General features: G+C 43.6%; 4 protein-coding genes across 14 annotated transcripts in view; 3 read left to right on the plus strand and 1 right to left on the minus strand.

Annotated features, from left to right (window-relative positions):
- The window catches only part of mtfmt (mitochondrial methionyl-tRNA formyltransferase), a 10,718-nt gene extending 5,900 nt beyond the window's left edge, over positions 1-4,818 (plus strand). Inside the window, exons 7-9 of the mRNA XM_030048244.1 lie at positions 1,890-1,968; positions 3,572-3,645; positions 4,500-4,818. Of these exons, the coding sequence (XP_029904104.1) occupies positions 1,890-1,968; positions 3,572-3,645; positions 4,500-4,703 (357 nt within the window). The 3' untranslated portion in view covers positions 4,704-4,818. The remainder of the gene's footprint in view (positions 1-1,889; positions 1,969-3,571; positions 3,646-4,499) is intronic.
- Position 4,819: 1 nt separating this feature from the next.
- Positions 4,820-15,858, minus strand: LOC115356933 (uncharacterized protein HI_0077). The gene is made up of 12 exons (XM_030048243.1): positions 15,725-15,858; positions 15,452-15,540; positions 13,898-14,016; positions 13,117-13,219; positions 12,777-12,874; positions 11,300-11,449; positions 10,730-10,897; positions 9,947-10,016; positions 8,358-8,436; positions 7,909-8,062; positions 6,844-6,948; positions 4,820-5,842 (listed from the first exon to the last, which is right to left on the minus strand). The coding sequence occupies exons 1-12, from the start codon at positions 15,823-15,825 to the stop codon at positions 5,810-5,812; spliced, it is 1,269 nt and encodes a 422-aa protein (XP_029904103.1). The 5' UTR covers positions 15,826-15,858; the 3' UTR covers positions 4,820-5,809.
- Positions 15,859-17,753: 1,895 nt separating this feature from the next.
- celf1 (cugbp, Elav-like family member 1) lies at positions 17,754-59,289 on the plus strand. Of its 11 annotated transcripts, none has more exons than XM_030048230.1 (17): positions 17,754-17,942; positions 22,879-22,927; positions 26,637-26,746; positions 35,775-35,962; positions 39,163-39,245; positions 40,297-40,345; positions 41,925-42,059; positions 42,985-43,064; positions 44,074-44,235; positions 44,810-44,879; positions 46,126-46,248; positions 46,345-46,461; positions 47,426-47,611; positions 48,097-48,117; positions 48,374-48,517; positions 51,595-51,766; positions 55,541-59,289. In XM_030048230.1, the coding sequence occupies exons 3-16, from the start codon at positions 26,643-26,645 to the stop codon at positions 51,720-51,722; spliced, it is 1,590 nt and encodes a 529-aa protein (XP_029904090.1). In that variant the 5' UTR covers positions 17,754-17,942; positions 22,879-22,927; positions 26,637-26,642; the 3' UTR covers positions 51,723-51,766; positions 55,541-59,289. The 11 variants fall into 11 exon arrangements, with proteins under 11 accessions (XP_029904090.1, XP_029904093.1, XP_029904094.1 ...); XM_030048233.1 differs by having other exon boundaries at positions 44,822-44,879; XM_030048234.1 differs by having other exon boundaries at positions 44,822-44,879; positions 46,348-46,461.
- A 7,878-nt stretch (positions 59,290-67,167) lies between these two features.
- The window catches only part of LOC115357266 (NLR family CARD domain-containing protein 3-like), an 8,280-nt gene continuing 5,009 nt past the window's right edge, over positions 67,168-70,438 (plus strand). Inside the window, exons 1-4 of the mRNA XM_030048685.1 lie at positions 67,168-67,263; positions 67,396-67,461; positions 68,184-68,425; positions 68,756-70,438. The exon at positions 68,756-70,438 is cut by the window's right edge and continues 118 nt beyond it. Coding sequence (XP_029904545.1) covers positions 67,199-67,263; positions 67,396-67,461; positions 68,184-68,425; positions 68,756-70,438 — 2,056 coding nt within the window. The 5' untranslated portion in view covers positions 67,168-67,198. The remainder of the gene's footprint in view (positions 67,264-67,395; positions 67,462-68,183; positions 68,426-68,755) is intronic.

Genomic DNA, 70,438 nt, shown 5'->3' on the forward strand with positions numbered 1-70,438 from the left:
TTTCTTGTTTCTAGCTAATTTTCACTTATTTCAAGTGAATTTTCGCTTTTTCCACTGGCAAATTTTGCCAATGAAACAAGCAAAATTTCACTTGTTTCAAGTGAATTTTCACTTGAAACAAGTTACTTCTGAGGTGATCATGTCTTATTTTAAGTGTAATGAGATATTTTGACTAGAAATAAGACATTTTTGACTTGAAATAAGACAAATAATCTTGGTAAGATTTTGCGTTTTTGCAGTGTAGGGTATAACTGTAAGGACGAGGCAACACAGCTTAACAGGTGGGAAGCACAATATTTTATTCATTTTCTCATTTTGCCATATGCTGTCAATTAAGTGCCAGTTAGGTCCACCTGTGAGTGCAATTTAAATTACCAACAGAAGAACATTGAAGGGAATTTTGATCGACTGAAAGGACATTGAATGGGATTTTGCTCCCCTCAAAAAGGAGGGGAGGAGACATGTTTAGCCATGTTGGTCATACCAATCGATTGACAATCCTTACAAGTTGTATCTCATTGGAAAGAGGATGAATGAGGCTTTACAACAGTATAAGATACAACACTATTGGGTATTAATAAAGGGGAGAAATTATAGACTGAAAAAACGCGGCAGAACTTTTTTTGCCTAGTATAGTTTGAAGCACGCACGTCATTTTTCCCAAAGTGGTAGAGACTTATGTCCTCTCTCACACGATGCATCTACTTTTACTGTGAGACCAACAGAATTTGAATGGTGAGCCTCTAAATACAACATGCCCTTTGGTTTTCCCCAATAGGCTTCAATGTTATTTTTCAGAGCCGTTTCTGTTTTTCACTGTTTTTTACATCGCTCTCCTGTCCACATTTTAGACCCCAGGAGCACAAAAATACACACAGTGCTTCAGGAAGCTCTTGTGGCGCTCAGCGTCTGCTCGATTTTCTGATAGGACTTACCGTTTAGGCACAAATTGGCCCAGAGTAAGTGCTTCGCCAAGCACAAAATCTGCTCTCTGACTGGCATTTCTGTCACGTTGCCTAGCAACAGAAGTGCTCGTACATACTGCACTGCTCTTCTGTAAAATTTCAGTTTGCTCCTCCTCCCACAGTTTTGAGCGCACTCATACAAATTATACATCAAAGTGTGCGTTGACAAAAGTCTTGGCTTTTCAAGAATGAATGAATGTGTTGGTCAGCTTGGATGGTTTTTGATCAGTCCTTGTTGAAGAATCATCCTCAATTTAGAGAGGTTTTTCATTTTTTAATGGGAGGTAGCATCACATGTGCACACTAACATGCCCACACACAGACACACATTCCTGTCTTTATATCCTTGTGAGGACATTTATTGACATAATGCACACTCTACACACTCTTACACACACACACAGTATAACTGAATGCAGTTCACTTTGTTCATTGATCACTGTTGATACTTTTTAGTGACACAGACACACACACCCACACAGATACACACTCTTCCACGCACATACACTACATAGCTGAATGTAATTCACTTGTTCATACATCACTATTCTTACTTTTTAGTGATTCAGACAGAGGTCAGATGCGCACCCCCGGTAACAGCCCCTCGGCAACGGTCCCCGAGGCACTCTCAAAATTTCCGCATGGGGATTTTCTAGTTTTCTTGTAACATGTTGTAATTTTCTGGCAAATTTTCAGGTCATTTCGGCATTTTTTCCTCGCCGTGTTTTTGAAGAAATGAAGCTGATTTGCTCATCAGGCTGCGATCAGACGCCTTTCACAAGCATTTAAACAAGAAATCACATCAATCCAGGATTCAGGGGGTTGAACTCTGTGTGCGTGTGTGTGTGTGTGTGTGTGTGTGTGTATATGTGTGTGTGCGCGCGCGCGCTCAGTGTTTGACAAAGCGCTGTGCTCTGGCCTCAGATTCCCCTCAGAACCCTCTGGAAGGGCCGGACCGTGAAGCTGCTGGACTTTGTGGGAGAGTGTCACGTTTCATTATCAGGTAACCAGTTTAAACCAGTTAAAACCAGTGAACACACGTCTTTTAAGTTTATTCAGATTGTTCATCTTGGTGCTCATGTTCTCTCTGCTCTGGACATTTTGTTTGATGCTCCTGGTGTTTTCTTTGTCAGTCTGTCAGAAATTTATTATGTCAGCTGGTTTTACCAACTGCATTAACATTTCCAGTTTTTTTAATGCTCATTTTGCCATATTGAATAAAAAATGCTCCAGACAAGAGAAAAAAAAAAACTTCTGAGATTAAAGTTGTAAATTTACAAGAAAAAACTCACATATTTATGAGAAAAAATTCTGAGATTATAAACATGTGCTGCCCCCTGCTGGCCGTGTCTCAGGCCTGCAGCTGATCCCCTCAGCAGATTCTACTCTGACATGGGATTCAGGAACAAGGAGATCCTGCTGATCTGAGCCCAGAATCAGCAGATTGTTTTCTTCTGAATCGGCCCAAGTCACAGCAACGTCTCTTCAGAGTCCAGACGCTGAGGAGGAGGTTGGGGTTCTGGACTCAGACCAGCAGGATTTCCTTCTGACTGGATCCCACAGGAGGAGGACAAACTAGTTTTTCTTGTAAATTTGTGACTTTATATTCTCAGAATTATTGAGTTTTTTTCATAAATTAGATTTTTTTCTCATAAATTTACCATTTTAATCTTAGAAAATAAATTTTTTTCTTGTAAATTTACAGATTTAATCTCTGAAATTTTGTGGGTTTTTTCTCAGAATATTCTCCCCCAGCTCCATAATTTTTTCTCTCCCTGCAGCGGCGTTAGTTTGCTGCCGTAGAAACTAAAACAAACTCAACTCAAGCGAAACTTTTTTAAACAAGACAACAAAACGAAAAATACCAACAAAATAAAAATTAAAAACTAATGAAAAATACAAACTGTAGTAAGCCTGAACTTAGAGCAGTGATGGCATGGTCGTCATGGTAACGTCAGCAGCTCCAGGTGGACAGAAGAAGTAACCAACAGGTTGCTTTGTGTCAGATCTGCTGCTCAGAGCGGCTGTTTGCACAGAGGTGGAGCCAGCAGACTGGTTGGTTGCCCATAGCAACGTTACATCATTACATCCTCACCGCCGCACACAGGACGCGGTTAAACAGATGATATGGACATGCAGCTTTATTTGCTAGGTTTTTTTTTTTTTTTTTTGCAGCCTTTATTTGCTTGCAGTTAATTCATGTTTTGTGGAAACACAGCGACTGAAGCTCACAGGCTGTACAAAAGATGTTTTTTACTGCCAATCATGATGTGACGCTCCGTTGTTACAGCAGCCAATATGTAATTAAAACCAAACTTATTAGAAAAATGAACACGTGAACACACATCAGCGCGATGAGAACTAGCTAAAATTTTAGAAACCATCTTTTGGAAAAATTTATTTGATGTGCACTTTGAATTTTTTTAGTTTGGGCCGTGAGGGGGTTTATGAGCAATACTGCAGCCAGCCACCAGGGGGCGACGTGATGTGTTAGCCTCACTACTGGCATCACCCCCTGTAAAAATGACATGAAATCCACCAGCGCGCTCACTGCCATCATCATCTTCATCTTCATCACCGTGAATGGGCTTTTTTGCTGTTTTCAGGTCGAGGGAGGAAGCCGATCCCCGGATCAATCAGCTTCCAGAAGGAGTCCAACACCCTGGCTGTGTGCTGCAAGGTCTGTTCCTCCTCTTCCTCCCCTCGCCTCCTCAGTTTCATTCAAAGCTCCTCTGAAACGTCACATTGTGCTGTTAAATTGATCCAGATGATTTTATGGTCATTTTCATGGAACTTTTTATGAATTTCTTGCTAATGTTCTGGTGATTTTTTCTCCCGATTTGCCCATCACTGTTTTCTCATGTTTTCAAGAAAAAAAAAAGAATTTGCTCAGTTTAAACAAAAGACCATGTTAGTTTTATTTTGTTGCTAACTGGACAGTTTTAAGGGACACAGCTGGAAGAAATTCATATAAATACCAGATAGATTCAGTGTCCACTTCTCAGCTCCACCTGTATAATCTAATCTAATCTAATCCAGTCCAACTGTTGTGCCCTAAAGTTTCCTCTCCTGCTGCCTGTTATGCTCAGCTTGTCTTGTTGTCACGGTAACAGAGGTGTTCATTCACTCCTATGTTTGGCATTGAGCTCATAGTTAGTGCTGCACTTTACCAACAGCTGTTTCCAATATTCTGTCCCCCTCATTGTATATAAATAGGGAGGGACAAAAAATCAGAAACCCCTCTCAGTATAATGCAGTCCAGTAGCAGACCTCTGCAAACTACAACCTCAGTAATAAACACAGAATTAAAGTGACACATTCTGCACAATGTCAACACAAACTGAACATTATAAACTTTGTTAAAAGGTGGAAGTTATGGCAGAGCTGCTGAGCTGAACTGGACAGACTGGACAGCTGGAGCTGAGTGTGTGTGGCACTGAGGAGCGTCTGAAAGGGATTCGTCTTCAGGAGGAGTGTGTCGGTGTGTTAATGCTGTGTAGATCAAACACATTAAGGAGGTGTTCTGTGTTGCAGGACGGCTGGGTGGGATTCAAGTCGGTGGTGCTGAACAAAAAACTGACGGCGGCAGATTTCTATAACGGCTACCTGCACCAGAGCGAGAGGACGACCGAGCCGCCACAGGACAGTGTGTTCGTCAGCAACAGAGACAGAGCGGACACACACACACACACACACTCTGCCGTGACGCTGAGCCACAGCAGCCGGAAAACCAGCTGAACCCACGTGCCGCCAGCCCGTGACTCCTGTCTGTTTTAAGACACCGCCGTGTACATTTTTATTCAGCAAATCATAAACCATTTAAATAAATTAATGAATGAATGTTGGAAATTCACAGGATATTAAAAATGCGCTTTATTTCCACAAACATTTCCACAGTTTTCCTCCACCTTGTAGGAGGCACCTCAGAGTTCATGAAGCATTTCTTCTGACAGACGTTTCTTCATCACCAGTGTCCATAAATATGATTTAATAAAAAAAAATTAAAAAAAAAAAAAAAACCTTTGAACAGAGTGAACTGGTGCATCCACATGCCATGGGAAAACATTATTTTAATGGTTAAAAAATATTGAATTTTTTTTTTCAACAAGATGAAGTTGTGTCCACACCCTCCTGTTCACTCTTACGTTTCCATGGCAACCAGAAACCACATTATGGTGAATCACCGGCAGGAAGTCGGGTAACATGTTTACATGTGACGTCTTACTCTGATTACTCGTGACGTGTCAGTGTGTTAACTGGTTTACACGTGTTCACCAATCAATGTCTCCTGGACTGTTACCATGGCGACAGCGACGCCACGGCTGAGCTCCGCCCCTCCGCTCGTTTCCTGCTCATGCTCACCAGGAAGAAGCCCTTCAGAGAGGCGAGGAAAGCCTCATTCCTGCTCCTTTTGTGTATTAAAATGACTCAAACGATGTAACTGTCACTGCCCGCACGTTTCCATACGTCCCTCACGTTGTCATGGATGTTCAGCAGTAAATCCACGAGGGGTTTCTGGTTAAACGATGTGCAGCGGTCGGGTTTCTCCAGCAGAAATCTACCTGTGCTAACCGGCTTTCTCTTAATCCCTAACCCTGATTATGAAAACCAGGCAGCTCACAGGTCAGAGGATTATCTGCTGCACGAGGAGAACCACCGGGTGGATGTCGGAGCTTCTCACAGGCATGTGAATGCACCAGAAGACGTGTAGAGTCTTTAGACCAAACTGTGATGAAACATTCAAGTTACTGACAGAAAGAAAGGCGGAAAAGATGCATCAGGGTTTTAAAAAAAGTGTGTGTTTTCCTTCTTGGGAGGTTTTCCTGTTCTTCTCAGTGCCGCTGTCAGCTGGACGGCTTGACCAGAGGAACGTACCACTGCAGGAGAGAGGGGACAAAGAGACAGCTGAGCCACGCCCACTGGCAAAAAACAGTGCAGTTCAGTGTTGTGTCCAGCGGGGGCAGCACTGAGCTAAACAGAGCAGAATCTGTGTGGGTCAGTGGGGCTCAATGCTCTAAACTGATCAGTCCATTTGATCCAGATATTGATCAGTAACTGGACTGTTCCTGTCCATATTTCTGCTGCAGACAGGATTATAAACTGAGATTATAATCCATGGCTGTGAAATGCTGTGAGTTGGAGCAGATTAGCACTGGCATTGAGGCTCTGTGCTGCTGACTGGCTGCAGAACCACAGGAGAACCAATCATCTGCTTCCTAAATGTTCCACATTTCCTTCCTCTGAGCTCAGAGAAATGTGGAGCTTCTGAAGCAGCGGCTGCTCGTTTCCACCGACGCACAGGAGGAGCAGGATTATCATCTACAGAGCTGATACTCTGGAAAAGTCCCACTGACCGCTGTTCATCTGACTCTGTTTAAGCCCAATCTGAGCCTCTAGATAGATAGATAGATAGATAGATACTTTATTCATCCTGAAGGAAATTCACAGTTTTTCAGCAGTATCCACAGTTTACAGATTAAATAAAGAAAAAAATAAATAATCTCCCCATAGAGACTACCTCTGGGTGGGTTGTGCATTTCTATGAAAACGAATGGGAAAAAAAATATGTTTTGCCCCCTCTGGTTAAAAGCAGCAAACAAAACTGGAAAAAACTGGTAATAAGAAAATTTCAGTAATAAATAAGTAATAATTAAACTATAAAAATGGCTTAAAGGGAAACTGTCTTAATGTGCAAAAAGCTTAATAGTGAGTGTTTATAGGCTTGTACAAAAAAAGGTTTAAGCACACATGCAGGCCACTCGCACGGCAACACATTTCGAGTGAACACTGTCAGGTACCAGACTGATAACTGATGATAGTGAGGAAGAGCCTGTGTGTGTATTTAAGCCTTGTTGTGTGTTTTATTCTTCTCACGGACCTCCTCCGTCATGCCGGCCGTCCTCCTGCCCTCGGTGTTGAACGGCGGCTTCAGGTAGCCTTTGAAATGCTGCTTGACCAGCTCGTGGAAGGTCGACAGGCAGTCCTGCAGAACCACAACCAGAAATTAACCAGACTTTACCAGCCACGTTCAAGTTTTCAAAATAATGACGCTACAAGAGTTTGATAAGCATTTAAACAGTGTGAAGCAGATTAACGGGCCAGCGAGGTGTGTTGAGTCTGAAGAGTTTGGCGGCTCTCTTCTGACCCGGCTTCATCGCCATGGTAACAGATCAGAGTTTCAGCTTCAAATTGACTTTTTTCCTGTTTGCTTCAGGTGATACGTCTGTCAACTCTTTAAATTTGAAGCTGAATATCATCCACATCGCAGATTAATAATCCTCAGCAGCTCCATCCCACTCTGAGGGAGATTATGATGCTCGCTGCTCATTTGCTGCTGCAGGAACAGCATCTAATAAAACACCAAGTTTATCACACAGAAACATCCACATTCAGATTCTATGGAAGCCCATTTCCACCACAGGGAAAAAAAATCCCCGTGGTAAGTCATAAATATGAGATAAAACATCAAAACTGTGACATAAAAAAGTGAAAATTATGAGATGAGAAGTTAAAATTATGAGATACTTTGACGGCAGCAGCTCTTTGGCCTCTTGGTCACTGAGGATTATTTCAGACGAGGCTTTACAACAGATGAAAAACTTCATTTGCTGCTGACTCACACGGGATTTTACTGAGCAAACACACATTTGAAAGAATCTGAAGCGACAAACAGAAGAAAATATGAAGAGGAAGAACCAAAGCGATGTGGCAGCTGGAAACATCTGGGCAGTGTCACATCATTTTGACTTTTTATCTCATAATTTTGAGTTTTTATCTCATAATTATGATTTACCATGGGGCTTTTTTTTCCCTAGTGGAAATGGGCTTCCCTAAGATTCAGACACCAGGCTGGAGATTTTTTTTTTTTTTTTTTTTTTTTTTTTTTTTTTGCCATGATAACTCTGTGCTACATGAGTGTGAGCTGAAGGGGGCGCTGTGGTACCCGGCCCTCCTGGGAGCAGATGTGGGTGAACCAGCGCAGTCCGGCCGCCACGTGAGTGATCTCGTCCCTGTAGATGATCTCCAGAACCTCCACCGAGTCCCGGTCGCCCTGCGCAGCGAAGCGGGACAGAGTCTGAGGGTGCACGTCCAGACCCCTGCACGCACGCGCACACACACACGCACACACACACACACACACACACACACACACACACACACACACACACACACACACACACACACACACACACACACACACACACACACACAGTGTTCAGTTTCATATTTGGCATGTATGAAGCCTTTAAATGGGAGAAATCGTGCAGGAGTAGTAAACTGTCTGAGTAGCGAATGCGACCACAGAGGAAACACGAGCAGACGTATCGAGTCTGAAGCTCGTGGTTACGGTCTGACGGCGCGGCGAGGGCCCGGCGGGCGGTGCAGCGTTACCTGGCTTCATGCACCATGTGCACGATGGCGAGCCGGGCCAGGAGGTCATGTGACGTGTCGGTGGCCGACTGCCACAGTCCTGCAACAGAGCAGACACACACACACACACACACACACACACACACACACACACACACACAAAACGCAAACTGAGTCGCCTCAGAGCCACCGTTCACTTAACAGATGAGGAACTTTCCAGTATTTCATTTGAAAAGTTTTTTCCTGGAAATTTTTTTTTCTTGAAAGTTTTTTTCACAGATTATTTCTCCCCCTACAATGGCACTGACACGCTGTCGTACACATCGGCATATTGGAGGAAAGGTGATGACAGACGGAGTGAACTGCTTGCACAAAAAAAAAAAATCTTAAGTGTTTTGTCTATATGGAATATTTTCAATTTCCTGAGACCAGGATGAAAGTAACTAATTAGATTTACTCAAATTACTGTAATAAAGTAGATTTTTGTGTAATTGTACTTTGAGTATTTTTAAAAGTCAGTAATTTAATTTGAAGTCGTGCACTGAGCTACATTTCAGTCACATCCACCACAGAGAGCAGAGTGGACACGCTAACCCTAACCCTGAGAGCATCAGGATCTAGACCTTCATGAAGTCAAAGACACGGCAGCCGGGTCACAAAGATTAGAGAGAGATAATCTGTCTTTATTTTTTAATTTTTTAATTTTAATTTCCAAATTTCCAATTAAAAGAGCCTCGTTTGAACTTTGTGCTCTCGACCTTTTACAATTTCAATGGAAGAAATCTCATCTAAAAGGTTTTGCTTCTAAAAAGGAAATCTGAGTTTTACTGTGAGTACATTTGAAACGAGTTACTTCTCACTGTTACTTTGGTAGATTTTTACAGCAGTACTTGTGCATGAGTAAAATATCCTCACAGTAACAGTACTTCTACTCGAGCAGCAGTTTGTAGTACTCTTCCCAGCACAGCCTGAGACAACAGATACGTAAAGCGTCTTCATACACGAGCTCTCTGCTGTGGACGTCAGCTGTAGTCCAGTCATTTTATGAAAAAAACTAGGACAAATTGCAAGAGAAGCAAACTCAACTGATTTTGTATCCTCAGTTTGTCCTGAGTGAGGGAAAAAAGTCCCAAGGAATCCCATTGGTGGAAAGTTTGGAAAATCACCTATTTATGACCACAAATTACCAAAAAACACTGTTTTTAACACACAGGGGAAAGGGGGTCAACATTTTACTTTCAGATATCACTATAAAAATTCACAAGTTGATTACACACACAAAGACAAGAAAAAAAGTCAATTACAAGTTCTTTGAATTATTCTGTTTACACATGCATATCACACATTATCTGATTTGATATGTGCTAATAAGGAATATAAGGAATAAATGCCAGAACAGATATTTAAACAGTGAATTAAAAGGTTACTATATATAAAGTAACCTTTTAATTTACTGTTATATAGTAACCTTTTAATTCAAGGTTACTTTACCCCAATTTTGGCCTAAAATTACTGGGCTACTGGGCTTCCTCTGTGCTCAGGTCCCTGCAGGCGGCTCGTCAGACCCTCAGCTCGTTTTACGCCTGAGAGGCCGGCTCGGCGGCTCTTACCGTTGTGGACGGGCAGCGCCCCGAAGAAGCTGCCCAGCTCTGTGATGCGTCTCTCCAGCAGGTCGTAATGCTGCAGCACAGAGACACAGAAACAACACCACTTTTCATTTTTCATCCAACATAATCAGAGCTGAACAGAGACACTACAGGGTTTATCATGCTGTAAATCATGAGAACACATCCAGAGGTTATTATTATTTTATGCTTTATTTTTTTTTTATTTAATCTTGTAATCTGTGGACACTGCTGAAAACTGTGAATTTCCTTCAGGATGAATAAATTATCTATCTCTATCTATCTATCTATCTATTGGGGCAGCTTCAATTTTGAATCCTTTGAAATCACTTGGGATTTGAACAGTTTCTTTTTTCTGGTTTTATCTCACCATGATTTAGTTCAAGTCTGACAGCCAAACTATTTAACACTTTGAAAACTGAGCAGAATCACTTGACCTCTGTCAAAAAGCAGGGAAAAAGAGGAAAAAATCCAGAAATTCAGATTTTAAAAAATCAGTAAAAATGCAAGAAAATTACAAAAACTTGAAAAAGGAAAAATTTTAATTGAACTTTTTGAGCTTTTCTTTACATTACATTCCATTACAAGTTAACTATATTTATGGTTATTAAAGTGACATCTACTTAAAGCTCTGGTGGCTGATGCTGGCTCAGGTCTCATGGCTGCATGCGGGGTGAGAGGCACAGGGTTTCCCACAAACCCAAACCCTGTCTCGCCATCAGGGGGCAGCATCGCGTCACGGCGCGAGCTCGGGGCGGACACACACACCTTGGCTTCGTCTCCGGCCACTTTGACAAAGTCGCTGAAGAACTGTCGCGGCAGAGGCTCGCCGCTGCTCAGGCTGAAGCCGGAGAAGCGGGCGATGACGTCCCAGGACAGATCGATGGCCCACTGCTCGATGTTCGCCAGGGAGTGCAGCAGCGCCACCCGGCTGGCCTGGAGGGGAAAACATCAGCCACCGACACGCTCACACTGTCTGCCCTCTCTCCGTTCAGGTCTTTATCAAATTAATACTAAAAATCAATGATAAAGTCCACAGTCTAATTGGTGCAAGTCACTCTGGGTGTGTTTTTATGTGTGTGTGTGTGTGCGTGTGTGTGTGATGTTTGCATAGAAACTGAATTGGCAGTGCATGTGTTGTTCTTGCAGAAGGCCTTTAAAGTAGAGCAGTGAGGCTCACACTGTGATTTGCTGTGAACCAAAGGAACCACAAAGAGCCACACCAGTTCTACCCTTTCAGTTTCTCTGGATGTTTGGTGTTTTTCATGTTTTCTCATGTGAATTTGTCGTGTCAGTTTGTGGTGACCCTGTCGGGTCTGATGCTGCCTTCAGGCTCACCTGCGTGCCTCCTTTGCCTCGTTTGATCCGTCCGGGCTGCAGGACGGTCAGGTCGTCTCTCCTGCTGGGCTGCGCAGGAGGAGCGGCTCGGCCCACCTCCTTTATCTGCCCCGACCTCCACTTGTCCTGGACCTCCAGCGTCAGCCTCACCTGGAACAGCAGAGCGCCACAGCAGGTAGAAACAGTGACTTCGTCTCATGCAGCAGAGCTGAGGGCTGTACTCTGAAGGAGGCTCCACATCCCCAGGCTGTGTGTTCACTATCAGCCTCAACAAAACCTAAAGCTCCAGTCAAAGTTAAGTGGTATCACGACGGTGGTTCTCATCAAGGTTTGTTCAGTCCGGCTGTCAGCTTTGTGCTCTGTGCGCCTTCACAGAAAAGGGGGCGTTTTGGCCTCATATGATTCTACTTCCACCAAAAATGGACCGTTCACGGGCTGCAGATTTCACACAAGAGGAGCAGCTTGTCCTCATGGAAAGTTATGAACATTTTAAAAATAAAGTTAACGCTAAGAGCAACACTGTGGCCGCAAATAAGGCGAGAGAGGAGAGCTGGCGATTAATTTCAAAGGAAGCACAAAGGTTGGGGCCTCTGTCACTGTTATAGCCATTTTAAATAATTGCTGCAATATTCATTCAGTATTATGAATTTTAGTTTAGAAATATGTAACTTCAGTAGCTTTATGGGAGTGTTGTCTAGGAATTGGAGGTAAAGCCTGAGGTGAAGTCAGGTGACTGAAGGTGTGTGTGGGTGAGTCTAGCGGTGTCGGTTGGTTACCATGGTTACATGACAATTTTGACCACTATTTACGCTGCTTAGAGCTCCTTGTCAGTAGTTTCAGATAATTGTTCGTTACATTTGAAGTTGAACTAGAATTATGGAGCCATTTCTGTTGATGTTTGTTTGCTCCTTTTTTGTTAAATCTTTTTTTCTAAATGGGAATAAGTGGCGTTTGGAGTGCGTTTGAATCACCACGGGCTGCTCCCGTCCAATCAGCACCTTCGGATGCTGTGACGTCACCGTTATAATATAAAGGGTTTCCTTTAAAAAAGTAGGCTGCTATAACAAAGTCTGTGATACAACGGAATATTTCTAACAAACGTGAAGTCTGTGCACCACTAATAGTAGACCTGCATTGTGTATATGTGTCACCAATCACCGGACAAAAATGACTTTGTGATTTCACCTGGGTGAGATAGCGCCGCTTTTATAGCCGGGCGGGGTTAAACTCATAACCTGGTTGGGACCAGGTTATGAGTTCAGCATAAGTTACCATGGTGATCTAGCATAAGTTACCATGGTGATCTAGCATAAGTTACCATGGTGATCTAGCCGGGTTAAAAGAGAGCCACCTTCGTGATACAGGAAAGCCTGGCTTTAGACTCAACATACCTGCTAACCCACTAAACCTGCTTCGTAGTACAGCCCTCTGATCTGCCGGGCCAGCAGAGTGTGGGATCTGCTGTTTGTCGTCTTACCTTCTCTGTGGGATCCGGCGTGCGGAGGATCTTGGTGGCCCAGAAGCTCAGCGTGTCTTCAGAGGGACAAATCTCGGCCACGTCTGGAGACGATTCGCCTCAAACACAAAACATCACACGGCCGCTGAGTGACAGAAACAGGCTGGACAGAGTCGCCGTCACACTCCGTTACGAGCGCGATGACGTGTGAGTTCAACAGCGACTCAGTCTGCAGAGCGGCTAAACAACGAAACGACATCACAGCAGCTCAACGTCGGCCCTGTCAGCCTGGATCAGCCCACACACACTCCCTGCTGAGGAGGCCTGGGAGTGTGTGAGTGTGTGTGTGTGTGTGTGTTACCTGGACCCGCCGTGTCGGGCTCGGCGTCGGGGCTGAGTGACAGCTGGTTGGGGGTGTTGACGTACACGTCGCCCTGCACCACTCGCACCTCGTACACCTGGTTCTGCAGGTGAGAGACACACTGAGTGTCACAGCCACACACACCTGACCCTCCGAACCCGAGCTAACCGGCGTGACTTCGCTCAGAGACACGGGACGAAAGGCAGCGACCCAAAAAACTGCAAGAAATCAGCACAACATTTCAAGAAAATTACCTGAAAATTAGCTGAAAATAAATAAATAAAAAAAAAAGAAAGAAAGACAAAAAAGAAAATGAACTGAAATTGAAAAAAACGGGAAAAAGAAAACATTAGTAGTAAATTATATATAAAACAGACCATAATATTAATATAATATTATAATAACAATAATTATCATCATTATATGATTAAAATTTTGTTACAGGAAAAATATTTTCTTCCTTTGTCTATTTTCAGGTCTTTTTTTTTTTAATAGAGATTTTTTGTTGTTGTTGCTTCATTTCACGTCATTTCCTTGTTGTTTTCTTCCTTTTCTTTTTTTTCCTTCATTTCCAGCTGATTTTCTTGTGACGTTTTACTCATTTCTTGCTGATTTTTGGTGCCTTTACTGTGAAGCTGCTCTTTGCCTTTTTCAGATGTTGTGGAAAGAAATCAAGTGACTCTGCTGCAGGTTTGAAGAGTTAAATTCAGCTCAAGCACACTGACTGTTGGTGTGTGTATGTGTGTGTGTGTGTGTGTGTGTGTATGTGTGTGTGTTGAACCTGCAGGCCGGTGGACGAGCTGCCGGTCTGCACACAGAAGTCAAAGTGATGCCAGGGGCAGAGCAGCACCAGCCTCCCGTCGCCCAGGTCCTCGATGTCTCCCAGCTCCAGGGGCCCACCTGCGCGCACACACACACACACACACACACACACACACACACACGCAAAGATCAGATAGTTTATAGAAAACAAAACCATGACCAAAAAAACAACAACAGGAATTCTGAAGGGAAAAATGTGAGAAATGTTGTGAGGCGAGGGCCTGGCCTGGGCTGTCATCTGCTCTAATTAATTAAAATCAAATTAACTAAACTTTAATCGAAGACAAAACAACCGATCCAACTGGTTTGCCACACACACGCTGCCCCTGGATATCAGAACGACACGCTCACTTGTTTTTTTTTTTTTAAAAGGAAACTAAAGCTCCAGCTGTTCAATTGGGCTTTTATTTTGGAGTAATGTTATAGTGTAGTTTCCCTGTTTAATCATTGGTTTGCATGTTTGTTTGTTTTTTATCCTTTTTTAATTTTATTTTGACTTTTTATTTATTAGTTTTTACCATTTCATAATTTAACTGTTGTAATTTTAGTCAGGCATAATTTTTATTGTTGTCTATTGTTTTTATTATTATTTTATTTTTTTTATCCTGCAGTGTGAAGCGCTTTGGGCTGCATGTTTGCATAAAAGTTGCTGTATAAATAAAGCTGAGATACAGAAATCTATTTCAACAAAACTGGATCAGAATAATATGAAAATAATCCTGTGTGTAAGTACCTTATAAAAGCACCAGTTAATACATAATAATAATAAATACATAATCTCACAATAACCATAGAGGCAACTGGTCAGAGATACTGTGATATTTGATTTTGTCAACATCAACAAGCTGTAGATAATCTATCTGTTATTTTGTTAATGAATCATTTAGTGTAGAAAAATGAAGCCAAAGTCAACAGGGTGAACAGTGGTGTCTTCTTTAATCTGACTAGCAGCTAAAAAAATAAAAACTAAAGAAATAACAAAGGCCTATTAATTTTGTAAAGATAAGAGCAAGGAAGAGGAAGACAGTCTCAGCATCAGTGAAGCAAGTAAAGACAGAATTATTTCAGGAGAGAGACTGTAAACTAAATTGAATTGTTTTTGGCGTCTAATTTTCAGCTACGTCTTGATACCAGGCCGCCCTGCATGTATGGACTTAGAGGAATATTCACAGTATGAACATTTTTACCTGGCCTCATTAAATATACAAAGGATATTGTAGGAAAAAAAGAATCAGCTGATTGTGAGCGTGTCAGGTGGGAGGCACCTGTTAACTCTCCATGGAATGACCAGCACATCACTGTTAATACTCAGATGCTGTTTTCTCTGCTCATGTCTTTATAAAGTTAATGAGACCCTCTTTATTTATTTGACCGAACAGGACTCTGAGCCCCCGGCCGAGGCCTGATGGGAGCTGAGCAGCCTCTCCTCCTGTCTGAGAGAAGGTTTGTCAACTTTAGAAAGATCTGAGTGTGTGTGTGTGTGTGTGTGTCCACCAGGCCCCACAGGGCGAACCTTCGTGCGGGCAGGAGGAGTCCATGGCCCGGAAGGAGTCCTCCCCGGTGCGGATCAGGACCAGGTGCTGCCCGTCCTCCGAGAACAGCCTGCAGCCGGGAGGGAGCACAGGACCGTGAAGGCACCGCGCACGCGCACGCACACACACGCACGCACGCACGCACGCACGCACACACACACACACGCACACACACACACACACACACACACACACACACACACACACACACACACACACACACACACACACACACACACACTGCTCCTGTTTACTTTGTGCATGTCGACTGGAAGTCCGCCGTCCTGCCGACCCGCTGCCAGCCGCCGTCCGCCACCACCCGCCGCAGCGCCGCCACCAGCTCCTGCTGCTCCATGTGTGTGTCAGTGTGTATGTGTTTGTGTGTGTGTCCGGATGCAGCTGCTGCAGGCTCCAGGTTACTGACAGTGCACTTGTTGGCTGCCCCCTGCAGGTCTGGAGTCCAAACTGCAGCTGACGGCAGGGTTACTACAGGTCACCGAAAATACACTGAAAACTAAATGCAGGTGTGGAAATAACAGTTTAACCCTGACAGCTGAGCTTCAGGGGGGAAACAAAACAATACTGTGTGCTTAACTCACTACACAGAACAGAGTGCAGAACTCACTAAAGTTCAATAAAAGAAAATAAAAAATTATATAGAGAGTTAAAGGACTGCATAACTGTAGGCCTACACCAGGGCTACTCAACCCGCGGCCCGTGCGTCATTTTTATGCAGCCTGCTACTGTCATATAATAAAAATATTATTATTCTATGTAATTATTGAATTTCAGTCTGTGGACAATTCAGGCAGTGTGTCGGGAAGCGGTGTGTCGAGAGACGGGAGGCGGTGTGTTGGGAGACGGTGTGTCGGAAGACGGTGTTTCGGGAAGCGGTGTGTCATTGCTTCATTCACAAAATGTGAACAGATTGGGCAGCTTGCTCAGAGGTATGAGGCCATATCACGCTCCCTGGGAACATTATAAAATAAACATGCTTCATTCACAAAAAGTGAACAGTGATATGTGATAGCCTACTTCTGTCTTCCTTTTCGCTCCTCCTTTCATCGCACTGTAACCTCAAACACTAAAGCCCAGGTTAGGCCGAGCCTACTTTGCTGTGGACGGATATGCAACGCACGGCGAACATAGCTGATGTAGGGTTCGATGAAATTGGGGAAAAGTGTAATTCTGCATTTTTGTATACTAATATTTACCATTTAGAATCAGTAAGTTTACCATGAGATCAATGTCAGATTTATTGTGTTCATATTAAGTAGCTATGACATTTTTAGGCTACATTCAATTTTAACATTATGACTTTTTTTCTTTTACACATTATCTGTATTCTTGATTCATTCTTTCAAGTCCAAAAAAGAAACTGAATATTCAAACAAAAGTACAATAAACACTTCACGTATTCAGGTTCATCGTTGCAAAAATTACATTTGCTGTCAATATCAGAAAAGTTGGAGAAATAATAGATTTGTTGGATATATATACTGTGTCAAATTTTGAGGTGGACTGTTTTAAGTTTATAGGTTATACAGCATTTATACGGTCAGAGCAACACAGCGCCGGGCAGTGCCTGTCAAAGCTTCTCCTCTTGGAGGAACTTCCATTCTTACATAGAATATATTACATTATCACACAGCCTGTGTTTATTGTTGTATTTATAATGTCAACATGATGTGACAGTAATATCATCCAGTGTGCTGTTCTGGTATTCAACTGCTAGGCTCTGGTCTGCTTCATTATAGTTCAGTATACAGTTTAAAAAATACATGCATATGCCTCTTTTGCTTTATGCACACACACACACACACACACACACGCACACCCAGAGTGACTTGCACCAATTAGACTGTGGACTTTATTATTAATAAAAAAAAAAAAAAAAAAAAAAAAAAAAAAAATATATATATATATATATATATATATATGTGTGTGTGTGTGTGTGTGTGTGTGTGTGTGTGTGTGTGTGTGTGTGTGCGTGTGTGTGTGTGTGTGCTGTTTTGGTATGCAGCTTAATAGGAAATGACTACAGCAGGCTGCTCTGTGTGGACTGAACCACAGCAGACTGTGGGGGGGAGTCACACACTCACCGCTCTGAGTAAGGACTATAAATATCAAAAATGGGCCCAGAAATAAACCGTTTTTAAAAAGTACAATAAATAACCAAAAATCTCGCTCTGAATCCAAACTGAGGTCATTAATCCGGTGAGTGCTGAGCGGCGCCGCCCCCCCCCGGGCGCCGGGCGGATGGTAGCGGCCCGGCAGGAGAGGCTGCCATTTTACACGGAGCCTGCTGGCGCTAACAGGAGTCTGCTAACGTGTCTGTCCTGAAGGGTCTCCCCGCCGCAGCAGGCACCGTCTCCTCCAAGCACAGCACACACACCACAAGCAGAGACACACCTAACAGACACTTAAAAAACACGAGGCGAACACAGTGGCGAACAGTTAAAGACGGCTCAGGTAAGTTGGTCGACAGCAGTTAGCTAACGTGATGCTAGTTAGCGCCAGCTAGCTGCGCTGTGAGCTCCGTGTCCGTTAGCACAAGTGCTCTGCTTTGACAGTTTAGCTGATAACAGCGTCTGTGCCCGTGTGGTTATGATAAAATGTCAATTATACTTTGAGATTCAAGTCTTCGACACTGACAGCAAAGTTGTAAAACCACATGCGTCACGGTGTAGTTGTCAGGCTAACGCTAGCTGGCTGGCTAGCCGTGGTCCAGGTGAAGGTGCAGCGAGCCGAGCGGCTGGAGACGCTCCCAAAGTTCAGAGGAGGAACATAATGTGAAGACTTCGGGCTCAGCGTGCGGGGCGGTGGATCAGCCAGGCCACGTTAGCTCCCACTGGGTAGCCTCAGCAAACTGAGGGGGTTACTTTGCAGTGAGATGTGATTTCATAATGCTAGCACACAGACACAGAGACAGACAAACAGCAGGTTACAGGCTTGCTGACTGAGCCAGGTGAGCTGTGTGTGTGTGTGTGTGTGTGTGTGTGTGTGTGTGTGTGTGTGTGTGTGTGTGTGTGTGTGTACCTGGTATTGCTAATGTTGTGGGGACATAAATCTGTTTACACAGTCACGTTGTGGGGACTCACCTCCCTTATGGGGACAAAAAGCAAGTCCCCATAAGGGAGCACCATTAATGTTAGGGTGAAGACTTGATTTAAAGCTAAGATAACTTTAGGGTTAAGGTTAAGGTTAGGGTTAGGGTTAGGCAGGTAGTGGTTAGGGTTAAGGTTAGGATAAATCTCCAGGAAATGAATGTAAGTCAATGTAATGTCCCCAGAAGTGATGGAAACCAACGTGTGTGTGTGTGTGTGTGTGTGTGTGTGTGTGTGTGTGTGTGTGTGAGTGAACCAGCTCAGCCTGTACTGTGTGTTGGCCTGCACGATAAGGACAACATCCTCATACCTCGATTTTTATGCTAAATATCTCGATAGTGATCAGAACTGGGACAATAAATTATAGTTATTTACATATTAACATGCACAGCAATAACATCTCAAGAGGCAACAATGTGGGTAATATCAACTTTAGGGTTAGGGTTAGTCCAAGACAGCGATTGGTCTGCTAAGTAACTGCATTCTCTGTGTTTGTGAGGTGATTGCATGGGGACTGTAACGTGAGTTGAGAGTGAGGAGTGGCTCAGCAGTTGACATTCTCTGTAGTAAATGTGTGTTAGTGGAGCTCCACGAGACAAACTGTAATTAAGCCTGTTTGTCTGGCTGTTGATGCACCTGTAGCGCCTCCCACAGGGCAGGTTGAACAGGTGGTGTCCAGGGTGAGGACGGTCCCTAACAGCCGGCTTTCCACTGTTCCACCACTGCGAGCGACGGCTGTCTTTGAACCAGATGGTGCTAACGGCCCGCAGCCTCAAACCACCAGACCAAAAACCATTCGTGTTTCCACCGTGGTGCTGATGGCATCGTAGTCTGGTCCTGTAACCCGCCCATCTCACGCCGCCTCGGTGTAAATGCACGCGAGATGTTAAAATCTGCAGACCTGGCACCAACTAACTCCTGCGGAATGACCCTAACCCTCAGCAGAGCTTTCCTGTTTGAGCAGCCGGGGTACCACACTGTGATGCGCTCTTGGTGGTGGAGCATTAGAAGGCCACCAGCAGCCTCTCCTTCAGTCTGTTCTTGTGAGCTCTCTCAGAACGTATGGTTGCTGTTGGGCCTCTTTTTTTTTTTTTTTTTTTTTTAAACCACCCTTGATGTTTTGGTCAGAGGTTGCCGGCAGGAATTTTTGCAAACTGTCGTTATCAGCAGTCAAGTTCTGCCAATAAAGTTGCCAATGGCTGACAGGTAGCAACTGAAATAATGCTAACCCTACACAAAAATGACTTGATTGTCAGGCAGAGGGGACGTGAATAAGTAACTTAAATTTTTCACATATGAATAAACATGAATAAAGTAATAGTTTAAGTGCTGTAAACAGAAACAGTCTTGTGCAATAATTTATCCTGCAAATTCTGCAAATTTATCCTGTTTCCTCCATTAAAATATCAGGCTTCTTCTGATGTTGAGGGGGAAGAATTGCTGATTAATTGGCTGTCAGCTTTTTCCTGCCTAAAACTATATTTGTTATATCAGCATTCAGAATTCCACTATTGGTCGACATGTAGAGTTAGCAGACCAGGAGAGGTCCTCTGGGATGTGTGTTCCCAGGAATGTGAAGGTGGAAAGCCTCTCCATACAGTTCCCGTTGATGTAAATAGGGGCAGGGTCCGCTCAGGTCCTCCTGTAGTCGATAACCACGTCCTTTGTTTTGTTGGTGTTGAGTGCCAGGTTGTTTTTGGAGCACCACGCCGACAACTTCGGGACCCCGGCTCTGTAGGCTGACTCATCACCTCCGGTTATGAGTCGAACCACAACGGTGTCATCTGCGAATTTTGATAAATGTGTTGGTGGAGTGGAGGGTAATGTTCTCATGCTTTTATGGCACGGTTAGCGCCATTAAGGCCGAAAGTAGGACGACATGGCACTGGGAATGCTACTCCTGATTAGAGCAGTTAATGAGACAATGAAGACAGACAACAAGCACACGTTCAGTAAATATTAGACTAAAATAAATATCAAAAAAAAAAAAAAAAGAATGTATATTACTCTTAAAACATTGTGTACTGCACTTAAAAATGTTGTATATTGTAGAGGTTGACCGTGGAAATTTAAAGGCTGATATAATAACAATAGTTTGGGGCAGAAAAAACAGAGACACTGGACAATTGCTGAACTGAATGTCTGAGTCAGAGTAATAAAACCTAAAGAAATATTTACATAAATCTAGAACACTAAAATTTGTGTGGGAGCGCTTTTTATTTTTGGAGCAATTTTTTCCCCCTCAAAGTCGGTTATTCCAGTTGAGAATCCTGAAATTATATTGGAGGGAACAGCTTTACAGTAGCAATAATCTCACTGAATTATTTGGGATTTTTGCATTGTTATTGTTTCTAGCACTTAAAACTATTATTTTATTCATATATATGTTTACTCATATTGTGACATGGCCCACACAGAGCGTGAGTACTGCATGTCCTGGACGGGCGAGCGGGCTGATGGTCAGGAACATGGCGCCGCTGCAGGCCACTCTCGTGCTCAGTTTGTGGCCGTGTGACCTCTGGTAGCCATGACCTGTGTCCTGTTACTCAGTCACTGCTGGTTTTGCTGATGTCAGTGTGTCACCCGGACCTCAGATTAGCACTGCCCAGGAGCTTTTGGTGGCCTGCGTGTCTCCTGTCGTGAGTCCACATATAAATGTCCAAGTTAGCACTCAGAGCAATCTGGCTCACTATTTAGCAATCTCGTGGTGGAAGTTAAGACAACTCTTGGGGTCGTGATTTGGTATTGATTGTCAGTTAATTGTCATCATTTACACTGATTTGATACATAAGGCAAAGCAGTTTTATTTGTATAGCACCATTATTACACAAAAGCAATTCAGAGTGCTTTAGAGGCATAGAAATACATAAAGAAATGAGAAAACATGAAAAGCTTAAAATCAATAACAGAACAAGAACAAGCAAAAAATGGCTTTATGATTAGAAGGTACTAATGTGTGTCTTATTGGTAAGCTGCAAACTATAGCCCTGATTTAAATGAATTAACTGCCAGAATGACAAGGTTACAAATACTGAAAGTCTTTTGTGTATGCCGGTGTCTTATAGAAACTGCATTATTGTGTACCTCCAAAACACGGAGAGAGATGGAGGGGAAGTGTCTGTGTGTGTTTGTGTGTCTGTATATGAGAGAGCCAGAGGGAAATGGAACAGGGGAGCTTCATGTTCTGTACTCTCATTGGCTCATTGGCTCATTGGCTGTAGCTCATCGCTGACAGATCCAGATATTTAACCTGCAAGATATTTAGTATTTATCGGCAACACATTGGCGTGCATCTCTGAACAGTTCATAAAAAAAAAAACACCAGCAAGTGGAATATCGGGGTCAAAATCGTGGAGCGTGTACTTGGCATTAAAAAGGACTGTTTTTGAAGCACTGAAGCCTGAAGTTCATGTCAGTTATCACAGGTGTTGCTAAGTGGACGGAATAATGCATTGTGTTGGGAACTTAATGGAAGTGAGGGATTTTGCATGTGGACTTTGGCAAGAGGAAACTACAACGGCATATCAGGGCCATAGTAGAGAGAAAAAAAATATGGAGCTGGGGGAGGAAAAAAGATTTCAGAAAAAAAACTTTGGCAATAGAAAATCTGTCATGTCTGTCTCCAGCAGGTCCCGTGACCTCTGACCTCCAGATGTGTGAATGAAAATGGGTTCTCTCCCCTTTGCAGACACGCCCACCTTCTGCTAATCCCATGCAGTTTGGGCCCCAAAGCCTGCAGTCCACATGTGTTCTTGTGGCCTGTTGTAAAATGGTGTGTGTGTGCAGACTGGGGCCTAAACAGTCTTGGAGCTGCATCAGTTGGCTTTGACTGGAAAGCTGAGACTCTTGTGGATTCAATGAGCCACATTTGATTCCTGTGTGATGATGTTGGCCCCCATAGCAGCCATTTCACTGCAGGCAGAGACTTTTGTCCAACTGGACGTCGCTGGAGAAAATGACCTCTAGTGACCTCTAGGAGAATCACAGCCTCATCAAACTTTACAGACACAAACTAGAGGAGGATTCAAAAAATAAATTGCAATAAATCATAGTATCAAATCACAATACTTGCAAATTGCATCCTTGTAGCCTGATAGTATTGAACTGGGAGATAAGCATATCATCCCAGCCCTGCCATGTAAACTGTATTTGAGCTGTTTTTGGGTCACATACCGTCAGCTAACAGTGAAGTTGTTCCCTGAGGTTGCAGGTAGCAGAAGAGGCATTACTAAGACAAACAGGTTTGCCCTGAACGTGTCATTTTCACACATCGTCATCCCTGTGTTTTGTGTTCCTCGCAGGGTGAAGACAGGAAGGAGACAGTTTCCATCGTGACAAGCAGAACAAAGGGTGAGATGTTTAACACGCCTCCTTGCACATCATGCAAAGTCTCCATCACTTCATCCACCACCACCACCTCCTCCTCCTCCTCCTCTTCTTCCTCTTTCTCTGTGACGCTCACACACAGTGTACTGTGGGTCAGTCTGCTCTCCTCTGCTCTCTTCTCTGTTCCCACACACACCAGGCGCTTGTTTCTCGTGAAGGAAATTGTGCTAACAGGCCTAAACATAGCACTTTCCCCACAGGACAGCCGAGCCCATTCCGGCAGCTTCATCTCTCCTCGTTTAGAACATGATCACATGGCATCTGCCTCGTCTGTAGCCAGAGCAAACACAGTGTGGATCGATGAGTGTCTGTAAACCCAACACACAGTTTTGGTGTGCCAGACGGGAGAAACCCAGGCTGTGTCTGTAGCTTCCAGCTGACCTGGTGTCAGTTCAGTTTAGGTGCTCACTATTAAGGGAGTTACGGTTCACAAAATTCACGGTTTGGTGACAGCAAAAAACATATGAATGCCAGAGCAATTTATTTTAACTCATTAAAACATTATTAAGTATGATCTTTTTTTAGTTTGAGCAATGAGGGAGCTACACCTGACCCAGCTTCTGGGGTGTCAGCAGCACATAAAACAAAACACTAACAGCTCCTTATTAAAACTAACATCATAATTTATGATCTGTTTGACGACGATGATGTCGGCTATGGCAGTGACTTCCCATTCAGCGGTAAGGTAATGTGTTGTTACAGTTAGCTAGCTTTGTGTCTGCGCTCAGAGCAGCAGCGGCTGCTTCCCACAGTTTATTCTCCATTTGGCCTTTTGTTTTTGAGGCTCTGGCTGAACTGGGCTGCTGAAGGAACAGTGTACCAGGGCTCAGTGACACTCAGCAGGTTGTGAAAGCTGCGTTTTCCACTGCAGTCGGCTCTCATATCTGCAGTTATAAATGTCTCGGTCGCCACGGTGATTTGCTTTGCGCTGTTTGATTTAGTTGAACGGCTGAGGCTGCAGAAATGCTGCGCTGAGAGTCTGCAGTGTGTGTGTTGCTGCTTGTTTTGGTCTGGTTCCACCTGTTGGCACAGCGGGGTGTCGTCGGCGTAAATGATTCGTCATGTTTGAAGTTCTCCTGCTGGTGGAACCTGCTTTTTATCCACCGCTGTCTGGCCATCACCTCATAATTCACAGGGAAACAAAGCGGCTCCAGACACCAGACCTGCTGGTTATTGGAGGACCTCTTATCTCTGGTATTACTAGCCGTACTGCAACAAGCTAGCTTAGCTTAGCGTGCTTAGCAGGCCTCCCCGGACCTGCTGGCACAGAGAACATTTTTTTAAAAAGTGTAATTGACAACAATATTTTGGTTTTTGATGCGCACTGAACTGAAAGCCTCGTACTGAGTGCTTCAGTATGAATATGTGTATTGTTACTCACTCTGTGTTGGACCTGCCCTCTTGTTCCTCCTGCAGTGTGTTTTCCCACTGAAGGCGAGGCGCTGCTGCTTTCTCAGGTTTGTGAGGCTAAATCGAAATTAGGGCTGAACAACTAATCAAACTGTTATTGAAATCACAATATGGCCAAATTGCAGGAGCTGCAGTTTTCTTGATAAGGGTGAAATGTTTGACAAAACATCGTTGTAAATAAAGTTTTGTGGCACCGCAGAGACACCCTGACCTACAAAGTGTAATTTCCAGATGTGAGAAAACATGTTTGTTTGGTACAGACCCCAGCAAAAATCATTACCTTAACAGATTTTTTTTAAGTGAAAATAAAAAGTACAAGCTTATCTGTGGAGCTACAAAAATGGTGAATCTGTTTGCTTTGGTCCTGTGTTGCTGTTTTCATTCATTTCATTAAGGTTCCACTGGGAAATCTTGTATGCCCCCTTTTCTTCCAAATTGCTGGTTGTTTTATATTAGATCTGTTTTCATTATTGATTACGTTCCTTGATTTTTGATTGCTGTGCCGTAAGGATGATGAGGAAAACAGTTTGGTTTGCAGTGTTAAAGCAGGATATGTTGCTCTGTTTTGGTTGTTTAACTGCAGTAATTGGACAAAGACACTACTTCCCAGTCCAGTAAGTCGATTTGTCATCGCTGCACGGGCATGAGCTTTGTTCAAACCCGCAGAACTTTATTTTAAATTCTAGTGGAGATGCTGAGGTTTCCAAAGATCCCAAACATGAACTGGTGAGTTCCAGGGAAATGTGTCTAAAATGATGCACAAGACATGTAGATCGTTTCTATCTGATGTGATTCTGCAGCCATAAAACAGCAGCATCTTGGCTCTGAATATTTCCTTCAGTGTCAGAGTGATGGAGCCTCAGCAGAGACACAACATGGAGGAGACTCTGTGCAGGAACTAACCCCAAAAATTAGTTTAATTAGTAGTTTAATTTAGTTAAATTAAAATGAGCATAAAATTGCAAGAAAATCACAAACATGCCCCAATACAAAAAATAAATGAAGTGTCGCTATTTGAGATGCTCTGTCTTACAGGAAGTAGAGGTCATGTGAGGTCATTTCATGGGGACATAAACATTTAAAATGTCCAGTTACACAAAGGAAGTTTCCTGCACGGCCAAACTCTTACCTGCGTTCTTTGGTTGCTGCTCAAGTGCAGGAAATTAAAATAAGCTCCAGCCTGATGAAGCAACACGCAGAACGAACTGCTCGCTGTGTTTTCCACTTCCAAAACAAGTAGAAATAAATAACATATTGATCAGGTGGGTCTGGAGTTTTGTTGGTATGAGGTGGGATTTTTTTGACTGGTAAAATGTCAACTCTAATCGGTGTAATGTATGAATGGACAGGCAGTTTTTCAGACGGCAGAGCTGCTGCTGATGTGCCTTTGAGCAAGGCGCCAGAAGCCACGTTGCCTTGTGGTATGTTTCTGTATAGAGTTTTAAAAAGCCTGACTTGCGTTTCCTTTGAGCAGACGTTAGCGACCTGTAAAGCAGAGCTGTCAGACACACGTCACATCTGGCCCCCAAGGTGTTTTGGAGGCACAGGAGGAAAAAAATAAACATTTTTAAATCAAAATATTTTAATTTAAATATTTGCATCCAGTTATTATCCAGTTGCTGCGTTCTGTTAGTTTATCAAAGCTACTGTCAAAAAAACTAAAGTTTGACATGGAATGTATAATTTTTCCAGAAAGATGGAAACATCAGTTATTTTATTTCCTTCTGGGAGGTAAATTGCAAACCTGTCTGCTGTGTGTTGCATGTGTCTCTTCTACTTGATATAATTCTACATTATGTGTTGTTTTCATGAGCCGACATGGAGTTTCTCATTGATTGGTCAGCTGCAAATTGATGTGATTTAAAATAATAAATCAGAAAGCAACCTGAAATATCCGTATGCCGACCGGGGTCATAATAACCCGGCCCCTGTGAAGGTCTCATTTGAAGGGATGCGTCCGACCGCCTGATGAGTCTGACACGGCTGCTGCAAAGGGAGCAGGCCTGTGTGTGTTCGTCTGTTGTCACGTCCTCTGTCGCCTCCAGTTCATGGAGTCTCTCTTCATCTTCTTTTAGTCTTTTCCTCCGGCCGGTGCATGTCCCTCTCTTCTGTCTGTTTTGTACTTTTTCATGTGTTGATTGTCTCTGTTCAATGTTCACTGTGTGTGTCTTCATTTTGTCCTCTGTGTGTTTGGCCCTGGTGTGTGTGTGTCTGTGTCTTGTGTATGTGTGTGTGTGTGTGTATGTGTGTTTCTGTGTTTCAGTAGTGGATGGATAGCCTGGACCCTGAAACGCTGTACGTGTCTCCAGAGCAGCCTGGGCAGCCCGAGCGCCCCTTCCCTGCCCCGGACGTCCCCAACATGGCCCTGGGGGGGTAAGGACCCTCAGCCCCTGTTAGCACCTGGGGGAGGGGGTCAGGACCTGCTGGTCTGGCCCACCCCCCCTCCCTTCCATTACCTCAACCCTTCTTAACATTTGCATGATGTAGGCCCGGGCCTACTGACAGCTTCCTGTGTGTCCTTTTAGTTTCTTCCTCTTTGCTCTGCTGACCTGCAGGCTTGTAGAGCTGTGAAGTGGGCGGGGCTATGGTGGTCAGCCAGCGGTCCCTCAGTAGAAAACCTGCTTGGCTAGCTGTTGCAGTCAAGCAGGTGCAAACCTGCTTGATTAGCTTTCTTAAATGACTGAAAATGTTGAACTTGTCCAGGTACACAGTAACGTTACTGGCAGATGGCCAGACGACCACTGCATCAAACTTGAATCCACATACAGTATACATGATGCTGGAGGAAATGTAATCATCCAGTAGCAGTACAGTACAACAGATTCACAAAATGTAGTAAATACACTCAGTCCAAATTAGAAATTGCAAATTAGAAATGCACACTATATTAGTAGCCTACAGTAAAATAGCCTCAGCATGAAACAATGGCATGAAATATTAGCCTGCAGCAATTCTTCCTGACAAATTAGCTTGTGCTCTATAAAAACACAATAACATAAAATTAAAATAAATAAATAAAATTTAAAAAAAAATGAAAAAAAAAAAAAATAGCCTGCAGAGGTGGCTGCACTATGCACATAAACAAGGCACAATAATAAAATAAAAGAGAAAAGGAAAAAAATAAAATACTACAAAAAAAATTTAGAAAAACAAATGGCATGGAGAAGAGGCTGCACTATGTACATAAACAAGGCACAATTATTAAAATAAATAAATACCTTGGAGAAGTGATGGCACTATCTACATAAACAAATTGCTGTTGATGTAGTACAGTGGTCCCTCGTTAATTGCGGGAGTTACGTTCTAAAAATAACCCGCAATAGGCGAAATCCGCGAAGTAGTCAGCTTTATTTTTTTACAATTATTCTAGATGTTTTAAGGCTGTAAAACCCCTCACTACACACTTTATACACTTTTCTCAGACAGGCATTAACATTTTCTCACTTTTCTCTCTTGTTTAAACTCTCAAAGTTCAAACCTTCATAGAAAAATAAGTCCAGTAAAAAAAAAAAAAGCATGCAAAATTGCACAAAAAAATCAGCGAAACTGTGCGGCCGCGAAAGGTGAACCGCGTTATAGCGAGGGACAACTGTATATGGATGATAGTTGCATAGTGCAAGAACAGGAAACAGTCCTGAAGTGAGTATTTCAGAAGAAGTGAAAGCATGTACAAAAATTCAAGTGACAGTAAACAAAGTGGCAGTGACGACTGCCACAGTTATTAAATTGACAAAAAGAATATACAGTGACCGTAACAGGTGAGTGAACCGTTGATCAGTGATTAGCCAGTGATCGCAGTTAGATATTTTCCTATAGTGACCTCTAGGATAATCACAGCCTCATGAAACTTTACAGCCACAAACTAGAGGATGATTCAAAAAACAAAACTTGCCATAAATCGTAATAATGAATCGGCAGTATTGAATCAGGAGATAAACATATCGCCCCAGCCCTGCTATTCAGTACCACAGGGATATGATACATGCCCTAATCAGCCAAACTTTGGATGTAGAAGAAATACCCGGCCACTGCTGGGACCCCCGACACAGTGCGATTCACAATACTTTGGTGTTGATTTGATACGTTTTGTGATTCTGTAATTTATTGCCTTGGAGTTGGCCTGTTGCCTGTTGTTGTTGTGACAGGCAGACAGAGCGCTGTCCTACCTGCTCGCCCCGCCTGTCCCACTTGTTGTCGTGCACTTGGCATGGCCTGGAGCTCCTCAAATCTTACAGCTGTGTGTTTGTGTGGCCACAGCCAGTGTCATATGACAATGGCTACCTTCCCACTTCTTTTCCACACACACACACACACACACACACACACACACACACACACAGACCGGTACAGCCCATAGGACAACAGGGCTAATGCAGCCCCCCCTCAGGCCGGAACCTAATTGTGAGCTCCTGGTGCGGCTAGTCCGGGGATTAGCCTCTGGCTGTGGACGGCCATTCACTCCCCCATTCATTCCCTCTGTCCACTGGGCCTTATCACCATCAATCTGACACCCCGTTTATCTGACGCTGCAGCCAGATCTGCTGGCCTAGGAGAAACGTTCACAAAGAGCCTGAACCATCAGCACTTTCATTGTGGGACCCCCTATGGCCAGCGCTCCCACTGGCCCCTCCGTGATCCCATCAGCCCCCTCTCTGCATGATCTCTATTGCAGCGGTTTCTCCCAGCCCCAGAACCTGGAGGCCCAACCCAACGGCATGTCATTTTGTGTCTATGACTTGGTGCTCTTTTTCCGCTCCAGAGAAACGTTTTTTGGTCAGATTTTGTTTGTGTTTGTTTCCCGTGCGTGAGGGGTCTGTGGTGCGTCCTCCATGTGGATTTGTTTATCGGTGGCCAGCGTCTTCCTCCGCCTTGTGTACACTGTTGGGCGACCTCGCTCGCCGCTCCATTCTTGACGGACCTACTCACAAGGGCTCGATCTGGAGTTTACCAGCACCATCTGATCACCATTGTCTGCTCACCATAACTGTCTAACTGGTAAACAAGTGTACCTGACAACCATGGCGTCCTTTAAACTGGATTTTTTACCTGAGATGATGGTGGACCATTGCTCTTTGAATTCCAGTCCTGTGTGAGTAGCTCTTTCAGAGGGTTCTTCCTCTTGAGTCTTGCCTCTTGTCTCAGGTTTGTCCCTTGTTCCTGGGAGTGTTTGGACTCACGGGTGCTCTGTTATCAGGCTCTAGTACAGTGTTTTTCAAAGTGAGGTCCGGGGACCCCAGGGGTCCTTGAAGGACCTCCAGGTGGGGTACTAAGCAAAATAAGTGTTAGTTTAAAAGTTTGTGCTTTCCTAAGCGTTTAAACATAAGACCTCTGACATCAGTTCAGACTCACTGATCTGACCTTTTTAAATGTGTCATAGTGTGACATGAATAGTTTTCATGTGATTTAAAAATATATATTTTTGGCAAATTTCCAGGTCATTTTTAAATTTGTTTTGCTAATTTTTGCTAATTTCTTAATCCGTTTTTTCTCCATGTTTTTGAAAGAAATCAAGTGAACTTGCTCAGGTTTCAGAAGGTTAATTTCACAGTTATGTATTTCACCATAATCTCACCACTTTGAGGCCATTTGTCAGTTTTCAAGTACAACAGAGCAGTTAAAAATTGAATACAAACCAAAATTTCCTTTTTATACCAGGGTCCACATAACAAAATCACCTCAAATGGGGGTCCGATGCTTAAAGAAAGTAAACTTTGGGGTCCGGGACATCAGAAAGTTTGAAAAGGGTCAGTGGGCAGAGGGAATGAATCAGGGGGTGAGTGGTCATCAGACGCCTTTCACAAACATTTAAACTGTTTGTCATTTTGCTGAGGACCCCGGGGAAGCCTCTCAAGGACCCCTGGGGATCCCGGACCCCACTTTGAAAACCATGTTCTAGACTGCAGTCTTGGCAGCGCAATACTTCTCACTTGTGTTTGACTTTCTTAAACAGTCGGACGTAGGCTTATCTGTTACAGAGACTCAAGAAAGCGTGATATGAGCATTGTTCAAGATGTTTGTGTAATTTTCCTTTGCTCAGCTCCACACAGGGGGTTTGAAAGTTGGGTTTGCACAGTAATGATTCAAATACTTCAGTTCAGGTTTCAACCAGGCCCACAGGAAATGTAACTAGGAGGATGTTTGTTTCTAATGTTCATGTCCTCGGGTTTCAATTTGGGGTGGTTTCAGCTTTCATGTGTGAACTGAGCTCTCTTGTTGGCCTCTCACGTCACATTTTTAAAAAATCCAAACAAATATGGCATTGTGCCGTCTTTGCAAAGTTTCAAAAAGATTTTGTTTAAATATGTCTGATGCTGAAACTCTTTGACATTCCCCTGCTTCATCAAGAATCTGTTTAGTGTCATGTCCTGTTGTCTGTCTCATTTCACTCTTGTATAAAAAAAACCTTCTGCCTGAGTTTTAACAAAACTAGAAAGTTCTCTCGACTGGCCCTCACTGGCTCCCAGTTAAAGCCAGATTTGACTTCACAGTCCTGCCAAAATTATCACATGGGCTTACATCATCATATTTAGCTGACGTCATCGTCCCCTCTGTAGCCCCTCCCGCCCTCTGACGGCACGGCGCTGGATAACTTCAAGAAGAAATCAGCAGGCAGGAAAACGTTCTCCTACCGGCCAACTTCCTCTTGTGATTTAGACAGATAATTAACAGGAATCTAGAAATCCAATTCATTCTGATCAACTTTTTAAAAATCATTTAAAGAAAAGAAAGTCGACACATTAGGTATCCTATTGATGTATAAGTAGATACATAGGATAAAGTATCCAGCATTACATAACATAACCATGGTCCTTCAACATCCAAAATACAAATTTGTTGGTGTTCGATATGTGAATGCATCATATATTGTTAAATATACACATCTGATATTTTCCTCATTTTGAAATAGTCTTCGCATCTGTCCATCCGTCTGTAGAAAAGCTGTTTGTTTGAAGCCGCCTCTCCACATTGTGTAAACCACTCTTTATTCCATCCCCTCTGTAAAATCTGTCTGCCCACCATTATAGCAGTTTGGATTAAATCTTTATTTTCACAATGTGTCACCATCAAAGGATCTCCCAGCACATAAAACTAGGGTGATAGCTCAGAGTTGTTTTTAGTAATTTTCTTTATGCTTTTATGGATTTTTTCCCCCCCAAAAGTCCTATATTTGGGCGGCACGAATTAGTGTAGCCTCTGAGCTCAGACATTTTCAGCCGTCTGAGTTTTTAGATTCTGACCCACTTTAACCCTCTCCTGTTCAGGGCCGACACACTCGGCCTTTAGAAAGCGTTGATTTGAGAAGCAGCTGTTAACTCTTCAGTCTGCATCCTGGTCTGTTTGCTTCATTACGCTCAGCTTCCTCTCTGCTGTGTGTGTGTGTGTGTGTGTGTGTGTGTGTGTGTGTGTGTGTGTGTGTGTGTGACTGAGTATGTGAGCAGAGTGTGTGGGTTGCACTTGTGCAGTGTGTTTGCCTTTCCTCTCTCTCAGACTGTGGTGGCTGTGGATGCTGGTGCCTCTTTTGTCTTATCTGCTTCTTTAGCTCATTATTATCATGTGTTACTGTCCGTTTAATCGTCATATTGCAGCATGTGATGCCTGCTCAGACTCTGATTTTCCTTTTTTTTCCCTCTTTAAATTTTCATGTTTATTTGTGGTGGTTGAATCCAAGTACATACAGTAATCTGTTCTGAGGTAAACCATCATTATATCTTATATACTTTAAGCCATTTCAACGCTCGCTCTCAATCCATCGTATGCTTTGAATGTAAAAGTCTGTAATCTCCTTTTTTATCACGATGGAATGATTCACGAATATCATTCCATATGCATATGGATCAAACTTTGGGCCGGGCTGGGCAACATGGACAAAATCAAACGTGACATGTATGCCAGATCATGATATGACAGTATCTAAACTCCCAGATAGTATCGCATCTTACAACATGTTATCGATATTTATAGCCTTTTTTTAATCAAGTAAGTCCCATTGAGATCAAGATCTCATTTTCAAGGGAGACCTGAGCATATTGCATCAGTAAAACAATTTAAAATGTTCAATATCAGTTACAATAATGCCATAATAGAAGCATGATAAGAATTAAAAGCTAGATAATAAAAATAAATAGATATAATATCAGTAGATAAATATAACTGTCAGGCCTGTGGAACCGTATTTCATTGAGGGCCAAGAGTCTGCAAAATACACCAGGTGATTTCACTGATTACCCTCACCTTCAGGCAAAGGGGAGGAGCTAATCAGTGAAATCACCTGGTGGAGTTTTGGGTCTGAATGAAACCCTGCAGACACTCGGCCCTCCATGGGGCACGGTTCCCCAGCCCTGGTACAGATGTTGCTCAGTCCTGCTGATCAGTCATGAGGAACGTTGGAACTATTGGATGCTTCTCAAGCAGCCACACAACTTTTTTGGCCTTTTGCAGTTTGCTGAAAAGATTGATGTATGATATGTGACTCGTCATTTTGCTTCACACTTCACACACACAGAAGATGCTGAACAGTTTGATGTATAATATGTGTATGTTAGGTTGGAATTGCAGCTGTGAATAATAAACAAGTTTATTTATGATGAAAACATTGCATCGCTCCACACGGCTCCCATAGACACCCATTGTATTCTCTTTTCAAACTTAAACTGTGTTTTCTACCAAACTACAACAGATATCATGATATTTTACACGCACAAACTTCCTCTTGTTTGTAGGGCAAAGTATGACAGACTAATGGGAATTTGAAAATGCATGGCTTTGGGCAGGTTTCATCCGTTTTCCCATTCATGTGTATTGCATCAGAAACTGCAAATTTTTGTACAGAAACCATAAATCATATCGTAATTCACCCATTTAGAAAAATTTGATATTATTTCACTCCCTATGGTATAGTCATATTCACTTCTGCTCTTTCCTTGTTTTTTATGTTTTAGCAGATCTTGACTCTACAGGCTCCTTTGATCTTAAAGGGATAGTTCACCTGTTTAGATGTTAGACAGATGTTAGACAGATTTTTATTAACTCCTAGGCTTTATTTTATGTTAATATTTATGGATCAGGAGCTGCTGTTATTGTCGGGACTGACATCCAGCTGTGTTTATTTTGATGCTGTCTTTATTTTAATGGCAGGACATTCGGCCTTGATGTTCTCTCAGACTGTCTGAAAATGTCGGCACTATCAAATTACCCTCATGTTAGTTAAAGCAGTGGAGGTTCTGTCGGTCAGTATAACACAGAGTGAGTTAGCAAGCGGATTCATGTCAGCCTTCGCCAAAACAAATGGCGTGAATGCAGAGAGGTTCTTTATCTTCACAATCCCAAAAAGTGAAATGGTGACAATGAAATAGCTGGAGACAGCAAAATCCAAATGCTGTGAAGCCAAACGGTCGCACTGTGCTGTCCAAAATGTACCTCCTCATTTAGTCACGACAGCAGCAAGTCCGTGTTGCCTACAAATGCTGTGAGGATTACTGTAATGTAATCAGTGGTGGATCTAGAAATGTTTACAAGGGGTGGCAGGGTGGCCAGGGGGCTGGTGGGTAAATCAGACAACCTTAATGTAAAATGGTTTCATTTAGTTGGATAGGAGGTGCAATAATAATAATTTAGTGCTTCTTACAACATTGAAATACATGTATTTCAATAGACGCGTATTTCAGATCCAACAGTAATGGTGCCATCCTCCTCTTATAGTTACTGGATGCCTGCTGGGTGCTCCAAATGCTAACTATTAGCCTCCTTCCCCACGGCAGAACTACAGATCCTCAGCGTGAGGGCCGTGTGGGTGTTTGAGGCGTCCGTGGTCGGTGTAGCAGCTTCAGCTCATTATTAAAGGCGTGTTCTGCTGCAGCAGCCGTGTCACACCATGTCCATGCTGTTATATTTACAGACTACAAACTCTGCCATTGTTTAAACTGGCATGACAGTGAATACACATTGATAGTGTTTCATTTTTGCTCCAACTGTTCCTTTATACACACATCATCTCATGACCATGACTCAGTGTATGAGTAGGGGCGTAATGGTACACAGAAATCACAGTTTGGTAAATACCTCGGTTTTGAAATCATGATTGGTTCATTTTTCATACGGTAAGGGGGGAAAAAATGCAAAACATAAAATGGCTTATTCATTTATTATGCAGTTTTGTAAACATCAATACTTTATATACTCAATACTGCAACAATCTACTACTAAGAGTAAATTCACAAAATGAATAAGAGGTTCTCACATAAATGAAACAAAAAAAAAAAACTCATTTGCTACTTTGTCAGGTCCACCTGTACAGTCTAATGCAGTTCAGTGCATCAGCTCTGCCATACGTTCTACCTGTTAAAGTTTATATTGAGAGGTTTTTGTAATTTTTTCTCTTCCCTATTTATATACATGAAAGGGGGACAGAATATTGAAAACACACCAATAAAATTCAGTCCAGTTCAACAGCAGCACTAACTATGAGCTCAATGCCAAACATAGAAGTGAATGAACACCTCTGTTACCGTGACAACAAGACAAGCTCAGCATTGTAGGCAGCAGGAGAGGAAACTTCAGGGCACAACAGCTGGACTGGGTTAGATTAGATTAGATTAGATTAGATTGTACAGGTGGACCTAATAAAGTGGCCACTGAGTGCATATGTATGTGTATATGTATGTGTGTGTGTTTGTGCATGCATATATGAATGTGTGTATATGTATAAATATGTGTGTATCTATACACACTAATACATATGTAAGATAAGATAAGATAAGATATTCCTTTATTAGTCCCACAGTGGGGAAATTTCCAGCATTACAGCAGCAAAGTGGATAGCAAAATATGAAGCAAATTTACATTATAAACAGATAATAAATAGCAGCAAGCAATATACACTATAAACAAGGAATATAGAAAAAATAGAAATGTGAGCAATTTAAACAGCCGAAAATAACCTAAACCTGAGGAACAACACGCTCCAACGGAGGTTCAGGGTGTGTATGTATTTAGATATATATGCATACATAAGTGGTGTAACGACCCCACTGCACTTTGTAGGGTGTTTTGTGTATTGAACAGTTCATTGTCTCCCGTTCAGTTCTGCACCCGTGTGCATGAACGATCATGTTTCCTTTGCAGTCCACCTCAGTCTCTATGCTGCCTTTTCTCCATACATTCCCTGATGCTGTAGAAAGTGTCATGTCGGTGTTGGAGGTTGAAGCTGCAGTTGTGATCAACCAAGCATGAGCAGAAGCAGTCATACTCGTTTACTATTTTCTCTCCTCCGCTTTCTCTGACTCATTTCTTCAGCACTGCCGTTGCTTCAGGATCTCAGCCTCATAACAAACACACACGGCCGCAGCGACATGTCGGATTATAACATCTAACTCGGCCCTCTCTCCTCCTCCTCCCCTCGCAGTGGGAAGAAGATGAACGGGTCCCTGGACCACCCGGACCAACCGGACATCGATGCCATCAAGATGTTTGTGGGTCAGATCCCGCGGTCCTGGGCCGAGGAGCAGCTCCGCGAGTTGTTTGAACCCTACGGAGCCGTCTACGAAATCAACGTTCTCCGAGACCGCAGCCAGAACCCGCCACAGAGCAAAGGTCAGCTCACACACACATGCACACACACACACACACACACACACACACACACAGAGAGAGAGAGAGAGAGCAAGACAACAGGTGATGAGGACAGTGGTTTGCAACTGGTCTACCTTCAGGGTCCAGAGTTGTTAGTCATTAAAGGGATAATTCACCCATTTAGAAAAATGTGATATTATTCTCTCCACCCCCGCAGCTGTTACGTAGGACAGTAGTGGTGCTATCCTCCTGCTGTGTTGTTGCTGAGTAACTGGATAACTTCAATTTCAGGTTTATTTAGAACCCAGTATCACTGTTTACAGTCTCAAAGGATTTACATGCCCATGAGTTTACATCAAATAAAAAGAAAGACACCCCCAATTTAATCCTCATAGCAGCAATTAAAAAAAAAAAAAAAAACTCCTCAAAAAAACAGCAGGAAAAATGGAAGGAATTTTGAAGCACCATGGTGAGAAAGGAGACCCTATTTCTGGCCAGACAGGTGTGCAACAGGTGTCAACCCAGTGAGCAAATTACAGACATTACACTCATAAAGCAAAAGAAAACACACCAGCAGGCAAAGTAATGACAACAGAAGCAGCAGGAGGGGGGAGAGCATAAGTGGGGTTCAGGATAAAGTAGCAAGTACATAAATGCATTAATGCAGCAGAGCGAGTGGCTGTGGAAGGCACAGGAGTAAGTGAGGCCGGCAGGGGAGCAGGTCCAGGTACAGCAGGGCAGCAGGGCATGGGGACAGGGCCACGCCTCGTCCCTGCAGCAGACACAAGCACTCACACACAGAGGAGAACAGCTTAGTAACACAGAAAACATGACAGTCACAGCTGAAGGTAGAGAGGAAATAGAAGAAAAGAGAGAGAAACTGTGGGAGAACATCTGAACTAATCTCAGACAGGAGAGACGACAGAGGCAGACACTGAGCCTCCCTCAAAACTCAAATCAAAAATTATATTATCCACAGGTTAAAGAAAATAAATGAGTTTCTGGCCGGATGCTCCAAATGCTAACTGTTAGCCTCCTTCCCCTGACTTACATTCTGAAAAAATAAATGCCTTAATCCACTCCAATTACTAAAGAAACAAAATTTGAGCTTGATGATGTGCAGCAGAATTTTTACAGCACAGAATGGAGTTTTAAAAAAAAAATACATAAAGGGTAGACTTATTTTCTTAAGCAGTCTGAAGTCTGTGCAGGTCCTCAGTTGCTAAGGGCATGTTACTCAGAAAATGTAATTTATTACTTATGACTCATGACTCTTCAAACAGTAATATTATTCCTTTACCTAATAACTCCCTACAAAGTTATTCATTATATTCCTTTTCCCTTACACCCCACAAAATTGGTAATCTTGTGTTGTTTCTCCTCAAATTTCAGATTTGGCATGTGTGCCTCTGTGTGGTTGTTGGCCATCAAAGTGTGTTCTTGTCTAGATAGCTTGCAAATTATTTTTTTAGCTGGAGGTCTTCTGTGGCCTGTGGCCGGTGTTTTCCCAAGGATTTTTCTGAGAAACGGAGAATCAGTTATGTAGAAAGGCAACATTTCATCCACCACATAACCAGCCACAAGCTTGATTAGTTGTTTATTGTTTGTGGCCTGCTAGCGTTCCTCCACGGCCGCAGACGGCTCATCTTTGGTTAGATGTATTTCCAAAAGCTTCACATTTGTTGTGCTGTTGTAGCCGGTGCTTGAGGAGGTTTGTTCCTGTGTCTTGTCGCTGTGGAAAGAGTCTCAAGACTCCTATTCAACATTAAATTCAGAAACAGACTGAGCCTTGTGTCCGCTCTCTGCGTTCATGTCGTCTGTATTTGTGCAAGTTTTCAGGAAGCTTACGGATACGGATTAAACAGAGCAGCACCGATAGAAACCACAGAAGCAGTGTAGCCGATAGTTCAAGAGAGACTGGTCTATTAGCGAGACACAAAGAAGAAAATTTTAAAAAGATTGGTAGTATTAAACAAAATAATAGTTCGTCCTCCTGTGCTGATGTGTTTAATGACCTCACAGACCACCATCCTCCTGCGGTGATGTGTTTAATGACCTCACAGACCGCCGTCCTCCTGTGGTGATGTGTTTAATGACCTCACAGACCACCATCCTCCTGTGGTGATGTGTTTAATGACCTCACAGACCACGGCCCTATACAACGCTGCCGCCTCTTCTGCCTCTTTGTAGCAGCTCCGTTATTGTGACCTCCTCCACTGCCACCATGATTGTTGTCGTCAGAAACGTTTGACTGCGCTGCCCTCTAGTGGATTTACAGCTGTGTATCCATGACAACATAAAGGATGCATACTTGAGGCTGTGATTCTCCTAGAGGTCACTAGAGGTCATTTTCTCCAGCGACGTCCAGTTGGACAAAAGTCTCTGCCTGCAGTGAAATGGCTGCTATGGGGGCCAACATCATCACACAGGAATCAAATGTGGCTCATTGAATCCACAAGAGTCTCAGCTTTCCAGTCAAAGCCAACTGATGCAGCTCCAAGACTGTTTAGGCCCCAGTCTGCACACACACACCATTTTACAACAGGCCACAAGAACACATGTGGACTGCAGGCTTTGGGGCCCAAACTGCATGGGATTAGCAGAAGGTGGGCGTGTCTGCAAAGGGGAGAGAACCCATTTTCATTCACACAGCTGGAGGTCAGAGGTCACCGTGCCAACAATCTAGCATGACATGCTAGATTGCTTGTCTTTACTTTGAATCAGTTCAGTATTAAAAAAAAAAAAAAAACATTTTTAAAAGAATTGTGATATCTAAGTGAATCAGGTTTTTTCACCCCTAATTTTAGTTTTGTTAAGTGCTGTTAAACCTTCTCTGAGTGGATCAAGGCGGTTATTTCTCAGAATGTTGGCTGGGGGGAGGCTAACAGTTAGCATTGGGAGCGTCCACCCAGGAGCCAGCACTCAGCACACGATGAGAGGAAAGTAGCACTTCAAAACAAGCTTGTCATTTGTCGTTGTCTGCTCTTGCTCTGCACTAGAAACAGCTGCCTGTGTTCTCCATTCCATAAAGAACCACCTGTTCCCTGTAACACACAAAAAATGAAATAAATAAATGTTAATTTATTGTTATTGCAATAAATGTTTTTGAAGTCAGGTTGCCCAGCTCTACACACACACACACACACACCTTCTGCATTAAAACATGTCACTGTCAGTCTGTCATTAGCCTGTTAAATCCGTGTGATCTGTCTGTCCCACAGGTTGTTGTTTTATAACGTACTACACCCGCAAAGCCGCCTTGGAAGCACAAAATGCGCTTCACAACATGAAGATCCTGCCAGGGGTAGGTAGCAGTTTGTTTGTTTAATCATATCCAACCTATAATCAAAATGTGAGTTTGTGATTGAAGCAGCCGCCTTATAATGTTCTGCTTCTGCGGCGAACAAAGTCCTAAACATTCAGAAACCACACAGCTGATAATTGGCTGTGGAAAGCAAAACGTTTCGCCGCTTAGGGACTATTTTCCCTGGCGGAGGAGGAGGAGGGTTTGAAAAAGTCCTGAAAAGCCAACAGTGCTGCTGCTTTTAGGTAAACTCATGTGGAGGACTTTATTCCGCTGATGGACAACTGGAGTGAAGAAAGTGTGAAGGCTCTGAAAGTTCATGTTCATATCGTAGTGGAATGAATGGAAACCAGCGGCTGGAGGAAAGGGAGGAGGAGTGATGTGGCAGCTCTGAAACCCCACTGCTCGCTCTGGGAGGAGAGCAGAGGAACATTTTGTAGAGATTAAACACTGAACATGCAGAAGAATCTCTGCTGTGCTCCTTTAAACTCCCCACTAGTTAATTTTCCTGCTCTACATTTATCTGGCAGCTAGAATTAGTAGTTACTTTGCAGGTGAATCTTTTTCCATGCAAACCATCAGATGAGCTGCATGTCAGAGTGTAAACCAGCCAACAGGATATGGAGCAGTCAGAGCTTCAACATTAAAATATTTACAGTTTAATGCAGCAAGAATTTAACTCTCTGAAAGGAACCATTGTTCACAATGACTGTTTTCACTTTTCACACTGAACTAATGTTTTACTGCTGCACTTTCACTGGAGGATAATTTTGAATGAACATGTTCCCTTTGTTTGATTAACATTAATCTGGTCTTCTTCCTCCATCATGTCCAACCTACATGATACCAATACATCCTCCATTAAAAACAAAATCATAAGTGCGTCTTTACATCAAAGCTATCATATTTCTGAGAAGCGGCTGCCGGGAGCCGGTCTGACTCGTGTTGCGCCTGCAGCCGGTAACCAGACACTGCAAACCTCTCTGTTGCTGAAATGAATCACAACGCTTGACATGTGGAGTGCTGACCTGTTGTGTGTCGTCTCGTTTAGATGCATCACCCGATCCAGATGAAGCCTGCTGACAGCGAGAAAAACAATGGTGAGGATTTCAAACATTTACATCGACACTCTGCCACTTCTCACACGAGCGTATGCACACCTTCACCTGGACCTGTCCTCTGCCTTCAGGATCCAGAACGCTTTCAGTTCAGGGAAGCGAGGATTTAAATTTTGCTTTTCGTTAAGCCTGTTTGCTTTTTAACACTGTCTGGAAAGATATGAAAAAGTGTGGAATATGATTGTTGATCATTTCCGGGTCTGGATACGTATGGAAAAAGAAGAGAGAGAGAAAAAAATATTTGCATTTCCCGATGATTGCTTGGGTTTACAGTTTCCTAAGAAAACATAGTTCAGAAATTGAACTAATATTTTTTATTTTTTATTTATTTTTTTTTATTAGTTAGTTCCACATAGAAAGCAGGTATACATTTGAAAGCAGCCTCTATACAGTCAATAGCAGAGACATCTGCTCATCAACAAAATAATGAAAAAAAAAAAACAAAACTAACTAAGGTTGGGCCACAACAATTATTACGTTTATCCAGAAAGAAAGAAGAGAAAGAGAAAAAGAAGAGAAAAAGAAGAAAAGAAAGAAAAATACCTGCACTTTGACACTTTTTTTTTTTTTTTCCCCTTTTTAACCCAACCCACCCCAACCCATCACCAGAGATCATTCTGTACATTTCATTACACTTTACAAATAGGATATTTCAGTGTGTCTTTATACATAGTGGGCAAAACGACTCCAAAAGACAGACAAAGCAAAAAACTAATATTTTGATTTTTTTTTTTTTTTCCACACAATTTGCTAGCTGAATATGTTTCGTATTGAGTGGGCGGGGCAGAGCGATTTAAACACCTGTCCTTATTACGGCTCGCAAATCAACAGTGGCACTCGCTGCGGATGTGAGATGTCTGAGAGATGCCTTACCTGTCCAAAATATAAAAACTGCTGCGTGGCAAAGGACTCTAACACAGAGACAGGAGCGCGGTCTAAACTGTGTATTAAATCATGTGACATCTCCAACAAGGGCGAGGCAAATATCACTGGGCCGTTACTGCAGGTGTGGTTATGTTACTGCAGGTGTGGTTATGTTCTGTTAGGCCCAAAGCAGAGGGAAGTTTTTTGAATATTATAAATGTCATGTTCTAGTTCCTCGGTGTCCAAATCAGCTAAAACAAATTTGCATAATGCTGATATTTCTTAGGTTTCATGCAGCGGAAACAGCCTGGAGGTCAAACCGACATCAAAGAAACACTGATGATGTAACGTCTGTCCAGGACATTGACAACATATCGTTATGTTAATGTCATGTTTCCCGTAATCTCCAAAATGTGGATTAGGACCTTTGTATTCTGCTGAGGACAAAATGTCTTAAAAAGCCGTGTTGTGGTCTAATTGATAAATTAACTTCACAGATGATTTTGAGCAGCCCGGCGTATCAAACATGCTGAGGTGACGGCACGAACCCACCGTAACAGAGTCTGGCAGGCCACTGTGCACAGTGAAACGTGTGTGTGTGTGTGTGTGTGTTTGTGTGTGTGCGTGTTGAGAAGCGAGCGGCGTGGAGCTGACACAGAGCAGGTGTGTGTGTTGATGTTGTGTTGTCTCGATGCAGCCGTGGAGGACAGGAAGCTCTTCATCGGGATGATCTCCAAGAAATGTAACGAGAACGACATCCGGCTGATGTTCTCGCCCTACGGACAGATAGAGGAGTGCAGGATACTGCGGGGGCCCGACGGACTCAGCCGAGGTGACACACACACACACACACACACACAGTCGGGCTGTGCAATATGACCTAAATCACATCCTGATGTAGGTCATTTCATATCCCAGTAATGATATATGTCACAATATAGCACATTTTCTGGAAGTTACATGAACCACCTGAAGAGGCCTCTTATTACTTTTTGTATTACATGCTTGACCAATAAAAGGTACTTAATCCTATTTGGTTATTATTCTCCTTTTATTTGGAATCTGTGAAAATTTTCAGTAAGACATTAAGCAAAATATAAAATATAAAGTACCGTATTTCACCAATTAATCGCCCGGCCGCAAATAGCCGCCTGGTTCTTATAAACGCCTGGGGTCTGCACGCATTTTGCGTATTAAACGCCCACCCGAATAACCGCCGGGGCGATTATTTGCATCATAATGAGGTAAACCCAAAATAAGGCTATTCACCTTATTTTTGCAGCAGTAAACAGTTAGCCGCACAATAACTGTGCGGCACTTCCGTTTTCTGTCAAAATAAGAGAGCTAGCTAACGTTAGAAAAAAAGGGTGTACCGTAATCTTAAATTGCCCGACTGTAAATATGTTGGACGGTAACTGTCATCACGATAATGGCCTCGTGCAGGTCTGTGCAAAAATAAATAAAGGCCTGCAGCGAATAGCCGCCTGGTTCTTTTAAACGCCCGGGGTCCAAGTTGATTTTGTGTATTAAACGCCCGGGAGATTAATTGGTGAAATACGGTATATATAAAAATATGTGTAATGATGGAAGGAGCCGTCAGACACCTGTACATGCTTCCCAGTGCTCGCCTAATTGATCAGAACTACAGCAGCTTGAAGACGGCTTCAGTTTGACTTTTGAAAAGCTGTTTGGGTCTGTTTTACATGTTGATGGATGTTTGATGTGACGTTCGATTGATTGATGTTTGCGTGTTGCAGGTTGTGCCTTTGTGACGTTCACAGCCAGACAGATGGCCCAGTCAGCCATCAAGTCCATGCACCAGTCCCAGACCATGGAGGTGAGCTGACACCACAGTTTTCTTTTACATTCATTTTTTTTTTTTTTAATTTTATTTTAGTTTCCAGTCCAGTCTCCAGACTGGGTTCTCTGGTCCCAGTTGAGTTGTTTCTGTGTGAAAATGTTGAGTTGGAGTTGAGTTGTTCTTGCTGTCAGTGTCAGTGGGAGTCAGTGGTTTTATTCTAATCTGGCCGCTGTTTGTCAGATTAGCTCTTCACTTTGTGAAGGCAGAGACTCCCAGTCATGTCAATAAACATCACACACACACACACACACACACACACACACACACACACAGACACTGAGCAGCAGCAGCAGTACTGAACACACTGCACACACACTCTGAGTTATGAGAACACATTATTACTATTATTATTATTATTATTATTATTATTATTTCTTGATGTATTGTTGTAATGTTATTGTAGGATTAAAGCACAGATTTATAGATAGTGCACTTTTTTAAAATTATTTATTTATTTTACAAATTTCTAATGCGCATATTTTTATATATCTTATTTTCCTTTTCTATTTCTTATCATTTTGCTTATGCTATATATTTTTCTCTAGAGAATTTGAACTATAACACACAGTTTATGAGAAAGAAACTAGTGTTTCTTCTCCTCTCTGTGCGTGGCTGCACCTGTGCTGCCCCCTGCTGGCCGTGTCTCAGGCCTGCAGCTGAGCCCCTCAGCAGATTCTACTCTGACATGGGATTCAGGAACAAGGAGATCCTGCTGATCTGAGCCCAGAATCAGCAGATTGTTTTCTTCTTTCTTCTTGTAAAATTACAGCTCTGATCTTGTAAATTCAGAGTTTTTTTCTCAGAACACTACCCCCTACCCCAGCCAGTTTATTGATTCCTGAGGGGAGATTGGGTCGGTTGAAGTTGCACAATTCTCAAGAGAAGAATTAAATTATAAGAAAATAGAAAAAAAAACACAAATTCTAAAAATATGTACCCTATAAATTCGATGAAGTTGATTAACGTCCCGTGGCTCGCGCCGCAGGGCTGCTCGTCGCCCATCGTGGTGAAGTTCGCCGACACGCAGAAAGACAAGGAGCAGAAGAGGATGGCTCAGCAGCTGCAGCAGCAGATGCAGCAGCTCAACGCCGCCTCCATGTGGGGGAACCTGACCGGGCTCAACAGCCTCGGGCCTCAGTACCTGGCAGTGAGTGTGTACACACACACACACACACACACACACACACACACACACACACACACACACACAGATGGTTTTTGTGATGTGCTGCTGGTGCCAAATTAAAATTCCTGTTTGGTTGCGGTTTGTTTGCCTTCATAATAAAGTGTAACACTGGGCTGGCCACAGAGCGATGACATGGCAGTAAAATTAAAAATATCACCAGACTTTTGTATTCAGAGTAGATTTTTTTCTTTTAAACCCTAACCCTCTGAAACCTTTGCCGAGAAATCATTGATCATTTATCGTTTATTGGCAAAATTAACTGGTTTATTTGTATCTTTATTTTATTTCTTTCTAGGTTGAGTTGCTCAGGTTTCAAAGGGTTAAATAATCCTTTCATTTCTTTTATTCTCAGTCTGACGTTAGAACTCTTTTTTTAATTTCTTGCTTGCATTGTTGACTAGCCCCCCCTCAAGTAGTGGTCACATTGCTGGAAGCTGCTTCCTGTTTTGCGGCGTCAGTCTGTTAGCGTGTCTCCTGTCCCGGTGACAGCAGCCCTGACCGTCACATTTCCTGTCTGTCCGGTGTAAATGTTCAGCTTTATTTACAGTTGCTGCAGCAGTCGGCCTCCACAGGAAACGCACTGAACAACCTGCACCCCATATCAGGTACGGACACGTCGCACCGTCACCTCTCAGGGTCTGAAAGTCACATCAAACACTCGCCAGGTGCTGCAGTCCAACAACACCACTTTACCAGACACGTGTGCAGAAAACAAGCTGCCAGAAAAACACACACACGTACATTCACACAGGCCCGGCCTCCACCTGGCATTAAAGTGCGTCTTTGGGGATCCGGTCACAAGTGGACGGCTCTCTGTACTTCCATTCACACCAGATTATAACTTTTATTTAATCATGGAAGTCCCATTGAGATGGAGATGGAGATCTCATCTTCAGAGGAGACCTGAACACACTGCATCAAGAAAACAATTTAAAATGTTCAGTATCGGCTACAGTCACGCCTTAATAGTAACAATGAGAATTTAAAAAAACAAGATGATGCACATGAGGACAAAAAAAAATCCTACAATAAAATAAAAATATAATACAATGATAAAAACACGTCTGAATCGAGTCTCAAGCTTCAGAGTTAAACTGCAGTTCATTTCAAGTGCATCATTTCCATTTGCTCAGACCAAATGCTCATAGTGTTGTTTTGAATAGAGAGAGAGAGTTGTACGGTCACATGCACAGTAAAAGAGACGCACGGCGTGATGAGATCATTTTAATGCTCCATCAGTCACATCTGTAATCCAAGTGACTGCAGGCGGCTTCAGGCTCAGATTACTGATTTATTCCAGCAGCTTAGAGAGGCTCAGGCTCTGAGCCGCGGTCGGTAAATCAACCTGAGCCTGAAGCTGAACTTTTTGAATCGGCAGGTGGGCGGGGCCTCTTGTCGCCATGTGATCAGATCATTTAATGTCAGGTGGAAACAGGGCCACAGTTACAGCGCCCACTAATCCTGCTGGAGGTTTGTTGGCCTGTTTCTGATTGGCTGCTCTGTTTCATCGCTAGACGAAGCACGTTGGGGAGCGGAAACCTTAGAAATTATCTAACGTCTGTCAGCTGTCTGAAACGATGCGGCAACACACCGCAGAGTTAAAAAATATCACAGTGAAAGACAACGGATCATGCTGAAGAAGAGAGAAAAAAAAGTTTTAATGAAGAGTCGATGTTTGATGAGAACAGAAAAGTGTCTGGTAATTTTTTTCATCCACCAACACCAGAAAAAGTGAATTTCAGACCCTGATCTCTTGTTCCGACCCTCATTTGTTTTCATATTACTTGTCCTAAAGCTACTGTAGCTGAGTGTGTGTGTGTGTGTGTGTGTGTGTGTGTGTGTGTGTCTCAGGTCTGAACGCCATGCAGAACCTGGCGGCGTTGGCGGCAGCAGCCAGCGCCACGCAGGCCACGCCGACCGGCTCCAGCGCCATGACGACATCCAGCAGCCCACTGAGCGCGCTCACCAGCTCAGGTAAACACACTGCGCCACACACACACACACTCCTGCAGGTAGGTTTACACACTCCCTGGTGCCTGTGTGTGAAGCTGACGGTGCCCCCTCCCCCAGCAGGTTCGTCTCCCACCTCCAGCAGTAACTCCTCGGTGAACCCCATGGCGTCTCTGGGAGCGCTGCAGTCTCTGGCTGCCGGCGCCGGAGCCGGACTCAACATGGGCTCGCTGGCAGGTACGAAGACGAGGAGGAGGCTCGGTCACGTGGCCGAGGGGCGGGGCGGGGCGGGGCGGTGTGTGCTGACCGAGGCTGTGTGTCTGCTCTCATCGGGCCTTTGGGCCGTCACTTTTTCAAAACATCCAGTCAGCAGATTTTGTACTGACGTGCTGTTTGCTCAAACAAGAGAAACTGAACGGGTGGAACCGGCGTCGGCTTTTGGTTCACGACAGATCTATACTGACGCACAGCTAACAGACATGAAAATCAATTAGAGAATTGTGAAAATCAGCTTGTGGCTGTTGATTTTAAGGTTAAAGAAAAGGCTGATTTGTCCAAAAAAAAAAAAAAAAAGGTCTTAATTTGTGTTGAATGTGCCTAGACAAGCCGTTTAAAAAGCATTAATAATAATAATAATAATACATTTTATTTGGAGGCGCCTTTCATGTCACCCAAGGTCACCTTACAGAAGATAAAAGCATAAAAGAGTCGAAAACATAGCATAGAAGAGTCAGTAACATAAATTAGAACAAGACAAAGCAGCATAAAGCAGGTGAAGAGCACATTGTCCAGTTAGAGTGAGTATGCCAGTTTGAACAGGTGAGTTTTGAGGTGGGTTTTAAATGAGGTGATGGAGTCAGACATCATTTACCTCAGGGAGGAGGTAAATGATGAAGAGAAGTGGGCCCAGAACTGACCCCTGGGGGACACCCAGTGAAACACCAGAACTCCCAGACTTGTGGTTCCTTAGTTGAACAAATTGTTGGCGGTCACTGAGGTATGATGTGAACCATGAGAGTGCAGCACCAGTGATCCCAATGTCAGCCAGACGGTGTAGGAGCAGTGGGTGGGAGATGGTATCAAATGCTGCAGTGAGGTCGAGGAGGATGAGAATGGTTAATAGGATTAATAGGATCTCTCTTGATACCTGTGGACATCCTGTACCTGACAGAATGAGATTTTAACAGTTTTGTCTCTGCAGGCATGGCGGCGCTGAACGGCGGCCTGGGCAGCGGCGGCCTGTCTAACGGTTCTGGCAGCACCATGGAGGCTCTGAGTCAGGCGTACTCGGGCATCCAGCAGTACGCGGCCGCCGCCCTGCCCAGCCTGTACAACCAGAGCCTGCTGTCCCAGCAGAGCGTGTCGGCCGCCGGCAGCCAGAAGGAAGGTGAGGACGAGGCTGTGACTGCGTGACTGACCGGGGTTTAGTTCTGTTAGGGGTGCAGGTCTTTCTGTCTGTCCCATGTAAGATCAGGCAGTCAGGGGCTTCTTTTTGTTCTTAGTTTAGTTTTTAAGTCAAACCTCATAGAGGACACACACTAATTAATATGTACACCCTACGCATCAAATTACCATTTCAGCCCACAAGAACAACACATATTTAAGTGTGAACCCGTAGTCGTTTCATATTGCTATCAAGATACTTGGCATAAACATCGAGGTGTGAAATGTTGTCCATATGGTGCAGCCCTAACATGCACACTTTAGCAGTGGTACAGTAAGATATGCAGAATGTGTTCCTGTAGCACTTCAGTGTTTGCCTGTAGGTCAGCATGTGTTGTTGTGGCAGGCTGCTAGAGGAGGATGTGTGTGCTGTGTGTTTGTTGTGACCTTCTGCTAAGGATTCTGTCTTGTTTTAAATCTGCTGCACAGCCAGCGACAGTCACAGCACCGGTAAGATCTCCCCGCCTCCTCTCTGACATGACAATCTGCAGAAAACCATGAAAAAACCTTCACTTTAAAACAAGCGGAAGTCCATAACAGAAGGCTTGTCCGTGTCTGCATCTCAGCCCTGTTCTCCAGGCGCTCTCTCTTAAGACTCTCACATCAGATCATATTGTTTGACTCATAAATTTGCTGACTGCACTGATAAGATGTCATTGGCTGTGCTGACTTGTCGGTGTAATCGGTCATTTTGATTGATCGGCAGGTCCGGAGGGAGCCAATCTGTTCATCTACCACCTGCCGCAGGAGTTTGGAGATCAGGACCTGCTGCAGATGTTCATGCCCTTTGGAAATGTCATTTCTGCCAAGGTCTTCATCGACAAACAGACCAACCTCAGCAAGTGTTTCGGTGAGCTCATCCCCATGCCGCACAAACAGGAGGACGGCTTCACGTTGTTCACCCCTGCGACCGCAGAGCGTCTGCACATCCTTAGTCTTAAATGTCTTCATTTCACCTGTGTAGCCCTTATAGTCCAGTAATTTTAGGCCAAAATTGGGGTCAACCTAGGACAAGCTGCAAGAGAAGCAAACTCAACTGATTTTGTATCCGCAGTTTGTCCTGAGTGAGGGGAAAAAAGAAATCCCAAAAGGTTACTATATAACAGTGAATTAAAAGGTTACTATATATATAGTAACCTTTTAATTCACTGTTTAAATGTCTCTTCTGACATTTATTCCTTATATTCCTTATTAGCGCATATCAAATCAGATAATGTGTGATATGCATGTGTAAACAGAATAATTCAAATAACTTGTAATTGACTTTTTTTCTTGTCTTTGTGTGTGTAATCAACTTGTGAATTTTTATAGTGATATCTGAAAGTAAAATGTTGAACCCCTTTCCCCTGTGTGTTAAAAACAGTGTTTTTTGGTAATATGTGGTCATAAATAGGTGATTTTCAAAACTTTCCACCAATGGGATTTCTTGGGACTTTTCCCCCTCACTCAGGACAAACTGAGGATACAAAATCAGTTGAGTTTGCTTCTCTTGCAATTTGTCCTAGGTTTTTTCATAAAATACTCCAGCGTTTAGGGTTAGATGCGCTTTTTAATGACTTCCCCAGAGTCAAGTTGTCGGATATCATTTTCACCTCTGTATGTCCAGTGGTTCAATTTTATTCAATTCAATTTTATTTATTTGTATAGCCCAGAATCACAAATTACAAATTTGTCCCAAAGGGCTTTACAGAAAAATACAACATCCTCTGTCCTTAGACCCTCACATCGGATGAGGAACAACTCCCTAAAAAAACCCTTTAACAGGAGAAAAATAGGAAGAAACCTCAGGGGAGCAACAGAGGAGGGATCCCTCCCCAGGACGGACAGACGTGCAATAGATGTTGTAGACACAGAAAACAAACAACAAAAGATATGTGGGGTTCACTTCCTATGGGTAGCATTTCCTGTTAGCTTAGCATAAAGACTTGAAGTCTATGAGCGTCGTTAGCCTGCCTCCATCAAAGTGTTAAAATCAACCTTCCAGCCGCTCTGAAGCGTCTGATTTGCTCAGTGAACCGTGTGGATTTGAAACACACGTCCAAAATCTGAGCCTCTGAGGTAGATTACCTGTAACCTGAAGCTAATTAGAAGTTTCTCCAAGGAAAAAAAAAAGCAGCGGTTACAAAGCGATGTTTAACCCCGTCAGATGAGAGGAGTGTCATGCCTGTTTGTGCAGACTGGGGCCTAAACAGTCTTGGAGCTGCATCAGTTGCTTTGACTGGAAAGCTGAGACTCTTGTGGATTCAATGAGCCACATTTGATTCCTGTGTGATGATGTTGGCCCCCATAGCAGCCATTTCACTGCAGGCAGAGACTTTTGTCCAACTGGACCAAGCTGGAGAAAATGACCTCTAGTGACCTCTAGGAGAATCACAGCCTCATGAAACTTTACAGACACAAACTAGAGGAGATTTTAAAAACAATCGATTTTAATATGAAATGTGGCAATACTGGAGAGTCCCAATACATATGGAATCAGCACCCATATATCGTGATAGTATCGAATCAGATAGATAGATAGATAGATAGGATAGATAAATTCACACGTTACAGCAGCATCATCAATAAAAACATAAAATAAAATTACCACTTAAGATTTAAAGCATATACAATAGAGACTAAATATGCAAAATATATACACTAAAGACAATGAGGGCTAAGTATATACAATAAAGTAGCCTAAGAATATGAGGTGTTTAAGTGTTGAAGTGTAAGAAATGTAAGATATACAGGAGATAATCACATGGTCCCAGTCTTACTTACCAATATAAATATCCTGACAACTTTCATGTTTCCTCCAGGATGAAACCTGGCAAACTCTTTTTTTATTTATTGTTATTTTGTAACTTTGAAGCTAGTAAAGGGGGATTTAAGGGAAAGCCAGTTCACAGGGTTAAAGGTCAGTCCTTGTACGCGCCCTGCAGTGTGACTGTGTGTGTGTCTCAAATCGCGCACTTCCGTTAGTGCACTGTCTGTAAGTACACTCAGCTGACAGCACACTTACCGGCACAGTGCGCGAATTTCGACAGTGAGGGGTGTCTCAATTGGCGCACTTCCCGTTGTGCACTTATCGCCGTAGCTGCTTCTTCTTCTCCTCCTCCTCTCTAATTTCGAACGAAGATTTACCGCCGGCTACCGTCGCTCGCGAAAATAGCTCTATTGATTACTGAATTTGATTGGTTCTGAAATTTATCATTTGTCATTGAAGAATGTTTCGTCGGCGGCAGCACCCCCTACCCCCTCGTGCTGCGGCCGACAGTCGGCATCAGGCGAGCCGACCGCGGCACCGGCCGCTCACCTGTCAGATCCGGCAGACCTGACCGGGTGGGCGCGGTACCGGCCGGAGCCGCGGTCGGCCCGCCTGATGCCGACCGGAGCCGCGGCCGGCTTTGGTTTCCGGTGGTAAAGTTACCCAGAAGTAGACGTGTACACATCCTATCTTCAAAATAAAAGCATCACCACTGCTTCTAAGGTATTAGAGTTTTATTTTTGTAAACAACCGGAAGTGACTGTACTTTGCACAATCGCTGGCTTGAGAGTTATCCGAAAACGTCGAAGCAATTTTCAAAACAGACGTTATTTGGACAAACTGACCACATATTTGGAATCTACGTGGTTACTTTCTCGCCTGAAAAAAATTAAACTTAATAAAGTGACATATTAACAGTCGTACAGCGAAAAGTCAGCTCAGCTTTTTTAGCTAGCTCCTTCCGGTCAGCGGTGCCGTTAGAGTGAGAAGTGTCCATCGCTCCACACTCAACTTTTTGACCGTTTTGAGTGTACATCCAGGTATTTACAGTGCACTGCATTTTGTTAGTATTTTGTTAATATTTCCAGTGTGAACGCACTTACGCACTCAAAATACTAAGTGTAAGTGCAGAAGTGCGCGATTTGAAACACAGCACGTGTGTGTGTTTCCCGCTGCAGGCTTCGTGAGCTACGACAACCCGGTGTCGTCACAGGCGGCCATCCAGTCGATGAACGGCTTCCAGATCGGCATGAAGCGCCTGAAGGTGCAGCTGAAGCGCTCGAAGAACGACAGCAAGCCGTACTGAGGCGCTGCGGCGCGACAGACTTGGTTAGGAAGGGTGGTGTTCTGGTAAGTGGAGTGTGAATAACCGACTGAGACTCGCCCCCCCCCCCTCTTCTTCAACAACTTCTCTGTGCATTACAGGGTGACGTCTGCTCTGCCGCCTCTGCTCTTATTAACACGCAGGCAGAAAAGAGACAGAAATGAAAGCTACATGCAAGATTTTCTTTTCTTTTTTTTTTTTTTGTTTTGTTTTTTGTTTTGTTTTTTTCAGCCGAAACTGGATACTTACTGTGTTCTGTTGTGGGTTTTTGAGCTTTGTTTTATTTTTCTTCTCCTTCTTCTTCTTCTTTTTTGAGAGAGAAAGAAAAGAAACCAAGTGTATTTTTATTTAAGTTGAGATGTTTTATCAGTTTGCTGTGTTAAATTATACATATATTAGTCGATTGTTATGATGTGTTGCACATTGACAGCCAGTTGCCAAAATCCACCTCCTGTTTTTACTCCCTGCTCCCCTCCAAACTAAATGTCGCCCAGCGTTAAACCTGCAGCAGCACCAGACTCCATCACCAAACCGACTGCCTTGTTAAAGCAGCGCGGGCCGACGCTCGACACCGAAAACACCAGAAACTACTGAACACACCCCCCCGCCCCCCTCCACCCTCCACCCCCGCCCCGCCACTACCGACTGCCTGCATAGTCTTATCAGTGATTATCTTATTGATAGAGGCTATATTTGATAAGTTAAGCTAAATGATGACTTGTAATATGTTCTGTATTTTATTTATTTCATTTTATTTTTATCAGAAAACCAAAATGTGATTTTATTTATTCTTTTTTTTTTTTTTTTTTTTTTTTTCTTTCCCTCATCTCAGTCTTACACTATCTATTGGAGCAGACAGGCATTTTGTGTGGTGTTGAACAAACTGTGTTGTCCGGAAACGGAGAAAGAAAAAAAAAGAAAGGAAAAAAAAAAAAAAAAAAAAAAAACATGGTGGAAAAATCCCAGACGGCGAAACGAGACGGGACGGGACGGGTCGAACACATCGTACAGGAGCCGACGCGTTTTCTCTTTTTCCTTTCTTTGAAAGAGGACTCTGCCAAATCAGACATTTAGCTTGTGATTCTGTAGTTCTCAGTTTACTAAATCGTGTGTGTGTGTGTGTGTGTGTGTGTGTGTGTGAGTGAGTTGAGGGGGGCAGCTATATAAAGTGCTGGAACAAAACCTGAAGAAATGAGGTTGGGAGGGGGGAGGGGGGGTGGGGGGGTGTACCAGTGGCCACTTTATTAGGAAGAGCTGAGTTTTGATCAGAAGCTAAAGCCCCGAGTTTATTTAAAAAAATTTTTTTTTTTTTTTTTGATCCGGTTCTGCCGTTTCCTCGGACGTGAACACAGCAGACGACTCGGTGCTAATACAGTGGCCACTGTGTGTGTGTGTGTGTGTGTGTGTGTGTGTGTGTGTGTGTGTGTGTGTACAGAGTTCCAAGTTTTGAGGAAAGAATATGATCACCTGTGATTTTTTTTTTTTTTTTTTTCTTTTGTATTAAATGGACACAGTTTGGTTTCTCCCCGTTCTGTCAGCCAGGTTAATGCTTCAGTCTCTCTTAGGTTCATTTTTTCCGATCAGGTGAGCGAGTAACTCTCAAATTCCTGCAGCAGCTGAAACTGTGCCCCTCTCCAGGGGAATCAACTGTTAAAGTTTGTTTTGGTGGAGCGATGCAGAGCATTCTGGGAAACCAAAACCAAGCGAGATGATGTGAAACTGAGTAAAGAGCCTTGATATCCATGAACCTGTACGCACTTCTGATGCACATGTGACGCTCCTCATAGACCTGTGTCCTGCTTCTGCTTTGTTTCTACCTGTCAATCAGTTTTTTTGTTTTGTTTTGTTTTTTTCTTTTTTTTTCTTTTCTTTTTTTTTGTGAGGATTTTGCTCAGCGTCCTGCTGGCTGAACATCACTTTGTTTCTCACTCGATCTGTTTCCCGATTGGAGAAATTCATCATATTCCTGTCAAATCGCTTCAAACAGACACACCTGTCAATCAGTTGCTTCGACTTCCGGGAACTCATGTTTTTTTTTTTTTTTTTTTTTTTTTTTTTTTTTATAGAAACGGAGAGCGAGACAATTGTCCAGATGATGTATATTACAAAACTATTATGCCTTTTCTATTTTTATAGAGGTTTTATACTTCTCCTGTGTGTTGGGGAACTATTTATTGCCTAAATTATTTATCTGAATTGAAATTGTTTTGAAAGACAAATCTTCAACAGTATTTTGTAGAATTCTAATGTGAAGTCCAACGCCTCCATCTGAACTCCTGGTGTGTGTGTCGTGCCCCTGAACCCTTTTCAGTGTTGTTTCCTGTGGGTAAAAACCTGTGTAATCAGTGACAATGTGGCGTGAACTGTCTGTGTAGGATCCACCAGTGCTGCTAATGACTTCATATCTAGCCCCCCCCCCACCCCCCACCCCCCTTCTGTCACAGTTCCCTTGCATCTTATTGAATTGCAAAATAAAAAAAAAGTCGCAGGGAAAATCGTTCATCTTCAAGGTAAACTTCAGTGTGTGCCTACTCCTTCCCTTCCTATGTGAATCACTTGTCCTGTGTGAGGATCAGGAGCTGCTCATCCAGCCACGGGACGTCCCGGGCCAGAACACACACCCCGAGCCGGGACCCATCCGAGGCCCGGGTGTGTGTGTGTGTGTGTAGAGACGAGTGCGGGCAGAGGAAGCCGACGCACACGTTTCCTCTGCCGGCGGCGACAAAGACAGGCCTTAAGACGAGCGGCGGGTCTGAGCGGGATCACCGCGCCAAAACGCTCGGAGACGCCGCCGCCGCCGCCGCCGCCACCGCCGGGCGTTTCCCCTCCACAGCGGACAGACAAGACTTACTGAGAGTCAGGGTGTTAGGACGTGTCCACTCCACACGTGTTGGCTGTTTTTTTTGTTTTGTTTTTTGTTTTTTTGTTTTTTTGGGGTCTTGTTTTGTCCCCCCTCCCCTCCTGTTCGCACTAGTTCCTCGGCGTCTCGTAGGCGAACCGCCTCCTCGCTGCTGCACACACACAAAAACAAAAACAAAAAAAACGAGCATCTTGATCGTTTGTGTCGAAGCCGGACGGGCTGCGGTTCCGTTCTGCGGGATTCATCACGAAAAGGGAGAGAGAGAGAGAGAAAAAAAGCACAAAAGAAAACCCAAAGACGAGTCGTTTATTATTATTTATTTATTTATTTATTTTCTCGTTTGTGTGGCGGCGCTCCGACGAGCCGGCGCCGCCTCACCGAAAACCAAACAGCGAAAGCACATTTGACTCATTTTGCCTGAGCGGAGTGTGTCATGGACTTGGTGTTGCTCGTGTGTGTGTGTGTGTGTGTGTGTGTGTGTGTGTGTCGCTGTCACCTCATCTCACCTCCGCTCGCAGCAGCATGTGGCTCTGTCTCCTCCCTCTGTGTCCCACATCCGCCACTCGCTGTTTACTCTGTGTGTGTGTGTGTGTGTGTGTGTGTGTGTGTGTGTGTGTGTGTGTGTGTGTGTGTGTTGGAGCAGGGGTTTTCAAACCTCCCCCCCCCCCATCAGGTGATTTCCACCCTGCTAAACGACATGTCAAGGTCACATGTGATTCCCTGCTCCTCGTTTTGCTTTGAAAACCCCTGCATCAGTGTGTCGCCCCCCACCTCGCTCACACACACACTCACACACACACACACACACACACACACACACACACACACACACACACAGACGATCATCATGGTTTGCGTGCTGTCCTCCTCCTGTGTGCGTTCCATTGCTGTTTAACCCAGGTGTGTCTCCCTCTTGTGTTCTTCTTTTTGTTTTTTCTAGATCTCTTCCTGTTTGCCTAGCATGTCGATGTGACGTCACAGTTCATCGTCCAGTCCTTGTCCCCCCCGCGCCTCTCTGACGCTTCCAATTTCACCTTTGACCTTGTGTTCTCGCTGTTTGACCTTGATTGATTGATTGATTGATTCCCTAGAGGTTTTTGTGTTTTTGTTTTTTTGTTTTTTTTCTCTTTTGTTGTTGCTGTTGTTGTTTGTTCTGTTGTTACCCATTTGTCCTCTGTGCTGCCAACAGGGGGCGCTAGAAAGACTGCCGTGGGGAAATGTTGAAGACGTTACATTAGTATTGTTACAAGCAAAAAAAGAGAGAATCTATTTTTCTAGAACTTACTGACGTAACCACTAGATTTGTGCTAAATCATTTTATTTTAGTTTTGACCTCGATAGCTTTTTTTTTTTTTTTTTTTTTTTTAAATTTCAGCTCCTGTGTCGTGCTGCAGTCCTCCCAGCGCCCCCCCAACTCTGGTTTTGTGTGGTGTGTTTTTGTGTGTGTGTGTGTGTGTGTGTGTGTGAAAGCAGCCAATCAGACCTTGTGTGTGAGGGCAGGTGTGTAACTCTCGAAGTTGTTTAAAAAAAAAAAAATTAAAAAAAAAAATGTTACAAAAAGGTTTTTTTAGGATGTTACAGAAATAAATTTTGTTGTGTTGGACGGGGGAATGGAAGTGTAATTTTGTGCGAGGAGAGCCGAGCATGAGAGAATTACTGGCAGGTTTTTTTTTCTCTTTTCTTTTGGGTGATTAATTCTAACGAGAAAGAAAAACCACACAAATGATATGTTTATGTTTTATTTAATTTTAAAATTGAGAGTGTCTGCTCGCCACCACAAACACACTTTGTTCTTGTGAGCGTGTGTGTGTGTGTGCGTGTTTGTGGAGAACCAGTTACACATAAAATTAAAACCACAGAACACAGAGCAGAGTTTTTGTTTTGTCACAGTAACAGTATATGATTTAGTATGCATGTTTTTTGTACCTGCACTGAAATCCTCAGCAAAAATGTGATCTAGTTTGTGTTTATAGAATTTAAAAAAATGATGAATAAACCGGTGCCAAATATTTTGCACAATTGATATTTTTCTCCCTCACACACGACTTTCTGTTCAGTTCAGATTAGAGTTCAACAAGCAGGGGTTTACTGGGGTGGCAGAAGGTTTAATTAGGTTTTCACCCGTGTGTTTCAGCGTGAGTGTGTGTGTGTGTGTGTGTGTGTGTGTGTGTGTGTGTGTGTGTGTGTGTGTGTGTGTCACATCGGGCGACAAAGCTACGAACAGCTGGTGAATCTGACCGCGAGCGCTGCGTTCGTGTCACGTGGGAAGAACACGACTCGTCAGTCGAAAAATCAAATTAAACGAGCAGGAAATAATTTAATGACACACTCAGATCAGAGTGTGTGAAGCGCGACGGCCACTGAGGCGGGGAGCGGCGTAACATTTCCAGAAAAAGTCATGAATTTACAAGAAAGAAACTCAAACTCTTAGATCATAATGTTACACATTTATGAGGAAAAAACAAGTCGTTTTTCCTCATTCTGCTGGATTTAGTCATAAGGAAGTCGAGGTGATTTTAGCCTAGAATCACAATATTTAAAATGACTTGTTTTTTTTTTTTCCTCATAAATTTGTGAGGTTTTTTTTTCGTACAGTTGCGACTTTAATTGTGAAAATTCTGAGTTTGAGTAATTTGACCAAATGCGCTGTTTCATGAAGGGCAGAGTTTGGTTTTTTGTTGGTTGAAGAAAACACGATGAAAATTTTGGATTTACTTTCGCCGTTTACAGTCGCCGTTTTCCAGATGTTTGTGTTTTTACGTCCCAGTCAGACACATCTGAGCTCTGAGTCGGATGTTGACGTGAACGCAGTTCGCAGTTGGGACTTGTGGGTAAACAAAATGTAAATATGAGGCAAACGCCGTGTGACAAAAAAAAAAAAAAAAAAGTGACTTCATCAGGTCGCTCATCAGAGGGAAACAGCAACACCAGGAGCAAGTTTTTCCTCCGCTCTGCCGAAGGTGGCGTTTGGAGAGCCAGCGGAACGGGACAGCTGATTGGCTGACGGCCGCCGGCGTCACCGGAGCAAAAAACTCGAAGCCGCTCGGCTTTTTGTGGCATCGAGTCCGACGGCGACTCCTCAGCCGAGCGTCCGCAGCTTCCTGTCGCCCGTCGTGTCGACGCGCCGTAAGACTCAGGACCGGAGTCACGGCACAGCGCCTGTGTGTGTGTGTGTGTGTGTGTGTGTGTGTGTGTGTGTGTGTGTGTGTGTGCGCGGTTGTTACCCAGCGGCCCTACAGATCCACATTAAGCTTTAGTCTCTGTCTCCTCATCAGTGGACCAACGTGAGTCTGTTCGTACTGAAGCCTCAAAACTCCAAACTCAAACCGACAGCCAATTTTTATTGAAAATATATATATATAAATATAAATATATATTTTTTTCAGATGGATTTGAAAAGCGAAGCATCAACTCTGCTCTGACGGAGCTGAACGAGTCAGGGAGGCTGAAACCTATGACGAACGTCTTTATTTTTAAAAAAATGTTAATATCCAAACTGAAGTCAGAGTTGAGCCGTCACCAGAGCCACGTCTTCTGGGATGAACCAGCCCCGTCCTCTGGTGGAGTGTGAGTGTGTGTGTGTGTGTGTGTGTGTTGTGTAGTTCCCTGGGTGTGCTGCTGAAAGCTCCTCATCAGCTGCTCATCCACAGCACTGGATTCATGTCTCTCCATTCACTTCCACAGCAAAAACAGCTCCAGAAATAAAATCGCACGTCCAGCAGAGGAACCAACACACAGGATTATGAAGTTATAAACTCCAACAAGACCCGGTTCCCATTTTTTTTCATGAAATTAACATTATTAGTGAAAGTACCATCAGGTTGTTTCTTCCTGGCGTCAGGATATTAAGTGGATGCTATTTGCCAGATCTACTTTCCAATTCAAATTGCAAAATAACAAGGAGTTTAATATCAAAACGGAGCAGCTGATGAGGAGCTTGCACCGCCGTGTGGACCAGGCAACACACACACACACACACACACACACATCAGAGGACGGGTTCGGGTTTGAAAGAAAAACAGGAAGTGGTCCGGATTGGCTTGATTTGATTGGGTCTCCTGCTCGCACGTCACAGGTTCTTGTCCCTGATCTTGTGCTGCTACGCCGTCGTCGCTCGCTCTCCTTGTTCCTGGTACACAGCGGGTGATCGCACCGCGTTCTTTCGGACTGTACTCTCTTGTTTTTTTGCCTTTTCTTTACTTCTTTTGTTTTCACTAGAACAACCATCCTATTGGGCAGTGAGGTTGAAAGTGTTGGGAGGTGAAAACCCATGAAACCAGGATGACCAAACTCCCTTCTGTGTGCGGACGGATCGTGAACTCAGTAGAGCCTTTTTAAATTGTACTTTCTGTTCAAGTCGCCTTTTCGCTCCGTTGCATCGAAACTGAAATGCAGTTCTGTTCTGTTTCTTTTTTTTTTTTTTTTTCTTCGGGTTTTTGTTTTTGTATGACGTTGTTGTGGTTTTGATGTGACTCATTAGACATTGCTGAATTTACTCGATGGCCAAAAACCTCAGTTTGTTTCCCTTCCTTTGGGTAGATCTGTCTTCAGTGTTTGGATCTTTGCCGTCTGCAGGACAAAAAGCTGAAGTGCAGTCAAGCTGTCATTTCTGTGAGCCGATTGTGTGATTCCTATTGGTTGGTTGGTTTGTTTGTTTATGTACAAATAAAATGTTTGAGAAGATTTACAGCCGGCGTGTGTCTGCTTTCATCACTCAGCTCTCTCTCTCTCTGTGTGTGTGTGTGTGTGTGTGTGTGTGTGTGTGTGTGTGTGTGTGTTATTGACAAAACTCCTCACCAAACCACATTACTCACTGTATCCATATTAGTGCTGTAATTATAAGTTGATCAGTTGATTGGTCAAAAATCACTCAAAAATGTATTTAACACTTTGACACCTGAGCTCTTTCATAAACATGAAAATGAACAAGGAATAGTTTAAAAAAAAAAAAAAAAAGTGGCAAAAAATGACCAGAAAATTAACAAAAGATTGTATTACTGTGTTTTTGCCATCAGAAAATTAGCAAATAAATAAATATAGACCAGGAGATTAGGAAAACACCAGAGAACTTGCAAAGGAGTTAATGGTTATACATACATATATATGTGTGTGTATGTATATGTATATATGAAGAGTTCATTTGCAAAAACAGATAAAAGCCATTCTTAAAATGAATGCACCTTTTTCACTGATACTGCTTGGAGTACACACACACACACACAAAGCATGATTTTGGATAATAAAAATTATGCCAGGCTAAATAAACATATAAAAATAGAAATAAATATAAAGTAAATTTTAATCAAATTCCAAAAAGTTTAAAAAGGTTTTAATAAATTCAAATGGAGATATCTGTTTTTGCAAATGAGCTCTTCATATATAAAAACTAAAGAAATCTACAGGTTTTTTTTTTTTTTAATCACTTTATACACTCAGTAATCAGTCGAAAATGACCCAACAATGAAAATATTTGTGTTTTTTGCGCTGATCCTTCACAGTGAAGACGAACACACTCCTCTGACAGCGTCACACACACTTTCTGATATTTATAGTAATGTTAGCACCAGGTGATGTGTTTAAGAGTGTCAGGAAATTCCAGCACAGTTTTTATTCCAAAACCCTATAGGTGTTGGTGTGGATCAGAAACGTTATGTCTGTATTAGTGATTTTTTTTTTTTTTTTTTTTTTCAAGAGGATTAAATAAAACGCATCAAAATAAAAGCCTGCCGCCGGGCTCCTTTAGGGCCTTTAGGGCTCGTCTGCAGCCGGGACTTAACTGTTACATACCTGCTCATGTTTATTATTAAAACCATGAGAGTCCTGCAGTGTGTAGCTCACTGTGTGTGTGTGTGTGTGTGTGTGTGTGTGTGCTGTCCTCGCTGAACTTTGTTTTGTCTCCAGTGCTGACGAGGTGCTGTGTTGCATCAGGATCACAGGAGAGTTGCTGTTTTTAAAACCATCACACTCACCGCTCTGTCTGATGAGCCGACAGCAAAAACTGAGACACAAGACTTTAGCCAGTCAGTCAGTCGGTCAGTTGGTCAGTCAGTCAGTCAGTCAGTCAGTTGGTCGGTCAGTCAGTCAGTCAGTCAGTTGGTCAGTCAGTCGGTCAGTCAGTCAGTTGGTCAGTCAGTCGGTCAGTCAGTCAGTTGGTCAGTCAGTCAGTAATTTGGTTGGTCAGTCAGTCAGTCAGTTGGTCGGTCTGTCAGTCAGTAATTTGGTTGGTCAGTCAGTCAGTCAGTTGGTCAGTCAGTCAGTTAGTAATTTGGTTGGTCAGTCAGTTGGTCGGTCAGTCAGTCAGTTGGTCAGTCAGTCAGTCAGTCGGTCAGTCAGTCAGTAATTTGGTTGGTCAGTCTGTCAGTCAGTTGGTCAGTTAGTCAGTCAGTTGGTCAGTCAGTCAGTCAGTCAGTTGGTCAGTCAGTCAGTCAGTGAGTTGGTCAGTTAGTCAGTCAGTTGGTTAGTCAGTCAGTCAGTCAGTTGGTCAGTCAGTCAGTCAGCTGGTCAGTCGGTCAGTCAGTTGGTTAGTCAGTCAGTCAGTTGGTCAGTTGGTCAGTCAGTCGGTCAGTCAGTCAGTAATTTGGTTGGTCAGTCTGTCAGTCAGTCAGTCAGTTGGTCGGTCAGTCAGTCAGTCAGTTGGTCAGTAAGTTGGTCAGTCAGTCATTCAGTTGGTCAGTCAGTCAGTCAGTTGGTCGATCAGTCAGTCAGTTGGTCAGTCAGTAAATCAGTTGGACAGTCAGTCAGTCAGTCAGTTGGTCAGTCAGTCAGTCAGTTGGTCAGTCGGTCAGTCAGTCAGTAATTTGGTTGGTCAGTCAGTCAGTTGGTCAGTCAATCAGTCCGTCAGTTGGTCAGTCAGTTGGTCAGTCAGTCAGTAAGTTGGTCAGTTAGTCAGTCAGTTGGTCAGTCAGTCGGTCAGTCAGTCAGTAATTTGGTTGGTCAGTCTGTCAGTCAGTCAGTCAGTCAGTTGGTCGGTCAGTCAGTAATTTGGTTGGTCAGTCAGTCAGTCAGTTGGTCGGTCTGTCAGTCAGTAATTTGGTTGGTCAGTCAGTCAGTCAGTTGGTCAGTCAGTCAGTTAGTAATTTGGTTGGTCAGTCAGTTGGTCGGTCAGTCAGTCAGTTGGTCAGTCAGTCAGTCAGTCGGTCAGTCAGTCAGTAATTTGGTTGGTCAGTCTGTCAGTCAGTTGGTCAGTTAGTCAGTCAGTTGGTCAGTCAGTCAGTCAGTCAGTTGGTCAGTCAGTCAGTCAGTGAGTTGGTCAGTTAGTCAGTCAGTTGGTTAGTCAGTCAGTCAGTCAGTTGGTCAGTCAGTCAGTCAGTTGGTCAGTCGGTCAGTCAGTCAGTAATTTGGTTGGTCAGTCAGTCAGTTGGTCAGTCAATCAGTCCGTCAGTTGGTCAGTCAGTTGGTCAGTCAGTCAGTAAGTTGGTCAGTTAGTCAGTCAGTTGGTCAGTCAGTCGGTCAGTCAGTCAGTAATTTGGTTGGTCAGTCTGTCAGTCAGTCAGTCAGTCAGTCGGTCGGTCAGTCAGTCAGTCAGTTGGTCAGTCGGTCAGTCAGTTGGTCGGTCAGTCAGTCAGTTGGTCAGTCAGTAAATCAGTTGGTCAGTCAGTCAGTCAGTCAGTTGGTCAGTCAGTCAATCAGTCAGTCAGTTGGTCGGTCAGTCAGTTGGTCAGTCAGTCAGTCAGTCAGTTGGTCAGTCAGTAAATCAGTTGGTCAGTCAGTCAGTCCGTCAGTTGGTCTGTCAGTCAGTCAGTCAGTCGGTCAGTTGGTCTGTCAGTCAGTCAGTCAGTTGGTCGGTCAGTCAGTCAGTTGGTCAGTCAGTCAGTCAGTCAGTCAGTTGGTCTGTCAGTCAGTCACTCAGTCAGTCAGTCAGTTGGTCTGTCAGTCAGTCAGTCAGTTGGTCTGTCAGTCAGTCAGTTGGTCTGTCAGTCAGTCAGTCGGTCAGTTGGTCTGTCAGTCAGTCGGTCAGTTGGTCTGTCAGTCAGTCAGTCAGTTGGTCGGTCAGTCAGTCAGTTGGTCAGTCAGTCAGTCAGTCGGTCAGTCAGTCAGTCAGTCAGTTGGTCGGTCAGTCAGTCAGTTGGTCAGTCAGTCAGTCAGTCAGTCGGTCAGTCAGTCAGTCAGTCAGTTGGTCTGTCAGTCAGTCAGTCAGTCAGTTGGTCAGTCAGTCAGTCAGTCAGTCAGTCAGTCAGTCAGTCAGTTGGTCTGTCAGTCAGTCAGTCAGTCAGTTGGTCTGTCAGTCAGTCAGTCACTCAGTCAGTCGGTCTGTCAGTCAGTCAGTCAGTCAGTCAGTCAGTTGGTCAGTCAGTCAGTCAGTCAGTCAGTCAGTCAGTCAGTCAGTCAGTCAGTCAGTCAGTCAGCCTTAGCTGGATGTTACTGCAGACAAACATACGGCTCAGTGGAACAGCAGAATGTCTCCTTCTCATATCCAACAATTTTATAGCCTTACTGGTTCTGAGGCCAGCAGCCCCCTCCCTCTGTGAATGTGTGTGTGTGTGTGTGTGTGTGTGTGTGTGTGTGTGTGACCTGTGAGTAAACCTAACTGAGACATGAATGAATAATGGAATCACCTTTCAGCCTTGATCCCTGCAGTCGATAAAACCTGCCAACAGACATTATGACCTGATCTGATGAGATGAACCTCAGCTCAGCCAAAAGGTTTAACATGGAAACAAACGATGAAGCTTCAGTGTGATTAGATAAAGGATAACAGAGAGCGGTGACGATTAAACCAAAACCAAGTCTCCACCACAAACCTCCACTTTGACAGACTCTCTACTGTGCAGCATCTGTACAATAACACTCAGCCAGAGAATTCAAACCTCCAGCAACTGGAGGAGAAACTTTGAAACACAACATTTTCACCATCACTCATCAAGACATATTCACCGTCATGTGAGCTACTGTGGCTGTCTCTGGGGTTTAAACTCCATTTCCATTCATAAAAGATTATTGGCACAGGTGGAAAAAAAAATCTCGGGAAAAATCATAAAGTGCAAGTCTCTTTCCAGCACACTCCACGGCACGCTGTCAGGTTGGTGTAGAGCGAGCATCACCAAATGGCGGATCGCGGTCCAGGCATGGACCCAGTGATGGTTCTGTCCGGACCCGTGACATTTCTAATATTAATAAATAAATCATTCGTTGTTATTTTTTCTCTGGCAGTCGCGGCTACAGACCGCATGTGCAACTAATCTAGCTAATTGACAGGAGTCAATAGCCAATCAAATCAATTGTTTACCTTTCAGCACCAGAGAATAGCGGAGGAAAGGAGATGAGACGAGAAAATGGCTCCAAAATGAGAAAAGTAGAAAGTGAAAACCGAAATTTTAAAGATGAATGAACAGACCAATACATGTTCATTCTGCCCGCATCCACTTCTAAACCATGGTGTCTCACATGCTGTGAAACTGTCCTACATAAAGCTCCACCCCCTGGCCAATCAGCTGAGGATCCTTGAGCAACGAGTCTGAATAAGGAGCATTACGGCTCAAAGGATTTTCCTGGACTGATCAAACCCGTTAGATTTTGCCGCCGACTCTCTGTGTGAGAGAGAGGCTGTGATGCTGATGTGAAGCAGCTTCAGCCTGAGAGCTGACACTCTGCAGGAGAGGAACACACACAGGAGAGATCATTAAAGAAATTTGATCATTAAAAGTATTTTTAGAGGCCTTTCACAACATTTTAGGGACATTTAAAATGGCACAATTAATTAGCTCTAAATATTTATGGTTAAAAATTGTTCCTGGGTGAGAGAATGATTGACAGCTTGCTGATGCAAATGTGAAAAAGGATCATTTGTCCTTCATTCAAGAGGGTGAGTCGGCCTTTATAGTTGCCTTTTGTTTCTAACCTCCTCCCTAAGTACTAACGCAGCTCAGTGTCTGATTTTATTCAGGCTGTCAACCTGATGCACTGACGGGATTGAATTTTGACGTCCACGTAAGGCAAACTTACCAAATGCAGTGATGTTCTTGTGTTTAATTTTTACTTGCTCCCACGTTCTTTTAACCCTTGAGGGTCACACCTGGAGGAATTCAACTTTACCTGTCACACACGCAGCACATCTGCCTGTGCAGTTCTGGCTCCTCGGCTCTGGACCAGCCTTCCACTGAGCATCAGGTCAGCTGACTCTGTGGCTGCTACGAGCCGTTGTCTTGTTTCCTTTTATTGCTTATGCTTTAACTTGTGTTTACATGTACATGCTCAGCTCCAGCAACTGTTCTTTAAGTCTTGTGATTGTTTTACTGCTTTTGTTTTGAAATTTCTAATTGCTTGTATTGTTTGTTACTGCTTGAAAAGTGCTCCAGGGAGAATATAATATGGAATATGGAAACTGGACACAAAGGACCCTGCCAGCCAGCACCTGGGGATCAAACCCAGGTGCTTGCTGTGAGGCGACAGCACTAACTGCTGCCTTATAGTGGATATAGGCATACTACAGGGCAGTGGCGCAGCTACCAACTCTACCCATAGGGTCTGCTTAACCTTGTTTCTGGCCAGCAGATGCCCCCACACCGGCCCCTGGCCCCTTGCTCCTAGCTCCTGACCCTCCTGGCTTGCTCACTAATTAATGTGGATTTCTTGCCTCAGGTAGGCCCGTTAATCTTCAGGTGGGCTTCTCCTCCTGTTCAGCCCATTTTCCCCAGCCTCTCCTCTTTTCTGTTTTTTTTAGAGGAGTTTTTCTGAAATGAGGATTGAGTTAATGAGATATATTCCACTTTTCCTTACTTTAATGTGATATGTTATTACCAATGAATGGGGAGAGGGGAGCATATTTAGGACCTTGCTTGTTGAGATTCAAATGGACTCATAAGAAATGTTTATTCAACTTTTACAATATTTGCATGGAGGACAAGAAGCTCTGGAATGAGAACACCTTAAAACTGTGGATTTCAAACCCATTTCTAAAAGTTAAAAAGCATGGTGTTCAGTTTGATATTTTTATTTTTATAAGAGTCAAGACTGATGAAAAGGATTTAGAGGAAGGCGAAGCAGAGACTTGTACTGCTTTGAATCTGTCGGGCTCCTCCCTTTGTGGCGACAGTTGAAATTCTTTATTCTGCTGCTGTGAACTAGTTGGAGTCCATCGGACTCCCTGCTGTCACTGCAGGTCAGGACACGCCCTTCATCCTGATGAGCCTCTTCATGTCTTAGAGTGGCTGCAGCCTTGGATCATAAACTACACAGACAAAAGGAGAAGCAGCAGCGTCTTCTCTCTCTGTGTTTCTTCTCCAGATGAAGCTGGAAAGTCTCTTTGATTTGATCTGGAAGTGACTGAGCAGGTAAAGACCCAACCAGGGATCAATGGAAATGCTTGTGTTTCATAACTATTAGACTGCAGAGCAGACTGGGAGCACAAGATGGCGGGAGTCTGTAAACATGTGATTTATATTTTTTTTATCGATCTAAATATTCATTGTGCCGTCATGTTCAGTTTTAATGTCTGATATTGAGGACAAAATGAACTTCGTTTAAAATGTTTAACATGTATTTTTTAATCGTGTTCAAAGTCATGGTTTTGTAAATCATAATCTGAACTCATTTCATTGATGAAAAATGCAGGAAACAACCAGTCTGACAGGTTGGATAAGCTTAACTGAGGTTTTCTTTTTCTGCTGTTGAAAAGCAGGAGAGCAAATCATCACCTATTACTTAAATATCAACCCTCTGAAACATGAGCAAGTTAACTTGATTTTTTTTTTCCCACAAAAAAAGTTTTTTTTAAAAAAATGATGCAAACATAAAGAGCCGAAGATTACCAGATAATTAATAAATCAATTAGAAAAAAAAAAAAATTAAAAACACAAGCAAAGTGAATTTTGTTGAGAGAGTGAAATCAAACCTTTCTGAAGCCAGTCCATGTGTGAAGAGTCCCAGAGGATTCAAAGTCCTCTGTAGGTGAAGCTGCTCAGTGGGTTTGATGTAAAGGGCGGCTGCTCTGAGTGTTACATCCACTCTGTATATGTGACATGGTGCTGACAGGAAGACAGCACACATCCTGTCATGGAAAGCTTGTTGTCATCAATCAGCTGCTGTGTTTGTGTCAAGGTGTGGGCTCGGCTATGGATGTGTGTGAGGAGAGAGAGGAGGGGCTCCCTGCCTCTGAAAGCACTCTGTCTGGGGAACATGACAGCCAGACCAAAGCTAAGAGGTGAGATGAGGATCTCTGACTGTCCATGACTGTTCTCCATCTCAGAGCTCAGCAGGCAAATCAGCACAGTAGCATTATTCACAGGAAAAGCTCTGTGTGTGTTGTGTTGAAGCCCAGTCCAGCAGGAGAGACCAGACCCCCCTGAGCCTGAGCCTGAACCTGAACCTGGACCTGGACCTGGACCTGACCCTGAACCCAGCTGTGTGTCCATAAGGAGTGTCGGGTCTATGGATAAACCTCTTGAGTTTAAAGATAAAGATGCTTCTGAAAAGGAGTATGTCATCATCATTATCATTATAGTTTATTCACATAATTGAGAAACAGAGAGACAGATCCCTTCACTGTGTCCATACTGTTTCTATCAGGATCCAGCAGGAGAGACCAGACCCCCCTGAGCCTGAACCTGGACCTGAACCTGGACCTGGACCTGGACCTGACCCTGAACCCAGCTGTGTGTCCATGAGGAGTGACTGGTCTATGGATAAACCTCTTGAGTTTAAAGATAAAGATGCTTCTGAAAAGGAGTATGTCATCATCATCATTATTGTTATTATTATTTAGTAGTAGTAGTAGTTTATTCACATAATTAAGAAATTGGAAAAGTGTTGTTCTTCGTGAGACAGATCCCCCCATTGTGTCCATGATGTTTCTGTCAGGATCCAGCAGGAGAGAGCAGACTCCCCTGGACCCATGAAGAAGAGCATGTCCATGAAGAGCGACCGGTCTAATAGTCGACTTATTAACTTCAAAGACACACAGCCCTCTGCTGATCATGGGTAATTATTTAAAGATCCAGAACTGGTTCGACCCTTCAGACATCCAATAATCAGAGCAGCTTCTAACATGGAGTTCATTTTATGTTTCTGCCAGGATTCATCCTGATAGAGCACAGCACCTTTAATGACGTGCATGTGTGTGTGTGTGTGTGTGTGTGTGTGTGTGTGTGTGTGTTTCCTCCACAGAGTCCACCAGCAGAGCTCTCAGGTTCCCAGTGGTCAGTCTGCCGCAGAGCAGCAGGCAGAAATGGCCTCCGTATTTATGGTGTGTAAATTAAGCAGCATCACACAGACGGAGTGCTGTTACACAGAACATCATCACGGCTGTGATTCGGTCATAGAAGATAATCACAGCTGTGATCATATACAGTTTTATAGCATGACCCCAAGAGTGATGTTGCTTCTATTGCTTTTGATTGATATTGCTGCCAGTCAACAGTGTTGGTGGCGACAGACAGCTGTTATACTGTATATCAGCACTCATGGACCTGTCCAATCATATTGCAGCACCAGAACTAACTGTTTCATAATGTACAATAATGCACAAATTGAAAAACAGCTCAGGCCATAATTGTCTCCATGCTTCACGTAAGACTTTATGGCTCTAAAATCTGGATTGATTTTGTGTTTTGTATCCAGATTTTAAAATGGAAGTTTAATTATTTAATTTTTCTGTTGCAGCTGCTTGAGGAGGACATTGTCACCTTTGTGAAGAAGGAGCTGAAAAAACTCCAGAGGTCTCTGAGTCCAGATTACCCAGAGTGCTTAGAGAGGCAGAGGGAGGATGAGGAGGTGCTGGACCGTGAGGAGGAAGAGCAGAGGAGGAGCAGCAGGGAGGCTTTTCTGCAGATCACACTGCACCTCCTGAGGAGAATGAAGCAGGAGGAGCTGGCTGAGCGTCTGTGGAGCAGTAAGAGGCTTTTAACTCCTTTAACAGGATAGAAAGGAGGAATGATGGAAAAATTAGATGTTTGTATCACTAACCTCTGCTGTAAATACAGACATTTGTAAAAGAAGATCTCATTAATTCCAGATTGGAATTAATGCAAAAACAGCACAATCATCATGGATAACCTGGTTACAGTGTTGTTTTGTTAATATTTGTGTAAAATGCCACCAGTTATGAGCTAAATCGATGCCATGCAGTCACAACATAGATACATTTACCAGGAAATATTCACATTTCTCACATTAATATGACATTCACTTTTTAATGTTTTGTTGGTATTTGTTCATTCAGAAACTGCCGCTGCAGCGTGCCAACGTGAACTCAGGTCTAAGCTGAAGAAGTGTGAGTGTGTGTTTGAGGGGATTGCTAAAGCAGGAAACCCAACACTTCTGAATCAGATCTACACAGAGCTGTACATCACAGAGGGAGGGAGTGGAGAGCTCAGTGAGGAACATGAGGTCAGATGGATTGAAACAACAGCCAGGAAACCAGACACACCAGAAACAACAATCACATGTCAGGACATCTTTAAAGCTTTACCTGAAAGAGATCGACCAATCAGGACAGTGATGACAAAGGGAGTGGCTGGCATTGGGAAAACAGTCTTAACACAGAAGTTCACTCTGGACTGGGCTGAACACAAAGCCAACCAGCATGTCCACTTCACATTTCCATTCACTTTCAGAGAGCTGAATCTGCTGAGAGGGAAAAAGTTCAGCTTGGTGGAACTTGTTCATCACTTCTTCACTGAGACCAAAGAAGCAGGAATCAGCAGGTTTGAGCAGTTCCAGGTTGTGTTGATCTTTGATGGTCTGGATGAGTGTCGACTTCCTTTGGACTTCAAGAACAACAAGATCCTGACTGATGTTACAGAGTCCACCTCAGTGGAAGTTCTGCTGACAAACCTCATCAAGGGGAACCTGCTTCCCTCTGCTCGCCTCTGGATAACCACACGACCTGCAGCAGCCAATCAGATCCCTCCTGAGTGCGTTGGCATGGTGACGGAGGTGAGAGGCTTTACTGACCCTCAGAAGGAGGAATACATCCGGAGGAGATTCAAAGACAAGAAGCAGGCCAGAAGAATCATCTCCCACATCAAGACGTCCCGAAGCCTCCACATCATGTGCCACATCCCAGTCTTCTGCTGGATCACTGCTACAGTTCTGGAGGACGTGTTGAAAACCAGTGAGGCAGGAGACCTGCCCAAGACCCTGACTGAGTTGTACATCCACTTCCTGGTGGTTCAATCCAAAGTGCAGAACATCAAGTATCATGGGAGAGCTGAGACAGATCCATTCTGGACTACAGAGACCAGCAAGATGATCCTGTCTCTGGGAAAATTGGCTTTTAAGCAGCTGAAGAAAGGCAACCTGATCTTCTATGAAGCAGACCTGGCAGAGTGTGGCATTGATATCAGAGCAGCCTCAGTGTACTCAGGAGTGTTCACACAGATCTTTAAAGAGGAGTGTGGGCTGCACCAGCACAAGATTTTCTGCTTTGTACATCTGAGCGTTCAGGAGTTTCTGGCTGCTCTTTATGTCTTTCTGACATTCATCAACTCTGGAGTCAATCTGCTGTCAGAAGAACAATCAGCCTCCTGCTGGTCTGCACGTTTCAACAAGAAATCTGAACAAAAGCCCCTCTACCCGAGTGCTGTGGACAAGGCCTTACAGAGTCCAAATGGACGCCTGGACTTGTTTCTGCGCTTCCTCCTGGGTCTTTCACTGCCAACCAATCAGACTCTCGTACGAGGCCTAGTGAGAGAGACAGGAAGTAGCTCACAGACCAATCAGGAAACAGTCCAGTACATCAAGGAGAAGATCAGTGAGAATCCATCTCCAGACAGAAGCATCAACCTGTTCCACTGTCTGAATGAGCTGAATGACCATTCTCTAGTGGAACAGATCCAACAGTACCTGAGATCAGGACGTCTCTCCACAGACAAACTGTCCCCTGCTCAGTGGTCAGCTCTGG

The sequence above is a fragment of the Myripristis murdjan genome, chromosome 3, assembly GCF_902150065.1.
Source record: "Myripristis murdjan chromosome 3, fMyrMur1.1, whole genome shotgun sequence".
Taxonomy (NCBI): Eukaryota; Metazoa; Chordata; class Actinopteri; order Holocentriformes; family Holocentridae; genus Myripristis; species Myripristis murdjan.

Bases quoted from the DNA above. Each gene is read 5' to 3' on its own strand.
- LOC115356933 (XM_030048243.1), bottom strand. From the start codon at position 15,825: ATGGAGCAGCAGGAGCTGGTGGCGGCGCTGCGGCGGGTGGTGGCGGAC. The intron at 15,541-15,724 runs GTAAACAGGAGC...TCCCGGCTGCAG, and splicing joins TTCCAGTCGACATGCACAAA to GCTGTTCTCGGAGGACGGGC. The intron at 8,063-8,357 runs GTAACGCTGCAC...GCGTGCGTGCAG, and splicing joins CACATGGTGCATGAAGCCAG to GGGTCTGGACGTGCACCCTC.
- celf1 (XM_030048228.1), top strand. From the start codon at position 26,643: ATGGATAGCCTGGACCCTGAAACGCTGTACGTGTCTCCAGAGCAGCCT. The intron at 39,246-40,296 runs GTAGGTAGCAGT...CGTCTCGTTTAG, and splicing joins ACATGAAGATCCTGCCAGGG to ATGCATCACCCGATCCAGAT. The intron at 46,462-47,425 runs GTACGAAGACGA...TTGTCTCTGCAG, and splicing joins CAACATGGGCTCGCTGGCAG to GCATGGCGGCGCTGAACGGC.